Source organism: Triticum aestivum, chromosome 7A, assembly GCF_018294505.1.
Source record: "Triticum aestivum cultivar Chinese Spring chromosome 7A, IWGSC CS RefSeq v2.1, whole genome shotgun sequence".
Classification (NCBI taxonomy): domain Eukaryota; kingdom Viridiplantae; phylum Streptophyta; class Magnoliopsida; order Poales; family Poaceae; genus Triticum; species Triticum aestivum.
Genome location: NC_057812.1, coordinates 143,139,946 through 143,212,034, shown reverse-complemented (window position 1 = coordinate 143,212,034; position 72,089 = coordinate 143,139,946). Strand labels below are relative to the sequence as shown.

At 45.9% G+C, this 72,089-nt stretch overlaps 2 protein-coding genes across 2 annotated transcripts; one reads left to right on the top strand and one right to left on the bottom strand.

The window, feature by feature from the left end:
* The first annotated feature begins 156 nt into the window (after nucleotides 1-156).
* Nucleotides 157-1,324, top strand: LOC123147399 (BTB/POZ domain-containing protein At5g41330-like). Its single transcript, XM_044566636.1, has one exon. It carries the CDS (start codon nucleotides 207-209, stop codon nucleotides 1,107-1,109), a length of 903 nt encoding a protein of 300 aa, XP_044422571.1. The 5' UTR covers nucleotides 157-206; the 3' UTR covers nucleotides 1,110-1,324.
* Nucleotides 1,325-26,403: 25,079 nt separating this feature from the next.
* LOC123154065 (golgin subfamily B member 1-like) lies at nucleotides 26,404-31,004 on the bottom strand. The gene is made up of 4 exons (XM_044572867.1): nucleotides 30,840-31,004; nucleotides 30,678-30,746; nucleotides 29,692-29,749; nucleotides 26,404-27,192 (listed from the first exon to the last, which is right to left on the bottom strand). Exon 4 carries the CDS (start codon nucleotides 27,146-27,148, stop codon nucleotides 26,501-26,503), a length of 648 nt encoding a protein of 215 aa, XP_044428802.1. The 5' UTR covers nucleotides 27,149-27,192; nucleotides 29,692-29,749; nucleotides 30,678-30,746; nucleotides 30,840-31,004; the 3' UTR covers nucleotides 26,404-26,500.
* Nucleotides 31,005-72,089: the final 41,085 nt, after the last annotated feature.

Here is a 72,089-nt window from a genome sequence, read left to right as displayed (position 1 = left end):
AAATCAACCAACAAAAAAAGTTTGACACACCAACATAAAGACATAAAATCCGAATAATCAGATCTATAAGGAAAAAAAACTCTCTAACCTCATGAAACCGTAAAAAAAAAGTAAATTTATTCTCATAAAATACGATAATCATTAAACGATGTCAAAGATCATGGAACTCTTGAAGATGCGAGGCTGCCCCACCTCTTTGCGCCAAGATGACAGCGAGGGGTAAGGGGACCAAACATTCCCTTGGGGCGCCGGACGGCGCCCCTGCCACAGCTTCCGGTGCTCTATATTGGGCAGACTCGCCTTCTTCTTCTGTGCTGTCTATGGCCGCCACAGCGGCCTCAGAAACGGCATCACAGTGGCTCTTTGCCAGCTTCGAGTCAGCGCGACGGAATTCGAGCGCCGTGGTGGCCTCCGATCTGAATTCTCTGTCACCTGTAGTGGAAATCGGGCGGAAGGAGGTGTTCGACACGGACATTGAGGCAGCAATACCACCTACCAAGCTCGGCTGGCTTGCTGGGCACAGTCTCTTGCTTGCGGCCGGATCACACTCCGGGCCGGCTGGAATGGTGGGGGACATACGCCTGTGGGATGTCCGGGCAAGCTCGACGGTGCCAGTGTGGGAGGTGAGGGAGAAGGACGACTGCTTTGCAGATGTTGCTGCATCAGACTCACCGTCGGCATTGTTTAAGGTAGGGGCTGCCTCCAGTGAGGTTTTCGTGGCTGACTTGAGGAGATTTAGTGGTGATGGCATCAGTGTGGATCCTTGGGTGTGCATCGGAGACATGCAAAGGGCGGGAGCAGCCACAACATCTCGCAGAAAGGATGGGAATGGTTGTAGAATTGAGTGTTACCGCAGTTGGGTGTTTGTGGCACGAGGTGCATATGCTGAGGTGTGGACACAGGTGGAAATTACATCAGAGCCTCGGGAGAAGAAGGTGATGAGGAGGAATTGGGTAGGGAACGGGCCATCGATGGTTACTGCAGACGGCGAGGAGAAGGCCAAGATCGTAAGCTGGGCCTTCGGAGGCAGCAGAATGGCATTGGCTAGAGTCGATAAGCGGTCTGTTGAGGTGTGGGATAGTGCTTCTGGGACAATATCAGGTGAATAGAGGAACAAGACTACACATGTAAGAAATCTCAAATTCGATTGTTCTTTTTGTTTACCTCTATCAATGTAGTTTTGGTGTTTGTTTTAGGTCAGAGAACAGTCTACACTAATTCTATAAGCTGCCTACGGAAAGAAAAGATTAACAGTATCACATATCACATTTCTGTAAGCAAAAATTGAAGTAGAATTGATTGCGAATCAGAATTGCTTGGTTCCTTTGTGTTAAACTCTTAATTGATAGTAACTAAAAATTCAAAAAAGTAGCATGTGAATTAATCTAATCATTAACCTCCTTACCAGGATATTAGATTAACATCTTCTAGGAGCTCATGTTTGAGAGAAAAAGCTTCTAGAAGCTCATCACATTTCCAGCATCACATGCAAATAAAACACGCTTTGCAGTTTTCTGTTTCATCAGAAGTTATGATCAATATTCATTGCTTGGTTCTGTGCACATTGGTGTCCCATGTGTTTGGTAATGAGCACATCTTGTATGATGCAAAGTTGCAAACTAACATGTGTTCTAAATTTTGTTTGCAAACTAATATGACATCATCCTGGCAATTTAATCATGCAAAGTCAATTCTTGTATCCACATTCAATCTAATTAGTTTAACTCATGTCTTCCACCAGAGTGCACAATTAAAAGATTTTATATTTGAGTAACATGTGTAAGGTATGTTTTATTGTTAGCAATAATAATATCGCATAAGGTTAGGAATCTCAAACTCAACAATGATTAAAGTTTGTTTTTACGGCATTCGGTTATGTAGGTTGATCTGATAAATGCTGGAATTTCAAAGGCCGTTGGTTCTGACAGAAACTATCAAATTTCATCTTGATCCATCATAAATTTGGACATTGCAACTAACCAGCTATGCAAACATATCAAATATGAACTCGATGTGTTTGATGACACAGTTCAGCAAGCAAAACCCCACTAAAAAATTCAATCCCCCCCCCCCCCCCCCCCCTCTGAACTACCAATAAATATCGGGAGTTCTGTCCATTAGGTTTCTATTTAGCTCAGCATTTCGCCATCAAATCATTTGATAGTGTTGAACCATTTGCATTTTTCTGATAATATATTACATGTAGTAGGGAAAATTGGTTCATGCTATAAAAGCAAAATCTTTGCAGTTTGTATTTTCCTTAAAACTACAATGCCCATTGTCTTTATAGGAGTTTTGACATACCTTGCTTATGTGGGTCTTCTTGTGTACAAGCCCTACACCCAGCTTGTGCCGATCCACGGCTTCTTATTTTGAATTAAATTCCAGATATTCCTATACCACACACACACAGGAGATGATTTGTTCACACTTCACAGTCTCGAGCATATGCTTTATAGAACTTTAAAAGTGTCTAATGGTATTGCGAAAGTAAAAAGAGATGGAACCAATACATACTGCAACATCTAAGAAAAATCCTAGTAACTAATAATACAGCGTAACTAGCTTAATTCAAGGCTCTGGAAAAAGCCAAGTTGGAGACCATGGACCATCGCCGGCTGTGGACGCCACTACCGTCTCCGACAGCAATGGCGTCACTGTCCGGTCTCTCATGTTGTACACCCCAGAGTCTTGAAAGGCATTCTCACAATTCCCCCCGTTTATTTTTGAAACGAAGGGCCTGCCCGGCTTTAAGTTAAGAAAGGAGCACCCTTGGCTGACGAAGAGCGCGCGCCCCATCAATGTATCGACTTCGGTCCAGCGTGCACAGCCGCTGCTGCTCAGGTCCGTTGCTTCCAATACCTTGAAGTGTCGAGTCAGCTTCAAAGGTCCCCAGTCTCTCGGCCACCGCTCGCTGATCCTTTGTTCGACCATCAGCAGCCGATCGCCGGAGACGACAAGGTAGTTCCGCTGCAAGTAGAAGTCGGTCAAGTTAGGATCATACCATGCCTCCTGCCCTACTAGGGTGCCGTGGATGGTTGTCTGCTCGTGGCCGTCGTCCAGGACACGAAGCTCATGCTGACGATATCGCCCCACTTTTGTGGTGAGGAGGGCGTAGATCTTTCCTTTGAAGATGGCAATGTCGCTGACGAGGCCGCCTTCAGGCTCCGCCAACTCCATCGTGGAGCACCTCGTGATGTCCCATGGCTGCCCACGAGTAGAGATGATGACTTTTGCGGTCCTGGAATTTTCTGACTCCACTAGAGCGGCGATGAGGTGATCGGACGCCACCACCTTCCGGACGACGGGCTTTCCCTGGAACCATAAGGCGGCCTCGGGGACAGGGGTCGTCGCCGAGGGGGAAGGGTTCATCAGGGAGCACCTGCCGTCGCCGTGCACGAGGAAGAGCCTGCTGCCGGTGGAGGCTCGGACGGAGACGCCGTCGTCCGCGACGGGCAGGCGGTGGACGGCGCCATCGGGGAGGCTGAGGAAGGTGCCATCGCAGAGGGCGATCCACGGGAGCAGCGGGGGAAGCGGGCGCAGCAGCCGCGCGTTGGAGCGCCATGGGCGGCAGACGGCGGCGAGGCGGACGCGGTCGGCGTGCGACGGCAGCCGCGAGAGCACGACGCCCATCCGGCCATGGGCACCGGAGAGACGAGCTTGATGACGCGGCCATCGTCGTGTGGTAAGTGCGGATGCGTCCTCTTTAAACAGAGCGATCGATCTGAAGACGAGTCCGTTCTAATTTAGGAAGTTGTTTTTCTTGCGGATCTCGTGGTTGGTTCAATCCCGCTTTCTTCGGTGGCTTTTCTTTCATCAGTTGAGACCAGGCTATGTACTATAGTATGTAGGAGATCCAAGCGTCAGCTTCACCTCACCGGCGTCTTCTCCAGCAACGGTTGATTCACCGGTTGATGCGCTGGTGCCTGGTGGAGCCGCGGGAGGTGCCAGTATCCGTAATTCCGTATGCTAACACTACGTACAAATTTCTTCCATCTTTTGAGATCAGAACTTGTTCTCCTTTACGCAGTGTACATCGTTATCTCCTTTTGAGATCAGAACTCATTATCTGTGCAGGGGCTATTGTCTGCCTTTTGTTTTCTTATATTTGTCAATACTCTTCTTTTTAGGGATGTCAATAGAATCTCTTCGTGTCCTTTTTATGTTTCACAAATGCTACAAGCAAGCCAAAGGGACTACATACATACTACATACATACATAGGATTTGAGGTATACCTTATACACACAATCATACACTAACCAAGTATTTGAGGTATACCTTATACATAACCATACACTAACCAAGTATTTGAGGTATACAAATCCTTGGTGATCAGGATTCAGGGGCTAGTGCGACCCCCAAGTATTTTTGCCTTGTGAGGAAAAAAATGAAATTAAAAAGCCACTCAGACAACACACCAAGTTTGCTACAATGAAAGACTTGCACATTCGGATGCACCCCAAGATCATACATATATAGGAAACTAAGAATCAAGATCACTGAATGAAGATATGCAGATCGTGTTAGGAACTGCTTCCCTGCGTGGAACATGCAGCAGAAAAATGTTGATGTTTTTGCATTTGTTGCTTTGGAACTTATTAGTTTCTGTCATTTGGTTTCTCCCCCTTCCCGGGGAGAGCGGAAAAACCTGACCTGGCCTGTGTAAGCCTGTGGTTTCATTCAATGGAACCGGGGAGTGCTCCCTGTTTTTCTAAAAAGAAAGATAAGCAGATCTAGGCTAACTGGTTGATCCCGAAGTTGTAAGACAGAAAGTTGGGAGTACATATGTTCCAGCTTCCAAGAAAACAGAATTAATCCTGCTAGGTTGATCACATAGCTACCCAAGGGAAAACCCTTGTAGAACACCACCGCCCAACATGTTGTAGCCGTGCTGCTGCTGTCCCTGACATCAATGGCGTGATCATCTCATTCCTGATGTTGTACGTGCCGGAGTCAAGAAGCAGAAGAGTTCGAGCAGGGATAGTCCACATGAAGTAGATGCAATCCTCTTGGTATCGACTGCATTCTCCAGCGGGCAGGGAGCCAGGACTAGGAGCCATGTTGGCCAAGAAAGATCACATGGCCGCGCAAATCAACCCTTCTCCATTGACCTGGCTGCTGTGCAAATCTGCCAAAGAGACCTCAAGTACAGCCTGATTTTATCTTCGAACACATCGTCGCTTGCCGAATTAGCCATGGCGTGAAACCACCTAAATCACCCAAAGAGTCAATTATGTTCTCGATGGATAACAAGGTCTCGTCCCACTCAAATGTTGAAAGCTGGCCAAATCTACTCAATGTGTACAACTTTCCATCAGAGAATGCAAATCCACTCTACGCTACATATAATAGTCATCCTTTTTGGCTTGCTTGCAACATTTTTGTGAAACATGAAAATTCCATAGAATTTTTGGAGAATTCGAATCCTTAGGAACTATTCCTATGTTGGTTGTTTGATTTGTAGGATTGAATCCTATAGGATTTGGAATCAGTTCATTTCATGAAGAACCAAACATCTACTCCAACCTTTTTTTTACAATTCCTTTATTTTGCTATGGCATCAAGCACTCTTTAGTCTATAGGATTTAAGTGGGCATGCCACTCCAATTATGTACTTTTCCTTCATGCATTTTGAAATTCCTGCAAATCAAAGAGGCCCTTAATCATCTTTTTTTCTTCTAAACCCAAGATATTGCCACGGAGGACAGAAGAGGCCCACCAACCACGGGGTGGCCCAACCCTACTCCTTAGAGTTGTTCTGCAATATAGGGCGCATCACCATCTTAGCACACATGGCAAGGACTCCGCTGCCTACATAGCGTATGATTCTTATATTTGGCATGTACAGATCGACAAGGAATCTACTATTGTACGTAGCGTAGTTTTCATAGGACTACTCCAAACTAACTTGGATCATGTAACCCTACCCTCTGGCCATCTATATAAGGTTCAGTAGGGACACAACCATCGAACCAATACCCTCGTAGCTTGTTTGGTTGGGGGTGATTAGATCAAGAGAATGAGAACTGAAGGGGTACGAGACATCAAGTCTATTGTGAGCGCGCCTTTCATCCGTGCGTGCGTGCCACACCATCAAGGGAATGGGAATTGAAGCCGACATGCGTGCCACACCGCACGAGACCACCACTTACTTTTTGAGGGGAGGAAAACCCCATTGTGAGCGTGGCGACACCGCTATGAGCCAACATTCAGCGGTGCTGGCAAGGGCGGGACGACCAGAGTTGGGATGTCATGGCAGACGTCGCTGCAAGTGAGCGGGTGTTGCAACCAAGGGTCTGCTAGGTTTTGTAGCATTACCTGTCTTCAAGGAGTTGTCATACTGCCATGGAGCATCGTTGGGTCTCCCTTATTGTAATGGAGCATTACTGGTGCTACGATGGAGCATCGTCGGGCCATTAGAGTATCACTGGTGTTGTGTTGGAGCATTTTGTCGGGCCGCCGGAGCGTCACCGGTATTGCGATGGACTTGAATAAACATTAGTTGAACATCATCTCACACAGTACGGGCTTGCAATCCATCACCCCTAATCAAGAGAGTTGGATAAACCATACCACGCCACATAACAACATGTAAGAAGATGTTGAAGTCGCCACACCAATAGCCCCTCGAATGCTCTCCTTGATGGACATGTCAATAATGGCCAAGATGAAAAGAGAATCAACAAATCTGCTGACATAACTCTCACAGGTCTTTCATCGATGCCAGATCGAACATTATTAGGTAAGGAGAGACCGGAGAGACCTTTCCAATAAGTCATCGCCGCCATCGCCTCGTCAATGCTGCTAGAGGGAAAAACCATAAAGAAAACAAAAACAAAATGGACGGATCCCCACTCCTCTTGCCGTCGACAAGGCCGTCGGACGAGGTAGGAGGGGGTCCAAGGCAGCGGCATGGAGGAGACCTTTGATGGCGGAGGCTAGGGTTGGGAGCAGGAGCCTGGCTAGGTGGGCTAGCACTTGTTTTCTTCGTCTTTCACTCTTCATTTTACAGAGTACTCCTCCGTTGGAGCTACGGTTTAGGGGACCAAAACATGCACCTTTTGCAATGCCGGAGGTCGTCATTGGACTTGCTCTACCCTCGGTGAAAAGTCTTCGTCCTCGACGGCAGCTGGTTGCCCATAGGAGGCCATGGCCACCATTTGTCTCGACGGCATTGATTCTCCGAGGGGGGTACGTCCGTACATGTACAAGGTGGGCGCGCAACTGGCTTCAATTTTCCCTTTTGTCCGGTGTTGTTTTGGGCCCCCGATTTCTTTCCATCTTTCCCGCCGGCGGCGGCGCCCGGCGCCGGCTCTCAGGCCTCGAGGGCCTCCGCCTCCTCCCCGGACTCGTGCATGCGGCGGACCTCCTCGGCGCTGCCCAGGTGCCAGCCGTCGACGAACACCTTCGGCAGCCCGCCGGCGAGGGCGTCGCCGAGCGCGTCGAGCAGCTCGTCCTTGTACCCGTCGTGCACCAACAGATCGCGCTCGTCGACGTGCACGCCGTAGCTGGACAGGGGCGTGCTCGCCGCCCAGCAGTCCTCGTACGTCTCCCAGATGCTGCGGAGACTCGTCAGGTACACGACTACCCGCCTCGTGCTCTACGGGCCTACGGCGGCGGCGGCGGCCGATTCTTTTGTGACTTGCTATCGATCCTTTGCTAAAGCACGTCGAGCCGCAACAGCACGACGCCGGCAAACACCTGGATTTTCTCCTTTACGGCTCCTTCGTCGTGCACGACAGCGGCTTCCGGAAGAGGCGACGGCTCCACGAGCGCCTCCCGGAATGCCGATCGGACTCCGGGTTGGACTCCGGCGATCCGCACGCTGACTGCACCAATTAAAACATAGAGATGGACATAGAGAAAGGTGAAATGGAATAGCTATAATTTAGTTTGACTATTAGCAAATTTAAGCTATATGAAATAGAAAGTACCTATCCGCAAAAAAAAGTACCAGGCTAAACAAAAATTCTTATTCAATTTTTAAAACTCACTAGGCTCATACAAATACATTATGCTCTCTAATAATGGTCCATAATTTGTAAGGCCTCACAATCAATTGAGTCTCTAATTTAAAAATTAGGTTATCTAATTTTGACTGGGTCTAACAATTTTTAAAAATCTCTCCCATTTAATTTTTTCAATTCACTATGCTCCTTAATTAGGAGTTTTTCATCCGATTGAGCTATTCAGGATTTGGTTTATGATTTTAATCGGGTTAGCTATTTTTCAAATCAATCGACTGCAATAAGCCTATGAAGACATATCAAACCCGTGCACCCTCTCATCACCTAGAAAAATAAGAAGCGTCAACATGTGATATTGTAGCACAAATATAGTGCATGCAGACACCCGTGCAAAAAATGTCTCCAAATAAATATGGGTTGATTAGCATATAACACAGAATCACATCGCGAAAGATCAATCAAAGCACTGCACTATAAATAAAAATAAAACACACTCCATCGTCTCCCCACTCACCGAACCAAAGACTCCCTCGGTTTTAAAATATAAGGTTTATTTTTTAAAAAAGAAGTCAATTTCCTTTAACTTTGACAAAGTTCAAAGACAAAATATCAACATCTACAATACTAAATAAATGAAATATGAAAATTCATTTCATGATGAATCTAATGATATCAATTTGATATTATGGATATTGATATATTCTCTACAAATTTGGTCAAATTTAAAGAGGTTTCACTTTTGAAAAAACTAATACACCTTATATTTTGAAACAAGGGGAGTAATTTTTTTATGACAACCCAAAAATACCAATGGCGCAGCAAAGCGCGCCAACCCTTATAGTCCATATGATGATTTCAAGTTCAAGTGATCAAAGTAAGCCACACATATGAAATTGTATAATGATGTTTACTTGTTTGTAGGGAAGGTAATGACCTCTAGGGGTGGGTGTTACCACGAAGGCTCGTCCTGTTCTTCTTGAGATATCACTACGAATTCGATTTCTAGCCAATAGTGGTAGACGTTGAAGCAATCTTCATACATTTACGAATAATGGGGTAAATCACAAGTGGATTCCGCTCCGGGTACTCCTGCCTCCTAGGATAATTCGACCTCCAAGATTAACAAATTGTTAATGAACTCAAAGGGACCAAAATCCATATATCATGAGCTCCTCCCTCTTTCCCCTCAAAGGGGTGGAATGATTTGACTAAGGGTGAGGGTGTGGTGGTTATGGAGCTTTTCAGTTTTGAAAAATGGAGTATGAGAGGGAAAGATGTTGGGGAATGTAGTATTTCAAAAAGTTTACCTACAATCACGAAAGATCTATCTAGGAGATGCATAGCAACGAGAGGGGAGAGTGTGTCCACGTACCCTCGTAGACTAAAAGCGGAAGCATTTAGTAACACGATTGATGTAGTCGAACGTCTTCGCGATCCAACCGATCCAAGCACCGAACGTACGACACCTCCGCGTTCAGCACACGTTCAGCTCGATGACGTCCCTCGATCTCTTGATCCAGTTGAGGACGAGGGAGAGTTCCGTCAGCACGATGGCGTGGCAATAGTGATGATGAAGTTACCGGCGTCGGGCTTCGCCTAAGCACTACGACGATATGACCGAGGTGTGTAACTGTGGAGGGGGGCACTGCACACGGCTAAGAGAAGACTTGGTGTGTCTTTGGGGTGCCCCCTGCCCGCGTATATAAAGGAGGGAGGGAGAGAGGCTGGCCCCCTAGGGGCGCGCCAAGAGTATGAAGTCCTACTAGGACTTCCAAGTCTTAGTAGGAATCTCTTTCCTTTTAGGAGTAGGAGATAAGGAAAGAGGGAAAGAGAGAGGGCGTAGGAAAAGGCAACGGGGGCGCCGCCCCCTTCCCCTAGTCCAATCTGGACCCATGGGGCGGGCGCGCGCCACCTCCCCTTGGCCTGCCTCCTCTTTTCCCGTATGGCCCAATAAGGCCCATTACTTCTCCTGGTGAATTCCCGTAACTCCTCGGTACTCCGAAAAATACGAATCACTCAGAACATTTCTGATGTCTGAATATAGCCTTCCAATATATGAATCTTTACCTCCCGACCATTTCGAGACTCCTGGTCATGTCTGTGATCTTATACGGGACTCCGAACAAGCTTCAGTCATCAAATCACATAACTCATAATACAAATCGTCATCGAACGTTAAGCGTGCAGACCCTACGGGTTCGAGAACTATGTAGACATGACCGAGACACATCTCCGGTCAATAACCAATAGCGGAACCTGGATGCTCATATTGGTTCCTACATATTTTACGAAGATCTTTATTGGTCAAAACGCCTAACAACATACGTTGTTCCCTTTGTCATCGGTATGTTACTTGCCCGAGATTCGATCGTCGATATCTTCATACCTAGTTCAATCTTGTTACCGGCAAGTCTCTTTACTCGTTCCGTAATGCATCATCCCGTAACTAACTCATTAGTCACATTGCTTGCAATGCTCATAGTGATGTGTATTACCGAGAGGGCCCAGAGATACCTCTCCGATACACAGAGTGACAAATCCTAATCTCGATCTATGCCAACTCAACAAACACCATCGGAGACACCTGTAGAGCATCTTTACAATCACCCAATTACGTTGTGATGTTCGATAGCACACAAGGTGTTCCTCCAGTATTCGAGAGTTGCATAATCTCATAGTCATAGTGTGACGCCCCAAGACCGGAGCTTCAGACGCCTTCCATGTTTTCCGAGTTTCGTCGTGTGAGTTGTTGGTTTGTTGCATTCATCATTGCATCATTCGCATTGCATCATGTCATCATGTCCGTCGCATGCCCGTCACCTCCTTATGCTCTACCCCGCCCCTGCGCCTCCTCCATGGCCTCCCTCCTTGCTGCCATGGACCCGAGGGTCGAGCTTGCTGCCCCGCCGCGTCGCCAAGGCCGCCGGGCACCGCAGCCTACCGGCCTACCTCCCCTGCTTCGACATCTACAGCCACCTCGCCGTGGCCTCTCCGAGGTCTGCCCGCGTTGACGCCTCAGGCCTTCATCGATCCACCCATCCATCCATGCCCGGAGCAGCGCCGCCCTCGCCGGAGCACGCGCCAAGTTTGCCTCCGCCGGTCAGTCCGCCTCAGCGCCTCCTCCCGCTCGCGCCTCCCCCTGCAGCTCCTCTGCTCTGCCCATCCTCTGCCTCGTCTCCGTCGACCGACCGCCGCCAACCATCTTTTGCATGCTCGCCGTCAGCCGCTGTCGACCTCGCCGCCTTCCTGCATGTGCATGCCTCGCTGCTGGTCTCGTGCCAGAGGTCCTGCTCCTCACGGCCATGGTGTCCGTCGTGGCTGTACAGTGCTGTCACCTTGCTGCTGCTTCGTCACCCGCCTCCCTTCGTTGACCACCAAGAACCGATGCCTTTTGTGTTGCTTCGTTTGGATGCGTCAAGTTCCTCTACTAGCCGTGCACGCCTCTGGATTCGTCCAAGTTCCGATGATGCTTTTGTAAAACTACGCTGCGGAGACCAAGACTGGCAAGTCCACACGGGAGCCCGAACGACTACTTCCACGATGATGCGAGTACAAGTACCCTCGACGTGTTTTTCGCCAAGTACCGCGACACCCAGATCCCTCGGATATGTCAAGTTCAACTAACGTTGCAAGAATGAGACCGGCGGGTCCGAAGACCCCAAGTACCATGACAACCCTGAAGGGATTCGAATTCGTCAAGTTCACCTTCGAAACGTGTACCACTACCGCCGCCCGAACATCTACAGAACATGTACCACAACCATCGCTCAAGACCCGTGAACGACTATCGATGACCCTCCAAGTTCGTCCACGATTGCCATGTACAACTGCCGTCGCCGTGAACAACTACTCCCACTACCATCACCGAGTACCACTACTTCCCACGACGACCGGGAACGACTACACCGCGTGACCCAAACCACCCCGAATGCATGCTCCAAAGGTATAACCGCCGAGATGACCTTTCGAGAACGAATGTTTGAGATGCATGAGATGCTTGTGTTTGCACCGTGTCAGAAAAATGTCGCTTCCATGTTCCTCCTCGTTGCCATGCCGTCCACCCATGGGAACCCGGTAACCGGGAGCACCCCGCCGTTCATCGCATGACACGCTCCCGTCACATCTTCTTTGCGCCGACATCTCAATCGATTTACCAGAACCGGAATGTTGCCGTGGCACCATTCCCGTTATCGTTGCCGTGGCACCCCTTTCGTTTCCGCCACGATGACAAATGCTTATTCATGCTCATATCAACATTTTCATAAAAATTGCATAAACTTGAACATGCCATCCGCTTCATGATAATAACATTTAAAATGTTTAAAATTATTGTTGCATTAAATTGCTAATGCATATGGGGTTTTACCGGAATTGTTGTTTGTTGTTCCGGCCTCATTTAAACTTGCCTAAACCGTTAATTTAATTATGCTTCACCTCTTGCCATGCTTAACGACATTTCATATTGTTGGGTACATAAACGAGAGTGAACCAAATAATTGATGTGGTGTTTCGTCAATATGCAACTCGTTGCATATTGAGCTCCACTTAATTTTTAGGATTGTTTGTGCATTTTTCCATGCCATGCCTCTTTAAACCGGACATGCATCATACTTGTGCACATCATGCCATGCTTATGTGATGCTTGTCTACTTTGTTGCTTGCTTCTTTCTGGGTTGCTTCTCTCGTTAGCTTCGGTTTAGTTCCGGAGTTGTGAGGATTCGTTCGACTACGTCCGTTTGTGTTCTTCATGGACTCGTTCTTCTTCCTTGCGGGATCTCAGACAAGATGACCATACCCTCGAAATCACTTCTATCTTTGCTTGCTAGTTGTTTGCTCTATTGATATGCCGCGATACCTACCACTTGCTATATCATGCCTCCCATATTGCCATGTCAAGCCTCTAACCCACCTTTCATAGCAAACCGTTGTTTGGCTATGTTACCGCTTTGCTCAACCCCTCTTATAGTGTTGCCAGTTGCAGGTGAAGGTGAAGTTTGTTCCATGTTGGAACATGGTTATTGTTGGGATATCACAATATCTCTTACTTTAATTAATGCATCTATATACTTGGTAAAGGGTGGAAGGCTCGGCCTTATGCCTGGTGTTTTGTTCCACTCTTTGCCGCCCTAGTTTCCGTCATACCGGTGTTATGTTCCTTGATTTTCTGTTCCTTACGCGGTTTGGTGTTATGGGAACCCCTTGACAGTTCGCTTTGAATAAAACTCCTCCAGCAGGGCCCAACCTTGGTTTTACCATTTGCCTCACCACCACCTACTTTTCCCTTGGGAGTCGCGCTCCCGAGGGTCATCTTTATTTTAACCCCCCCAGGCCAGTGCATCTCTAAGTGTTGGTCCGAAACAGAGCCACTTGCAGCGCCACCTCAGGGAAACTTGAGGGTTGGTTTTAGTTGTACGTAGTGTTCATCCGGTGTTTCCCTGAGAACGAGATATGTGCAGCTCCTATCGGGATGTCGGTGCATCGGGCGGTCTTGCTGGTCTTGTTTTACCATTGCCGAGATGTCTTGTAACCGGGATTCCGAGTCTGATCGGGTCTTCCTGGGAGAAGGAATATCCTTCGTTGACCGTGAGAGCTTGTGATGGGATAAGTTGGGACACCCCTGCAGGGTATAAAATTTCAAGAGCCGTGCCCGTGGTTATGTGGCAGATGGGAATTTATTAATATTCGGTTGTAGAGAACTTAACACTTGACTTAACTAAAATGCATCAACCGCGTGTGTAACTGCGATGGTCTCTTCTTGGCGGAGTCCGGGAAGTGAACACGGTCTTGTGTTATGCTTGAACGTAAGTAGTTTCAGGATCACTTCTTGATCACTTCTAATTCACGACCGTTGCGTTGCTTCTTTTCTCGCTCTTATTTGCGTATGTTAGCCACCATATATGCTTAGTGCTTGCTGCAGCTCCACCTCACTATCCTTTCCTACCCATAAGCTTAAATAGTCTTGATCTCGCGGGTGTGAGATTGCTGAGTCCTCGTGACTCACAGATACTTCCAAACAGTTGTAGGTGCCGATGATACTAGTGCAGGTGACGCTACGAACTCAAGTGGGAACTCAATGAAGATCTGGGTCGTTGTTGTGTTTTGTTTCCTTTTCTGATCAGTAGTGGAGCCCAGTTGTGACGATCGGGGATCTAGCATTTGGGGTTTTCTTCATTATTTTGGTTCCGTAGTCGGACCTTGATTGTATTCTGGATGATGTATGACTATTTATGTTTTGTGTGAAGTGACGATTGTAAGCCAACTCTTTATCCCATTTGTTGACACAGAATTTCGCCAAAGTAAAGTATGGTGCAATAGCTATTATAAAAATATAAATTAATCCGAGTGGCAAAAATGATGAATCACCCAATGGGAAGAGCAAATGACTTTGTTTAACTTTGACCGCTTACTAGAAAATAGCAGGCGCAGAAATAAAGGAATGAGCCAAATATCAATATATAATTGTTGAGCACTTACATTGGCTTAGAATATGAAAATATCGGGTATTCACAGAGTTGGTAAAATGAATAAAATCTCCATAAAAGGTTTTATTCTCGATGAAATAATAACCATGAGACACAAGATTATAGACGGCGCTAATATCTTCACATATTAGACCGCGTGAAATGTCAACATAAAATCATCGCGGGCGACGCTTATTTCCCAAATATTAAACCATGCAATATACATGGGCATTATTTCATCGTCGCTAATAAAATATCACGGCGACATAGGAAAAGAGACGCACGTCATTCCTAATGAAATATGGGTATGAGGGATATAACGCCACATAAAAAATACATTTTCCATGTATTTATATACGGCATGTCACACTAAGAAAATAATCCTCAATGTCACATTAATAGTTGATTAAGCCTAGCCCATTAAAATATGCTGGATGACGCCAAGGCCCATAGGTTAATTAGTAAAAGAAGGGGTTTAGCCCACATGAGCTAACCACGTACGTAACTTGCCAGCCAAACCACACAGTTGGAGAAATTAGTGATTAAACAAATAAACAAAGAAGGAGGCAGCCCCACGCTCACACGATCTCACCCACGAACTAGAGAACGTGGGCGCGTCCCTCCGTTGATTTCCTCCGTTGCTCCCTCCTATAAATACCTCCAAAGGGCCTGCTCTTGGCGCTCTCTTTTCCCTGATCGCTCCGCTGCGCTGCCGCACACTGCTGCTCTTTTTTTCCTGATCGCTCCGCTGCGCTGCCGCACACTGCTGCTCTCTTTTTCCCCGGCCGGCTGCTGCTGCTCTGTTGCTACTTTCCCTGCTCATATTCTTGATCTCTGGCCTCACGCTGCTGCTGCTGCTGCAAGGCCGTCGTCCGGTCAAAAGCCTGAGAAAGGTAGACAAGGTGGGCATCATGATTCTCCTCTAATCTTCTTGCTCCTCCCTATATCTCTCATCATGTTCATCTTTCTCCTTGGTTGATCATTGTGATACAAACCAAGGAGCATGCCCATGTGTCCTCATCTTGACATCTTGCCTTGGCTGATCATCGCGATACGAGCCAAAGTGCAATTATGTTCAGGAAAGGAAAATTTGTCCTTGGTTGATCATCGCGATACGAACCAAGGAACATATCTCATGTATTTTCATCTCGACATTTTTGCCTTGCCTGATCATCATGATACAAGCCAAAGTGCGAATATGTTTAGGAGAGGAAAATTTGCCCTTGGTTGGTCATTGTGACACAAGCCAAGGAGTATTCTCCATATATCTTCACCTTGATATTTTGCCTTGGCTGATCATCGTGATACGAGCCAAAGAGCACTTATATTTAAGAGAAGAAAATTTGTCCTTGGTTGATCATTGTGATACAAACCAAGGAGCATTCTCCATATAGCCCCATCTTGACATTTCGCCTTGGTTGATCATCATGATACAGGCCAAAGTGCGAATATGTTTAACAACAACAAAAATACTCCTTGGCGGATCATTGTGATACAAATCAAGGAGCATACAACATATAATTTCTTCTTGTAATTTTTTTGCCTTGGTTGATCATCGTGATACAAGCCAAAGTGCGATTATGTCAAAGAGGATAAATTTCACTCCTTGGTCGATCATGGCGAACCAAAACTAAGGAGGATATATTTTCCCTTCCATCGTAGATGAGAGTGACGCAAAGGTAAAGCTTGGGGAAAAACAAATATGAAACATACCCAAACCCTAGATGATCATCTACATAAAATCATAGAATAAATATGTGCCTACAAAATGCACTCTTCATTTGTTTGAGTTGCACAAAATAAGACAATGTAAATTGTGCATGTACCTCTATACCTAGTGCATAAAAATGTATAAATCGGGTGCTTGCTAAATTATATTTGAGGCCTCTTGTTGGTTACACTGCGGACATACATGCTATGCCACGTCAGTAGTAATACAAACAGGAAGGTACAAATGGCATATACATCTGTCATATAGATGATGAAATGAGCATACTCTAATGCATATAGAATATGCTAAGTGAAATCTAACGGGTAAACATGAGATAATAAAAGTGTTAGTTGTCTCATTTTGCACTAAAATATAGCATGCCCATAAAAAGAAATGAATGCGTGTAGGTTAAGTTAAAAGTATAATCCTACATATCTAAAATATGAAATCTAGAGCGTACAGACTCTATGCAACACGTATATACTGCCCACTGATGGTTAGAGTATATACATGTAACCCATAAAAAAATAAAGGATATTGCATCTAGCTCGCTTTAGTAGATGCTATCATCAAACATATCAAATCAAACAAGATAACATATTGGATGGTTCTGATATTGGAACCCCCCTTTTTTCTTAAATTTCCATGCATGCGCATAGGCTAACATGGAGTAAATCATCATCTCATGCATGGTCATATATGCATCAATAAAAGATGTAGCATGCATGTATTAAGTGGATACTCTGCTAGTCGACTTATCACTCGTTAAAATGAAATGACCTGAAAGTTGATTAAGATAGCCGCATGGTCATACTAGCATATGTTGGTTAAGTCGACTACACAAATTAGGTGTCCGATGCAAAAAAACACACATTGCACTCGTACTCTACGTACTACTCATAATAGTACAAGGGTAAAAATATAAATGAACAAGACACATGATAACTTGAAGAAGATCGAGGATGCTCCCCCGAGCACACCAGCGTCAACGACAGCAAGGAGGAGCGACTTTTCTTTATCATTTTGTAGTAGTCATGTGTTGCAATTCTATGTAATAGGATAGTTGGAATTCTTAATCAGGGGTTTTCTCTTCGGAGATGTAATTAACAGAATTTTTATGTAAATGTAAGAATTCTGGAAATAAAGTACCTGCAATGTTTGATTCCTATTTTTATTTATGCATTTAAATTATTCACTCTGTATCAATGACGTGGACGCGTGTTTTCACGCCCGCCATTTTCCCGTCATCAGATTCTGGCACGCCCGGTGGGACATATTTCTCCCCTCATCTTTGAATTCCAACATTGGATTGCAACATATGAATTCCCATAGTACATAAAGCATAAAACATTATGTACCATATACAAAAAAAAGTCAAAGAAAACTAATATATGGTTTTCTTTGTTTTGAAGGTATGGAGGGCCAAGTGCAGCAGTTTGTGACCCTTCGCTTCGGTGACCTTTGGCTTGATGTGCCAATTGGTCCTATTGTGACCTCACTAAGTGAAAGTTGGAAGACTACTGCTGCATCTCCAGTTGTACCAGATCAAGAAGAGGTCACTTCTCCACCAATGGAGGGGTTCACACCTGTTTTGTCAAAGTCTGCAAAGAGGAAAATGAGGGCTGCTAGAAAGAGGGTTGCTCAGAGTTCTGCAAGAGTGGTTACTCATGCTCCAGTGTCAGTAATGAAAGGAAAGATTGTTGAAGCAGGGCCATCCATCCGCCAGCAGTCCAAGGACAAGGGAAAGAAAGTGGTGTTTGAGAAATCCGAGTTTCCGCCACTTGTTTACAAGGGAAAAGAGAAGATGGTGGAGACACCCAACTCCAAACTACCTGGGAAAAGAGGCGGCGTTGCGGTCATATTGCCGTCAGCGTCGTCTTCAACAGGAAGGCCCACCAACGCTCGGAATATACTTCGAGCCGATGCTCCTGAGTTTGTCCCCTCACTGGCCCATAAACCTAGTGAGGAACGCTTGGGAATTATGCAAAAACGTTCCCTGGAATGGAAGGGAGTGTGCCTTACATCTAGTGACCTCAAAACAGGCCACGTAGATCCAACATCTGCACCGTCAGTTCCTCTGTGTGAAGAAGCACCCATCTTACGAGAGTCCTTTGAAGGTTCGTTTGATCCAGTGCGGCATCAACGGCGACAGAGAAATGTCCATCGATCTTGGATTGATCTTCCAGCTGCCGTAGGTCAAGATGCGGCGAGCCGACACTGTTCTCATGTGAGCAAGTCTGTCAAGGGGAGATGGAAAAACACTCGTCCAAAGATCCAAGTTCAGAATCCAGATGACTCATATGTTGTTAAATGCATATGTCAAGCAATAAGGTCACAGCTCCCCGGTGCATCCACATCACAAAACGATGAGGGTGGCGCCATCATGCGACTGGCGGAGGCCCTGGCCCAACGACCCGAGTACCAAGAATTCATTCAGCAACATCCTGAACATCAAGAATATGTGAACCAAGCTGCTCGTGTCCGTTCAAGAAGGGCGGCGTACAAAGAAAGAGAAAGGGCAGTACGGGCCAGGTCTGGGTCAAGCAGAGTCCAAGGGGCAGAACACGCTCCATCAGATGAGGACAGTCGGGCTAAAGTGAACAAGTGGCTATCAAATCCATCAAATGAGGTGGCCACGAGCTTGTCTCCATGGCCCTCTCGTAAGCAGACCAAGAATAAATCATTCGAAGTGTTCCAAGCAATGCCAATTGGTGTCAGGGCGGCGTCGGACAAGACCAGCGAAACATCCTCCACATCAACACATTTCAAGAGGAAGAAGGCACGCAAAACTGTCGTAGAAGGTCCTCGTCGTAAGACACGAAGCCAAAAAGGTTCAGATCATGAAGAGCTTGGGTCTAGCTGTGGTGGGTCTTATAATCCCCTATCGGACAGTACCCCTTGTCCTTCTGAAAATGAGATAGAACTCCACCATGGTGCAGAGCATACAGAACAAGTCCTAGCCGCGAATGAAACTCGTTCGGTTGAAGAGCAATTGGCCAACCTTACGGCAACACTTCAGCAAAAGGAAGATGAGCTCGCAGCCCTTCGAATTCAGATGAGCAATAACCAGAATAAAGGAAATGAAGGGGATGGTGGCGCAAGTGCTAGCAGCCAACATGGAGGAGCAGGGCTTAACCTTGAGGCGATCCAAAGAATGATCGCTGAAGGAGTAAAGTCGCAGTTGATGCAAACTCAGTACTCGATGAGGCCAGGGTATGTTAAGCCGTACCCACCTGATGTGGATTTAGTTCCTTTCCCGACAAATTACAGGCAGCCACAGTTTAGTAAGTTCAACGGGAGTGGATCTCCCCATGAGCACATAGCACACTTCCTTGCTGCTTGTCAGGATACAGCTAACAATGGAGCACTTCTCCTTAGGCAGTTTGTACAGACATTGTCTGGGCCTGCCTTCACCTGGTACAGCAAGCTACCTCCAAGCTCTATAAAAACGTGGGAACAAATGCAAAACTCATTCCTCGAGCGGTTTTATAGCACGCAGAGGACGGTGGGCATAACTGAGTTGACCCAAACTGAACAAGGGTTCAACGAGAGGGCGGCTGATTTCATAAATAGATGGAGAAACCTAAGTCTTCATTGCCCACAGCCAATCACTGAGCCAGAAGCAGTGCGTATGTGCATGAACAATCTCCGCTCGGAAGTGGCTGTCCAGTTACAAGGAGTGAGACCCCTCACATTTGAAGAGTTAGCTTCAAAATCCACGGATATAGAAAATTTTATGCAGCTTGTCGCTCGTCGAACAAAAACGACATTCAACAAGCCTACAGACAAAGGTGGTCAGCGTGAAAAGTTGCTGATGAAACCCAAGTCTGCACAAGCCATGGAGACAATGGCGGTAAAACCTCAGTTTCAGCTCGGAAGATCACCTATAGAGAATCAAGGGCAGCGAGATGCACAGGTTGGTAGGAGGCCAACTCTTAGCGAACGGCAAAACAGGGAGTATTCTTTTCCTGTAGAAGAAATTGATGACCTTTTCACTGGTTTAAAGGAGTTGAGTCTAATAGAACTTCCCAGGCCCAAAAGGCCAGAAGAAGCTTCAAAATTTAATGAACCAAATTTCTGTCACTACCATCGCATTTTGGGCCATACACTCAAAGATTGCCTTGTTGTGAAGAATATCATCCAGAAAATGATCGATGAGGGGACTATTGATGCGGATCTCCTCAAAAGCATGACAAAGGGAAAGAAAAAGGCTTCAGCAAATGTCGCCACCCTCCAGGATGATGCGGTGAGTTCTGCGTCTTCAAATATGAAGGGTACTTATGATGATGCATTACTAATTTCCAAATGTGGATGTTCTCCTATGATAATTCCAGGCCTTGCCAAATCGCAAGATCAGCATAAAGGAGAGGCTTACATTCCCTTCAGCAATGGTGCAGCCCAAGGTTGGGGGCCACGGCGGTCAAAACGCCGTGTACTACCCCCAGTGATGGAAGAAGCTCCTCCTCTGCGCTTCGCACCGAAGATATATCAGCACACCACGAAGCGCAAGAGAATACGAAGTGAAGAATTCAACGTTCTCACTATTGGTGTGTTCGAGGATGATGGCGAGTCTCTATGCTTCCCTAAGGAAGAACCATTAGAAGTTGATCAGGTTCATCTTAGATCAGGTCGTCAATTAGCAGACCCTCATCCCCCACCTAGAAAGGAACCAAAAAGCAAGGATGCAGTTCCAAATGATTCGACGGACCCTGCCTGTAGGGTGCCAGTCAAGTATGATGTAATCGCACATTTGAAGAAAATACCAGCTATGCTTTCTGTGTATGATGCTTTGTGTCTTTCATCTGATATGCGTAAAGCTCTTGTCACGGCACTCACGTTTCCAGAAGACTACAGAGTAGAAGTATCTCAAACTGAGGTAGAAGAATCTGAAGTCCTAAATATGACGTTCACAGATGAGGATATGTTGTTAGGCCCCAAGAAGCACAACAGACCTCTTCTCATGTTTGGCGAAATTGATGTATTGCCGATAAATCGCATAATGATAGATGGTGGGTCAGCTATAAATCTGCTACCATTGCGTACACTCAAAAAGATTGGGTATTCCAAGAGAGATTTGAGCAAGTCTAACGTGGTTATACATGGATTTAACCAATCAGGGCAAGAAGCTATGGGTACCATTTCGTTGGTTTTAAAATTGGATACATTATCCACATACGTGAAGTTTCACGTGATTGATGCGGCCACATCATATAATGCATTGCTTGGACGCCCATGGTTACATGAGAATCAAGTTGTGCCATCCACTTTACATCAGTGTATCAAATATATAGATCGGACAGGTGATACAGTCAGAATATTTGCTGATAAGAAGCCATTCACAATAGCTGAATCTTTCTATGCTGATGCAAAGTTCTACTTCGAGCCTGTTGATAAGGTGCAAAAGCCAAAATCCTGGAAAATACCCGAGTCAAATGTGGTAGAACAAGAGGTCGCAGAACCCTCGTCAAAGAAAAAGACCTACCAGTATATACCAAGCAACCAAAGGAAGAAGGGTGACCCAATATTTCGTGTCATAGACAAATCCCATGACATGAAAGGTACTAATTTCCCTACGCCTTTACCTCCTTTGGTACAATATAGAATAAAACAATCCCAAAAAGAGCCGCGTCATTCAAACATTGGTGAAAGTGAAAATAAAAATATAACACAAATATCTATGCTTAACAAAGATGATGAATCTTTACCCATTTCTTTGTATGATAACAGGGTCTTGTACATGATGCAGCAAATGGGTTATGACATCGCCACTGGCCCGTCCCTATGTGATGGCCGGGGACAGCTAGCACCATTCGAAAAGGTGTTATCTCAAGAACAACTCGAAGCTCTGCACGAAGACCATGTTTTAAAAGAAATGAAGCATGGGTTAGGATATGAGGTTTGTATGGCTTCGGCTGAGTATACGGACATGACGGAAGCATCTCCAAAAATGGAGGATGGCAACCAATGCACCGTGGATGACTTGGAAGAAATAAATATTGGTACGGCTGATGACCCTCGTCCAATTTTTATTAGCAAACATTTGTCCCAAGAAAATAAACTAAAATATCATGAGTTCCTGCGTGCAAATAGAGATGTATTCGCTTGGACTTATGAAGAAATGCCTGGGTTGGACCCAAACATAGCCGTCCATCGCCTTGCTGTGCGAGATGACGCCACACCAGTGAAGCAAGCTCAAAGAAAATACCGGCCTGAAATACTTCCACAAATAGAAGCCGAGGTCGACAAACTCATAGCAGCAGGGTTCATTAGAGAAGTCAAATACCCCATATGGGTCTCTAGTATTGTACCCGTTAAAAAGAAGAATGGTCAAACACGCATATGTGTAGATTTCAGGGATATGAATAAAGCATGCCCCAAAGATGATTTCCCAATACCCATCTCTGAAATACTAGTCGATGCTACTATGGGGCATGAAATATTTTCTTTCATGGATGGTTGTTCCGGCTATAATCAAATTAAAATGGCACCTGAAGATGAAGAGTTAACAGCATTCCGCACACCTAAAGGCATATATTGTTATAAAGTCATGCCTTTCGGATTAAAAAATGCTGGGGCGACATATCAACGAGCAATGACAATCATCTTAGACGGGTTGTTATATGTGATTGTTGAATGCTATATAGACGACATAGTTGTGAAATCAAAGCATGAACAAGACCACTTGAAACACCTTGAAATGGTTTTTGAGCGTCTTAGGCAACATAATCTAAAAATGAACCCCATGAAGTGCGCGTTCGGAGTTTCCTCTGGAAAATTTCTCGGTTTTGTGGTTACAAAAAATGGTATTCACATCGACCCAAGTAAAATCAAGGCGATTGTTAAGATGCCACCACCCACTAACTTACATGAACTGAAGAGTTTCCAAGGCCACCTAGCATATATTAGGAGGTTTATCTCAAATTTATCTGGGAGATGCAAACCTTTCTCGCGACTTATGAAGAAAGGAGTCCCTTTTGAATGGGATCAAGCATGCCAAAACGCATTCCTAGAAATTAAGAAATATTTGATAAATCCTCCTGTTTTAGGCGCACCGATTAAAGACCGACCATTAATTCTCTATACTGCTGCAATGCCTACTTCATTAGGTGCACTCCTGGCACAAAATAATGATGCAGGAAAGGAAACGTCCCCGTATTATCTTAGCCACACCTTGGTAGGGGCCGAGTGCAACTATCCAGACATGGAAAAATATGTCTCGCACTGGTGTTCGCTGCACAAAAATTGCGACCCTACATCTTAGAACACACTGTACATTTAGTCTCAAGAGCAGACCCACTCAGATATATCTTAAGTAAAATGGTACTCTCAGGGAGACTAGCTAAATGGGCGATGCTTTTGTCACAATTTGACATCACATATATACCGCAAAAGGCCGTAAAAGGCCAAGCTTTGGCTAACTTCCTTGCGGCACATCCGATCCCAGATGATTTTCCTATAGATGATGACTTGCCAGATGAGGATGTATTCGCCACGACCGTTACAAAATCAACATGGCAAATGTACTTTGATGGCGCTTGCCGGCAATCTGGGTCAGGTGCCGGAGTCGTTTTCATTACACCTAATGAAGGGGTGATTCCGTACTCATTTACCCTAACTTCGGCGGTGTCAAATAATTCAGCCGAATATGAAGCTCTTATCATTGGGCTTGAAATAGCAATAAACATGGGGCTCGATACGCTCTCTGTTTATGGGGACTCACAATTAGTGATTAATCAACTGATGGGGACCTACATGGTAAAGAAACAAGAATTGTTGCCATATTTCAAAAGGGCAAAAGAGCTCCTAGCTATGTTCAAAGATCTAAATATTCAGCACATAGTTAGAAATCAAAACGAAAAGGCTGACGCCTTAGCCGGTTTAGCTGCAAGTATGTCACTAGACTCACATGAAATGATGGACGTACACATAGAGGAACGAAGGTTATTGCCAATATTTGTTGAAGAAGAAGAAGAAACGGTAATATCTTCTGCAATGACAGCTGATATATGTGAAATTGAGGTAGGGGATTGGCGAGCACCATTCCTCGAATATCTACTTCATGGATACCTACCTCTTGATACTAGCGAAAGATCTAGAATCCGCAAAAGATCAATCCATTACACATGCATCAATGACATACTCTATAGGCGTTCCCATGACGGCATATTATTGCGCTGCCTTGCTGGAAATGAAATTATGGAGGCCTTAAACGAGGTGCATGCTGGAATATGTGGCTCGCACCAATCAGGTCCTAAATTGCACTACCAATTAAGGCGTCTAGGCTACTACTGGCCTACAATGTTTGAAGATGCCACTAAATTTGCAAAGAAATGCCATGAATGCCAAGTGCATGCTGACTTTATACATCAGCCGCACGAACCACTCCATGCGACAAATATGTCTTGGCCTTTTGAAATGTGGGGAATGGATATAGTTGGGCCAATTCATCCACCATCGTCCAAAGGTCACAAATTCATTTTAGCAGCAACAGACTATTTCTCCAAGTGGGCTGAACTTACACCACTAAAGGAAGACAAAGCGGAGAATGTAGAACATTTTATAAGAACACAACTCATATATCGTTTTGGCGTTCCTTCCCGGATCATGTCTGATAATGGAACTCCTTTTAAAAACAAACAAGTGGATAAGTTATGCTCCAAGTTTAAGATAGACCATCATTATTCCAAGGCATATAATCCAGCCGCCAATGGACAAGCAGAAGCTTTCAACAAAACCCTCTGCAAGTTGCTAAAGAAAGTTGTATCAAAAAATAAGCGTGACTGGCATGAAAAGCTTCTCGAAGCCTTGTGGGCTTACAGAACCACAACACGCACGCCGACAGGAATGACACCTTATTCCTTAGTATTTGGAGGAGAAGCCGTTCTACCTTTGGAGGTACAGATCACGTCATTGAGAGTCGCTACACATGAAAATTTGTCAGAAGGAAAATCAGTACAATTACGTCTCGATGAATTAGAGAGACTAGAAGGTAGATGACTTCAAGCTCTGCAAAATCTTGAGGCATATCAAGCTAGGATGTCGCGAGCATTCGACAAACGAGTCAAACAAAGGTCGTTCAAACAAGGAGATTTAGTTCTGGCTGTCATTCGTCCCATGAATATCACGCGACGGATGAAAGGAAAATTTGAACCAAAATGGAAAGGTCCCTTCGTCATAAAAGAGGTTTATTCTAGCGGCGTGTATAGAATCGTATCACCAGACGGGAAATACTCGCCGGCACCGGTAAATGGGAAATTCCTTAAGCGTTACTATGCATAAAAAAAATACACTCCATACCCTCACGAGTCTAAACTGGGGCACATAAAAAAATACACTCCATATCCTCACGAATCTAAACTGGGGCACATAAAAAATACACTCCATACCCTCACGAGTCTAAACTGGGGCACATAAAAAAAATACACTCCATACCCTCACGAGTCTAAACTGGGGCACATAAAAAAATACACTCCATACCCTCACGAGTCTAAACTGGGGCACATAAAAAAAATACACTCCATACCCTCACGAGTCTAAACTGGGGCACATAGAAAAAATACACTCCATACCCTCACGAGTCTAAACTGGGGCACATAAAAAAATACACTCCATACCCTCACGAGTCTAAACTGGGGCACATAAAAAAATACACTCCATACCCTCACGAGTCTAAACTGGGGCACATAAAAAAAATACACTCCATACCCTCACGAGTCTAAACTGGGGCACATAAAAACAATACACTCCATACCCTCACGAGTCTAAACTGGGGCACATAGAAAAAATATATTCCATACCCTCACGAGCCTAAACTGGGGCGCACAAAAAAACTAATTACTTCAACGACTTACGAGTGTAAACTGTGATGCAAAGAAAAGAAATCATCAAGCGTACTCCATACCCTTAAGAGTATAAACTGGGGCACGTAAAATTTTACTCCGATATCCTACGAGTCTAAACTATGGCGTAAAAAAAAGACTCCAAATTCTCATAAGCTTAAACTGTTGTACGAAAGGGCAGTGTATATAAAAATATAAATAAATTTGTAAAAGATAAAAATGAACAATGAAATAAAGTAATAAAGCTTCAAGCAAAAAAATGTAAATAAATAAAGGGGTTACCCAAGCTAGTTCATGCAATTAGCACAGAGTATCCATTCCACACAGAAAGCAGGGCTATACGAATAACATTGCATAGTCCATCAGTACACATGAATAGATCCCATGCAAACATACACGAATGGTGCTACTGGCATGCGAGAAGGCCCAAGAAAATGGGTTTGCCGATTGGCCGCCTTATGCAAGTCTGAGTAAAAAATGTAAATAGACAACATGTCTGATTTATTAAGAACAAAGAAACTCAATTGGACATGGAGCGCCACTCCTTCAGACTTCTAATAATAGACTTGGCTTCGTCCTCCAGCGTCGATGTCTTCCCTTTAAGAGCCTCCAATTCCTCGGAAGCTTTCACATTAGCTTCGAGCAAATCTTCATGCAACTTCTTGGCTTCAGCTTGCTTGGCGGAACGGTCTGACTCCAGTTGCTTGACCCTTTCTTCAGCTGTACACAACTCAACGGTAGCTTCTTGTAGTTGAGCGGAGAGGGCCTCCACACGTTCCTTCTTCTCAGCTTGTTTCTCCAGCATGGATGACATCTCTTCCGCTGAAGTTTTCAGAGACGCTTCAATGGATTCAGCCCTCCTCTCTGCTGCAGTAACAAATTCAGACTTTTGCTTTGACTGACCCTCAATGGTTCTGCGGGCTTCTTGCACTGTATCTGAGATCGAGACAAATTTTTCCCAAGCCGCGCGGACAGGGGCAATTTGAGGAACAATATCACCAACCGGGAGCATCGACCGAATTGCCTGGAAAATCTCATGGCGCTGGGAATCTGTTAATGTAGGGGCATCTAAAGCTTCAAAAGCATTCTGTAGCAACAAATCGATAGCATCCAGAACTGGCTTGGTAATAGCGGAAATATCCATGGATGGCGCTGAAATCTGTGTCATTATTCCCTCGCCACTGACGAGATTAGAAGCTCCTTCCGTATCACCTGGCGATAAGAAGGAGGGGCAAGATAAATGATATTGCAATGAAGTTAATAAATAGAAAAAGATACAAAGGACGAATAAAGCTACCGTGCGTAGAGATAGGCGAAATGTTTGAAATATCAGCCTGCGAGGCCACGCCTGAGTATAGATACGTAGGGGGAGTTGGAAGATTAAGAGAGGGTTCTGATATATCAAAATCCTCAAACGATAGATCAGAACCTATGACATTATCATCAGTCCCTGTATCATCAAGTTCATGCATAAAATCAACCAACTCGTCAAGATTACATGGGCTTTCTCCAAGAGAAATTTCAATCTTCCTTTTTACAGCAGGTCTTTCCTCCCCACCGGAAGAGATTGTTGCATTTGGACTAGGTTCCTCTGAGTTCCTATCAACCAAAATGTCAGTACCCTCCTTCCTTGCATTTAAACGTGTGCCTGATACTGTCACGTTTATAAGTGGCCGGGGATTGGAAGAGGAACTTGCAGCAACATCATTTGGATTATTTTTCCGCTTCTAAAAAATAGCAAAAATAATATCAGTTAGTAAATAGTGGTGTTGGCGCATAATAGTAAAAAAAAGGTATACGTATATATATTACCTGTTGCAACAAAGGTGGCGGGGCATTGTTATCCAAGTGGTAACCTCTTAAGATGTCCCTCCAATGATTCACTGCCGGCATTTCTCTCGCCTCAATAGCTGCAAGATATTCCTCTTGCCGTTCAGCAGACACCCTCTTTACTACGACAAGATCCCCTTCCAAAATCTTGCGAGAAAAAAATATGTTTCTTCCTATTATTCACATATTTGGCAAGCCTTTCTTCATAGGAATCTCGCCCGTGCATGTTACCTTGACGAAGCTGGCCTAGAACGCTGGTGAAAGGTTGGATGAAAATGGTCCACCAGTTTGTCCATGCCACTGAGGAATTGCCCACAAAATCTTTGTTGGGAATATAGTGAGGCTGTTTCGGATTCGAGCGCAATAAATGCCACCAGTGTGCATAAGCAACACTAATGTCATCTATTATATATAAACTGCGCAATGGAGTATATGGTACTTGCTGATCCAATTTGAATTGTCGAGCCACCCGGTCGGGATGATACGGCTCAACAATGCACAAGTCGTCATCATAATCGGACCTTCTCCACGATAGCATCCCTCGACGGATGGAAATGATGAATGCTTTTTGCAGCCAATGAGTGCTAGCCAAGTCAGAGAAATTTGAGGGGTACCACACAATACTCTTGTGTTTCTCGAAGAAATCGTGCGCCTTTTCAGGGCTAAAATCGTGTGGAATCCTAAACATAGTCCCCACCATAGATAATTTCCCTGGACAAAGCTTAGGAGTTGGAAATTTGCTCACTTTTGCTCGTTTACCAAATACATTCTTCAGATAAACCCCCATCCAGCCGATAATGAAATGGATGGGCCATCCCCTAATCCGGTAGCAGAGTCCTACAGGATGGGTGCTGATGCGACGAAGCGAAAAATAGATAGAACAAAGTGCTGGTGGAGCTAGTGAAATTCGACGCCCTAGAGCGATCCAGGACGCCATCACAAGGACGCCAGCGCGAATGTAGGCTCCCCCGCCAATGACAACAAAGTAGCACAACCAAACAGCAATGTACGCCGCGACATACAAGCGGACCTCACGAAGAGACGCGAAAGGAACGGAATGGTCTCACCGGTTGTGAAAATAGTCACACCAGACCTGGAAAGTCACGTGGCCGCCATTGTTCTTGGCAAGCTGATCATGTGCGGATAATAGGTCCGGTAAGAAGTCAGGGAATTGGCAAAGGGAGGGGTCTAGTGCATGTTCTGGTGGGATAAATTCTTCATATAAGTCTCCATCTAGAGGAAGACCAGCCATTTGATACATATCAAGGAGTGTAATAGTACGTTCACCACATGAGAATAGGAACGTGTTGGTTTTTGGATTCCATTTTTCTAACAGAGATCTTAGCAAGGCAGGTGAAATAGAATAATCACCCAAAGAGCAGTAAATAGCTCCACAAAGGTAATCTGAACCTTCACCAAGCCCTTTTAGGGAAAAAGAATGATTTCGTAAAATGTTTGCCCCCCATTCATTATAGCCTGAAGGACGTGGCATATACTCAATATCATGACGTTCCCAAGTCAGACCTTTGGATACCATCCTAGTACCCAGACATAAAGCTGTATCAGTTCGCGGTGAAGCCGCCAATGGGTAATATGAATAAGCTAGTTTGGACTGTCTCGCTCGCCAACCGCGAGGACCGTTGTCGAGTTCACCCTTTGGTATACTTATAGCTTTAACTATGGGGCAGTCTTGGTCATCGGAGCTAGGTTCATATAGTTTCTGTTGCTTGGCTAGCTCGACAAGGGATAGTCGATGTGAGGGAACCGTGGGCGATTTCTGCGCCATCTCTATACAAAAGAATATACGTGTGTCGGTACATGTACAAGTTGTGTTCAAAACAACAAAATAAATGAACCATGGTAAATGAATGGAAATTTTACCACGGAGGCGATAGCCCGAGCGAAGCCAGCCCTTGATGAAGAAGAAAGGATTTGCACTCTACAAAAAAAGGATGATGATTGTTAGTGCTAAAAAAATTATGCAAAGGTCAAATATCAGCAAAATGAATTATCCTCCAAAAAAAGAGAGATACATGCATAAAGCCCAATCTAGGATTTCTGGAATGTCAACTTTGAAAGGGTTGATAGATGCAAAACTTTGAAAAAAAAGTTTATATATGCAAAACTTTGAAAGAGTTGATAATTCTTGCATCAAATAAAGGGGGGCTTCATTGATCTCGCAGTTTGTACGTCGGACCAAGTTCATATAAACTTGCCGGCACGTCAATTGCGAGAAAGATATATGTGTGTAGCTTAAAAATGAGCTCTACAGTTTGTACGTCGGACCAAGTTCATATAAACTTGCCGGCACGCCAACTGTGAAGAAGATATAAGTTTGCATCTTTAAACGACCATCTTTTAAATAAATAAATAAATAAAACATTGATCTCACAGTTTGTACGTCGGGCCAAGTTCATATAAACTTGCCGGCACGCCAACTGTGAAAAAGATATACGTGTGATCTTTAAACGAGCATCTTATATAAACTTGGAAAGAGTTGATAATTGCCGCATGAATAAAGGGGAGTTTCGTTGATTGTATGACATATCTCACAATTTGTACGTCGGGCCAAGTTCATATCAACTTGCCGGCACGCCAATTGTGAGAAAGGTATACATTTGATCTTTAAAACGAGAATTTTAAGTATAAAAAAATATTGATCTCTACAATTGTACGTCGGACCAAGTTCGTATATAACTTGCCGACACGTCATTGCGAGACCAAATTTCCGCATATATACGGGACAAGATGCACAGGCGTTCATGGCCTAAAGGAGGTTACGTGCATGGGTTCATCTATAAATTATTCATCCAATCTCTGATGCTAGTATGTGTATAAAAATAATAAAAAGACAGTAGGTATAGTACCTAAAGAGAGAGCAGGTATACGTCCGAAACTAAAATATAGTTGTTTTGCCAGATTGTACCTAAACCTTCCTACAATATTGAAGGAACAAAAATTAAGGGGCAATCAGAAGATGTAAATCATGCACGTAGATGTCTATCAGAATGAACTAAGTACAAACTTACCAACGTAAGATCTATGCTTCAGCGGCAGATGCTAATCTTTTTCATACAAAGAAAGGAAGGGAGTAGAGATGAGAATCATCCGAAAGAATGATGAGAAAAAGACAATTAATGAGTGCACATCATTGCGTACCCAGTAGTCCAAAGAATAGCAGGTCAATCATAAGAAAGATCTGGACTTTGGGTTATGCGTGAGGTAAATAGAGTCCCCTTGCCAGACGATAGGAAGAAGATATATATAAGGAAAGGTATGCGCTCCGGCCGGACGCAACTACAACTACATGGCGGAAGGCCAGCGTCTTGTAACAAATTTTGAAGATTGAGTCTTTATCCAACGAAGGGACTAACAAACTTTCAAAAGGCACACCTAGATAAATATCTAGCTAGATATTTTAACAAAATAAGTGTGTCGCCCACACTAAGAAAAACGTTCGCGATATATATATGAAACGGAATATGTCTACATATATTTTCGTCTACATATATTTTCGAGTTCTGAAAGTGAATCAGAGAAATATTCCCTTCCAAAACTCGAGGGGCATCTGTTGACACGGAATTTCGCCAAAGTAAAGTATGGTGCAATAGCTATTATAAAAATATAAATTAATCCGAGTGGCAAAAATGATGAATCACCCAATGGGAAGAGCAAATGACTTTGTTTAACTTTGACCGCTTACTAGAAAATAGCAGGCGCGGAAATAAAGGAATGAGCCAAATATCAATATATAATTGTTGAGCACTTACATTGGCTTAGAATATGAAAATATCGGGTATTCACAAAGTTGGTAAAATGAATAAAATCTCCATAAAAGGTTTTATTCTCGATGAAATAATAACCATGAGACGCAAGATTATAGACGGCGCTAATATCTTCACATATTAGACCGCGTGAAATGTCAACATAAAATCATCGCGGGCGACGCTTATTTCTCAAATATTAAACCATGCAATATACATGGGCATTATTTCATCGCCGCTAATAAAATATCACGGCGACATAGGAAAAGAGACGCACGTCATTCCTAATGAAATATGGGTATGAGGGATATAACGCCACATAAAAAATACATTTTCCATGTATTTATATACGGCATGTCACACTAAGAAAATAATTCTCAATGTCACATTAATAGTTGATTAAGCCTAGCCCATTAAAATATGCTGGATGACGCCAAGGCCCATAGATTAATTAGTAAAAGAAGGGGTTTAGCCCACATGAGCTAACCACGTACGTAACTTGCCAGCCAAACCACACAGTTGGAGAAATTAGTGATTAAACAAATAAACAAAGAAGGAGGCAGCCCCACGCTCACACGATCTCACCCACGAACTAGAGAACGTGGGCGCGTCCCTCCGTTGATTTCCTTCGTTGCTCCCTCCTATAAATACCTCCAAAGGGCCTGCTCTTGGCGCTCTCTTTTCCCTGATCGCTCCGCTGCACTGCCGCACACTGCTGCTCTTTTTTTTCCTGATCGCTCCGCTGCGCTGCCGCACACTGCTGCTCTCTTTTTCCCCGGCCGGCCGCTGCTGCTCTGCTGTTACTTTCCCTGCTCATATTCTTGATCTCTAGCCTCACGCTGCTGCTGCTGCTGCTGCAAGGCCGTCGTCCGGTCAAAAGCCTGAGAAAGGTAGACAAGGTGGGCATCATGATTCTCCTCTAATCTTCTTGATCCTCCCTATATCTCTCATCATGTTCATCTTTCTCCTTGGTTGATCATTGTGATACAAACCAAGGAGCATGCCCATGTGTCCTCATCTTGACATCTTGCCTTGGCTGATCATCGCGATACGAGCCAAAGTGCAATTATGTTCAGGAAAGGAAAATTTGTCCTTGGTTGATCATCGCGATACGAACCAAGGAACATATCTCACGTATTTTCATCTCGACATTTTTGCCTTGCCTGATCATCATGATACAAGCCAAAGTGCGAATATGTTTAGGAGAGGAAAATTTGCCCTTGGTTGGTCATTGTGACACAAGCCAAGGAGTATTCTCCATATATCTTCACCTTGATATTTTGCCTTGGCTGATCATCGTGATACGAGCCAAAGAGCACTTATATTTAAGAGAAGAAAATTTGTCCTTGGTTGATCATTGTGATACAAACCAAGGAGCATTCTCCATATAGCCCCATCTTGACATTTCGCCTTGGTTGATCATCATGATACAGGCCAAAGTGCGAATATGTTTAACAACAACAAAAATACTCCTTGGCGGATCATTGTGATACAAATCAAGGAGCATACAACATATAATTTCTTCTTGTAATTTTTTTTGCCTTGGTTGATCATCGTGATACAAGCCAAAGTGCGATTATGTCAAAGAGGATAAATTTCACTCCTTGGTCGATCATGGCGAACCAAAACTAAGGAGGATATATTTTCCCTTCCATCGTAGATGAGAGTGACGCAAAGGTAAAGCTTGGGGAAAAACAAATATGAAACATACCCAAACCCTAGATGATCATCTACATAAAATCATAGAATAAATATGTGCCTACAAAATGCACTCTTCATTTGTTTGAGTTGCACAAAATAAGACAATGTAAATTGTGCATGTACCTCTATACCTAGTGCATAAAAATGTATAAATCGGGTGCTTGCTAAATTATATTTGAGGCCTCTTGTTGGTTACACTGCGGACATACATGCTATGCCACGTCAGTAGTAATACAAACAGGAAGGTACAAATGGCATATACATCTGTCATATAGATGATGAAATGAGCATACTCTAATGCATATAGAATATGCTAAGTGAAATCTAACGGGTAAACATGAGATAATAAAAGTGTTAGTTGTCTCATTTTGCACTAAAATATAGCATGCCCATAAAAAGAAATGAATGCGTGTAGGTTAAGTTAAAAGTATAATCCTACATATCTAAAATATGAAATCTAGAGCGTACAGACTCTATGCAACACGTATATACTGCCCACTGATGGTTAGAGTATATACATGTAACCCATAAAAAAATAAAGGATATTGCATCTAGCTCGCTTTAGTAGATGCTATCATCAAACATATCAAATCAAACAAGATAACATATTGGATGGTTCTGATATTGGAACCCCCCTTTTTTCTTAAATTTCCATGCATGCGCATAGGCTAACATGGAGTAAATCATCATCTCATGCATGGTCATATATGCATCAATAAAAGATGTAGCATGCATGTATTAAGTGGATACTCTGCTAGTGGACTTATCACTCGTTAAAATGAAATGACCTGAAAGTTGATTAAGATAGCCGCATGGTCATACTAGCATATGTTGGTTAAGTCGACTACACAAATTAGGTGTCCGATGCAAAAAAAAACACATTGCACTCATACTCTACGTACTACTCATAATAGTACGTGGGTAAAAATATAAATGAACAAGACACATGATAACTTGAAGAAGATCGAGGATGCTCCCCCGACACTACAAGAAATCTGTTAATACGTGACAGTCCTGATCCGTCATGGATCGACAGAAAACTGTCAAGGGTGCCCATCCATGACGGACTTGAAATCCGTCATGTATATCGCGTCATAATTTCACACCGTACCTTACATGACGGCTCTTGTCCGTCATGGATGTGCCCCAGGCCCGCTCAGGCCCAATCCATTGTGACGGAACAATCCGTCATCGATAAATGCCACGTAGGATTTTTTATTTACCAATTTGAATGACATGGCTGCCTACGTGGATACTCTTTTCCGTCACAAAATTCGTCATGGTTGAGCACATTAGCCCATTTCTTTCATCCCATTTTTTACCCCATACGTGTTTAACATTATGCAATACACAAATCCTAATGCTAATTTTGGCCAAGAGAAAGTATTTGCAAAGTGTAACATTACATAGTTCAACCAGTATGCAACCGCCTTTTGTATGTATCCACAATATAGCAGTTTACAAAATCCTCTACAAAATGACAACTTACAATATAGATCGACAATATATATATCACACATCACGCTTAGGAATGAGTACAATTCATTTTACATCAGCAAAACATACAAACTATCAAGGTTGTTATTTAGGTTCTTGCTGTCAGCCTCCCGATGGCAGCCATCATGTCTTGGTTGATTGTGCTGAGCAGCACCAAGTAGCAAACTTCCCAATCTTACCTACATATTTACAAGAACCTTAGATATTGTTATATATGAATAGATAGTAGAAATAATATAATTACAAAAAATATAAAAATGAATACATGTTGTCCATAGTTCTTAAATCTTATGGTGCCAACAAATGAGAATAACATTGTATCTACTATAAAACAAGACTAAACATATGGTTTCCTAAAATTAATCCGAAAAAGTGTTTCAAATGACAGTAACAATACACACATCACAAAACTAAGTAATATATTATTCAGGTTGTTATTCAGGTTCTTGTCATCAGACTCCTATAGGCAACTATCATTTCATCTATACCTAGCATATTTACAACATTAGATACTTGTGATAGAAATATACAGTAGAAATAAGAGAATTAAAACAAGAGAAAAAATAAATTACGTACTGTCCAAAGTTCTTAAATCTAAGAGTTCCTACAAATGAGAATAACAAAGTATCTATGACAAAAACATGGCATCACTAACAAACAATATGCACGACGCAAAGCCTCTGATCGTCGAACTACAGTACACATGAAACTCAATGTTTATGCTGCAAGTTCATCTCAAAACACCGACAACAGTAAACAGTGCGTATCATATTTAAGTGGCATAGACTGGTCAAGCAACTTTAAGAAAATGCCAAATGAGTGTCATATAAAAAATAATCAATTTACATGGTTAAGGGAAATAGACTAGTAGTAATCTGTGATCACATGTTTCTGTTACATGTGCAACTCTGGCATATACATATAGTTTGACATTTTCTTTCTTTCTTACTATACAAGGCAAAGCTTTTCCGTCTTCCAAAAATAATGTGAATCACATGCCTGGAGTAACTACATACAGCTATCATTAATAGTTTAATGATAACTACAGCCTAATTGTTCTTATATTCAGATAAGCAGAACAAGTGGACACGAGGTAGATAAAACTAGCTAGAATCTTAGCAGAGATACTCCAAGCAAAGCCATATGTATAACAAGTGGTGTATATGTTTAAGCTAGATATATCCTTGACACTTCTGAAATCTGCAACTCATACAAGTATAGCATGCTTAGAAAAATGTCTCTTGTTCTTAAGCTTCCAGTGTTAAAACAGCATGGCAGATATTTCAAACTAAAATATTAGCTAGAATGTGTTGCCATTGCAGTTTATATTACTGCTAACGAACAAGTTAGGTGAGGACAGAAGAGTCCAGAATATGTATTAACCTCCTGTGTTCTGTCACCATGGATCGCCGTTGTAGGGAAACCTCTGCTGTATAGCCAATATCTCAATGAATCAGATTTTCATTTTGTCTCCACGAAAACCAAAGTTAGAGGCTGTTCAGGCAAGACAAACCAGAAAACTAGCATGAGAAAAATCTTACAGAATAATACTCCCTCTGTCCCATAACATAAGAACGTTTTTGGCACTACACTAGTGTCAAAAACATTCTTATATTGTGGAACGGATGGGAGTAGTAAATAAACCCAATTGTTACAATCCAAGATGGCAGCAAATAATACCTTGCCGGTGAGTACGTCAAGGTGCAATGAACAAAATATGTAATATTTGCTGCAACCAAATGATGGTAGTAAGTATATTTCATGGATCTGACACTAAACTTGTATATGTAATTAGTGCGGGAGCGAGAGTAGGCGAGGAGGACTGATTAACCAAATGATGATAACACATAGAAAGTTTGTACATAATATATAACAGAGAAGTAGTGTAATTAATAGCAGCGCTAGTTAAAAATCTTACTCTTCGTCAATCCATTGAGTGAGATTAATAAATTACTTTTATTCCACAATCAATAAAAACCCAAGGAACCAACAGGAGCATCTCATGGGGCATTTAATTACTAAATTAGTAGTTCTTAACTAACTAACAGATCTCACAAATTTTACACTACTGCTAGTGCTCGCACGACAAGAGAAGAAAAAGAAATAGCCAACAGAACTAATCTATCATTGGCTGTAGCTTCTGAGTATCAGGAAAACGAAGTGGCCACATTTTATGCATCACATTTAGTCCAAAAAAATTGGATAGCCCCTGAGAACTATGCTAGAGTAGAGCAGCAATCACTTGGAAAGAAAAGAAAAACATGGCGAGAGGGTCGACCTTCTTGTTCTCTAGGGAATCATGGTGGTCGGGGCAGAGGACCTCGCCATCTAGCTTGCCCCGCTCGTCGGGCTTGAGCATGGGTCCCATTCATCACTGTCCATCAAACCGGAGTGGCAGAGAGGTCCTGCTGATCTGAATCAAAGACATAAACTTCGATTGGGGATGGTAGAGAAAAGGAAGTAAAAAATGATATAGGAGAAGATCGGTGAAGCAGGGAGGGACCTTGTGCAGGTCGTCGACGTTGCCGGCGAGGTCGAGGTCCGGCCTCCCACAGGTCACAGTCGTCGTCCTCTCCTCGTCCGGCGATTGCTGCTCCAAATCTCCGGACGGCTAGGCAGTTGCGCGACCTGGGAGACAGAGGAGGGAGGCATCTGCGGCAGATCCATGGCCCGGGTCGTTGGTTGTGAGCAGCAGAGGCGCGCCACAGCTGCTAGGGATGACCGCCCCTTCCATCGGGCCGCTGCAGCCGCTGTCGCCATGGATCTCGGGTTTCATCATCGCTTGGAGGCGGGGAGTTGGAGGCAGAGGACGGGATCTAGGAGAGGCAAGGCGTGGTGGCGGCGGATGGAGAAAGAGGTTGGGGACGGGAGTGTTTAGGGTTAGCTTTTATATGGGCAAAAGGTTTAGGGCTTTAGGCGGGCTTTAGTGGGCTTGCGGGTCTGTACTGCGGGGTTCATGACGAATTTCGAAATTGTCACCGGAAATCCGTCATGGATTAACAGGTTTCTTGTAGTGCGAGCACACCGGTGTCAACGACAGCAAGGAGGAGCGACTTTTCTTTATCATTTTGTAGTAGTCATGTGTTGCAATTCTATGTAATAGGATAGTTGGAATTCTTAATCAGGGGTTTTCTCTTCGGAGATGTAATTAACAGAATTTTTATGTAAATGTAAGAATTCTGGAAATAAAGTACCTGCAATGTTTGATTCTATTTTTATTTTATGCATTTAAAATTCACTCTCTATCAATGACGTGGACGCGTGTTTTCACGCCCGCCATTTTCCCGTCATCACCATTCTTATTCAGTACATGGGATTGTGTGAAGATTACCCCTCTTGCGACAAACCTACCATGCGACTATGCCTCTAAGTCATGCCCTGACACGTGGGAGATATAGCCGCATTGTGGGTGTTACAAGTTGGTAATCAGAGCCATCCCCGACTTAGGAGCCCGCTGCTTGATCGAATCGCTGACGTTGTTGAGTCTAGAACAAAATGTTTTGAGCCTTAGGATTATATATATCGGAGAGTAGGATTCTTTTTACTCCTCAGTCCCTTCGTCGCTCTGGTGAGGCCTCCTGACGTAAAAGTTTTGACTCTTCTCACCTCAAATTTCACGATTTTTTTAGGATCACGCGGGTATCTTGGAATCGTTCCGATGGTTTTTGTGATGAGAACATTGTTCTTGGTGCCTCCTGACATTTAGGGGTTGTGGCAGTGTCCCAAGGAGTTGAGCTCCGAGGTGTTGTCGTCACAATTTTATCGTTGCAGTTCTGGAATACCTGTGTTCACCGACATCGAAAATCTCTTTTATGCAGTTGTTGGTGAGATAACCTCGACGCCACCCAGTACTGTGGCGGGAGTTCGGGAGTATTGCCATAACTCGTATAACGGATGCTTTTTGAAGGTTGAGGTAAATGATTTCCGAAGGTTTCTTGGTTATGTGTTGAAGGATGGATACAGCTGGATGTAGGATTTGCTAGTTTTAGGTGAGATATTATGCTTCCCCTATATCCCCAACACCTGATTGCGTAACCAGAAAGTTTCGGGAGTTTATAAGTGGGAATTCAAGTATATCGCAGGATATCTTTCCAAAAGACACATGATACGATATGGGGTCTATCATATGTTTGTTTCCGGCTTATTTTTTTCAAGCCAATCTTTTGTTTTGTTTTGGTTTGTGGTATTCGAGTTGCTTCAATGTCAAGTGTTGATTCCATACCTTTCCTAAGTGGTGTTCTCTTACTTCTATATGAATACCAATCCTTCTTGATCATCGAGGTTGTCATGTCAATTCTTTTCAACTGGTGTCTTTCTCTTCAAGTGGATCCGATCATTTCAACATTCGCAAGATCACCTCTCAGTTTTTTTCCAACGGTGTTTGTTTTATCCGTCCCAAGTTGTCTTTGTTTTTTCCCGTCCTCCCACCCTTTTTCTTCAAGGATTCAGATTTCTTAATCAAGTATCCATTTTATTCATGTGAAGTCTCTTCATTATTTTCAATCAAGGTTCTTATCCGATGATTCTCAGGAAGATACTAACAGAGCTTCAAGTTCATCATTCTTCGTTCTATTTCTTCTCCGGTGGATTCAGTTCAAGCTTTGTCGATCATATCTTTTCCTCGTTTCAAATGTTTTCTCATGCCGGTGCACCTCTTAATCATCCACTTCTCGCTATTCAATTGTTCCGGAGCACTGAAGATATATCAGAAGATTCAAGTTTCCATTCTCAATTCGCTCTAGTTCTTTTGAGGATGTTATCTCATTCAAGACATTTAAATCAACCGGTGCAATCTCCCTTTCAAGTAATCATTCAACGGTGTATCTTTTGAGTGGGCCCTAACCCACAGGTCTTTTCCTAGGATCTTACCTGACTCTTCTAATTTTCTCGGAATTACTCTCAAATTCAGTTTCCAAGTTTGACGTAAGAATGAATTATCATCAGTCTTATGTCTTTCTCCAAGATCTTTCAAATTCTTTCATCATTGGTTCAACCTTTCTATTCTTCATTCCGGAGTGTCTCAACAATTCATGGTGGTGTTTCTCGTCGTCATTCTCCGATTTTGAAGACCGAAGAAGAGTTTCTCTTAAATCTTGGTCCGTTCTCTTGAAGATTTGTAGTTCAAGCTTGATGCCATCCTCTCATAATTGTTTCGGATTGTGAGAATTCTTTTCACCCATCTGGAGCAATTCAAGATTCTTTTCAGTTTTATTCTCCGAAGGCCATCATTTCAGGTTTATTCATTCTCAGCTTTCAGCCCTCATTCTCCAAATCTTACTGGTGCATCATTCAATTATTCTCTAATCAGCTCGGGATCTCTTCGTTATCTTGTATCTAAATTGATTCAAGTACCTTCGTTCATTTTCTAATTCCTCCTGGTGATTCGTTCTCTTTTCTTCATTCGTTTTCAATTCTTACGGTGGTTCGTTCAAGATTCCTCTCCCTTTGTTCTCATATTAATTTATTCGTTGTTTCAATCCTACCGGTGGATTTTTGAATACCTTCCCAAGTTTGCGCCATATCTATCTTAATCCTTTCTACGAGAATAAGTAGTATGCCAAATCTGTTGGTTGTCATCAATTTAAATTTGTGAAGGATACGCATAACATAATTCTTATTGTTGTTTCATCCAAGTGATCTAATTTCTTCTTTGCAGAGCTGTTCATCATGTCACATTCTCGGTTCCAGATGCTTCATATTTTCTTTCTGGAGTTCCAAGTTTTTCTCGGTTATATCACCGCGAAGCTCCATCTAAATCATTGCAAGGATTCACCTTGTGTTTTCAACTTCTCTTTCCTTTTATCATCCTTTTATTGCTGGAGTTCTTCATGGAGGCTCTACTTGGTGATTCGTCAAGGATTCCTTCCATTTCTTCATTTGTTCTTCAAGATTTCTCTCCGAGTTAAGATCCACCAAGCTATACTCTAAAAATAAACATGGTGTTCAACACATGACTTATTTGAGGAGTTCAAGCATTCTTCATCTTGCATCCGAAGTGCAATTCTTTCTATCTTATCTTTTGAGGTGGTGTTATGTCATTGTTGATAATTTCCCTTCGTGTTTCATGATTCACAAGTTTTCAAGAGTGACATATCTAAATCCATCATTTTCTCTTTGCTCAAGACATCTTTTCAATCCATCAATCTCTTCATTGGAGTTATATTGGGTTATATTTCACCTAAAGCTTTCCCTAAGGATTGTTTCTATTTATGGTGCTGATAAATGACCCAAGTTCTTCATTTATCCTCCCGGTGAAATAAGTTTCTCGTCTCCTTGTTCATATCAATCCAATCTATTGTTTTTCGTTAGTGGCAGAATTTCACCTCAAGATTTCGAGATGTTTTCCATAAGCCCACAACAAGCTTATCCTTTCGTTGTTGATAATTTTGAGTTGTGAAGACCATGTTCTTTCCTTTGCTTATCCATTCAACCGGAGTGTTGTGTCATCCCTCCAAGTTCTTTTCATCTTATCAAGTTTTATTCTCTTTTCTACCGGAGTGCTGTCCAAATTATATCATTCTTATGCCTTCTCTATCTTGTTTTAACCGGAGTGTTGTGTCCTCTGCTCAAGTTCTTTTCATCTTATCAAGTCTTACATCTCATCAACCAGAGTGCTTGCAAGTACTTCTTGTCCATTGCAACCTTTTTCTTATGTCTTTCAACCTCGTAAGGTTTTAGTAATGTTCCTTGTTCCTCTTTTCTAATAGAGTGTTTTCAACATTGTTCATCTTCGTTGTATTCGTTCTTTCAATTTGTTTCAACCTCGCAAGGTTTTTTGGTTTCACTCGTTTGTCAAAGAAGCAACTTAGTTTTACCTCTTCTCTTCCTCTTCCGTTTCTCTCCGGTGCCATTCCTAGGATCTCGGGTCGAGATCCTCTTGTAGTGGTGGAGTGTTGTGACGCCCCAAGACCGGAGCTTCACACGCCTTCCATGTTTTCTGAGTTTCTTCATGTGAGTTGTTGGTTTGTTGCATTCATCATTGCATCATTCACATTGCATCATGTCATCATGTCTTTTAATTTTGTAAAACTCAACTAAATAAAATGCATAGATCTTTGATCTATTTAAATCGAGGGAAGGGTGACTTCTCTTTATAACATATCCTCCCGATAGTAGGGAGCTATATTAAATATTTCTTTAATTTGAAATTCACCATAACACACTTGCAAAACTCCCAATGCCTTTGTTATCACAACTCTTGGCCTCTAACTTTGCCATATATCCTTTTGTCATTTTCTGGAGCTACACCTAAATTTTCAACATTTTTGGACACTTCAAAAACCAAGTCCTAGTTCAAACCCATTTGAATTAAATTCAAACGAGTTTGAATTTTACATCTTTCAATCTTCGCCTTTTCTATTTTCTCGGAACAAGCATATTTTTGTGAGTCCGGGGAAATTATCCCCGTGCCCAAATTCCTTCTCCAACCTTTTATTTCTCTCATTTTCTTTCTTTGTTATTTGCTGTTTTGGCAAATAAAGAGAAATGTGTGAGAGAGAGGAGTTCAGCCTTGCAGCCCAGCTGGCCACTTGGGCCTCCAACCAGGCCGACCCATTCTTCCAGCGTAGACCACCAAGGCCCAGCCGGCACCCTCAAGGCCTCAATCCCTAGACCGATCGAACCCCCTTTTTTCCCTCGATCTTTTCCTCCAGCGCCGCCATCTCTCCCTGTGTTCGATCCCATCTCCCGCTCCCTCTCGTCCCCTGCGACGCCACTCTGCCGCCGCCCGATTCCCCGTGCTCGGTCCCCCCCAGCGACGACGGAGCCTCCTCCCGCTCGCGCCCCTTCTCCTCCTCCGCCTGGAGCGTGCGCAGCTGCGCGCCCCTGCCATCCCATGCCCGTCGCCTCCTTCTGCTCTACCTGGCCCCTGCGTCTCCTCCATGGCCTCCCTCCTTGCTGCCATGGACGCGGGGGTCGAGCTTGCTGCCCAGCCTAAAGTCAAGCAGAGGATGATATCCAAGACAGGATATAAAGTAGAAAATCACTTAGGTAAAGGGAGAGCAATTCCATGACATTACCCAAACAATGGTGTTTGGATAATTGAGCAAGAAGCATTCAACATTGGGCTAAAAATGTTCTTGCTGAAAATTGGAGTACCATAGACATGCTTCGAGATAGCATTGACATGGTATTCAAGCAAAGGTCAGACTTTGGATACACGAAGGATTCATCAGGAACAACTTGTAGAATAAGTCTTACAATTTCCTCATGGAAGAATGGATAACCCCGCAGAAAAGGAAACTATAACAATAGGTCCTCTGGCCAGGTGTGCTAGGATGACATCACCTTACCGGGTCATATAAGGAACAATGTTATGACTCTTGGAAAAATGTTCCAACCATCATATCTGACCGAGATTCAGATCTGATTGGTGTCAGGATAACTCAGACTCAGGATGCCTGAGAAGAAAGGTGCAACACAATTTGTCGCGATGACATTGTAAGATTCTCGGGAATTAAACTACGGAAGCGAGTTCCGAAACAAGAGTTCATCATTAAACCAAGGAGAGGATGAGAAGGTGGCTGATGGACTCAGCGACACTTCGTCGAGACTTCCAAAAGGTGGTTTCCACAATTATGTGAACAAGGAGATAACATTAGTCAGATCTAATGATATAATGATGTATGCTTGAGGAAAACATACACAATTAAACATTGCTTAAAAGGTGCACCCGAAATATGGGCTTAGGTAGCACGATCAATATTTAGAATGGTGATTCAATAACCAATGGTACAAGAATGAAATATCGACCATTAATATCAAAGCATTAGGGTTGCTAGAAGTGCAGAATCACAGCAGTTCCGTTGACTGCATCCCGGTTAGAATCAACATGGGGACCAAGAAACAAAGGGATATGGCGATAAGTATCACCGTATCAAGAATTGTTATGAGGTGGAGCAAGTCTCACAACATCCTTGACATAAAAGATAGTAATACTTCAAGGGAGAATATAATGCAAGCTGGATAGCAGGTTGCATCAATAACAGAACGAGTTTGTGATGAAAGAACGGTAAGGGTGTTGTTGATGGTAACACAAATCATCGAGGGGTAAGGATGGTATTTCTCATCGGGAAGTCGATTGATATCATGGAAGATCTCATTACGTTGAGGATGATCACGACACATTTGTCGAAAGTTTTCTTGAAGATGTAATCAATCAGCGACGACAACAAGTCAAAGGAATGATGAAACGGAAGGTTATTGGAACACGGGTACAACACAAACTCGAAATCAAGCTTTCTGTTCAAGGTGAAATGATATGATGAGGAAAATTGATGTAAGCTTAGCTTATCATAGAAAATTGTGCTACAGGAAGAAGGACCAAGTAGCACAGTTAAAAGTTTGCATGATAATGATATAGCCAATAAGGCTTGGAAATGACTTGAAGGGTTATTAAACTCGTAAGCAACGAGAATTACTTAGAGTTACTGAATCAGAGTGCGGAATCAATTCACTTATCGATGTTCTCGGTTGACGACAACCAAGAACTCGTGGAGTGACTCTGATAGGGAAAGGTGTTACTCCAGCACAAATTCATAAGAAGTAGTGCAATGGCATGATATCCTCGAGATACCAGGGGGATAATACTCGAAGGCATATCAAATGAAAGGTTGAAGTGGGGTGTATTGATATATAGAAGACAAGTGCTTTAACTTGTCTGAGAAGTGGAATCAGAGGAAGAAATTATGGTCGGAACCACAATCATAAATGATCGAACCACGGGTACAAGATGAACTTCTAACAAGGGGGTAATTATTTTTACGAGCAGCTTCCACGATAAGTTCTACATCGTGTCCATGGGCATGAACACAAAGTTCAAGGTCAACTCCCACTTCTCCAATGCATAACCTTTCATTCACTTCTCGTTTCTTTTCGAAATGGCATTAGTTGTTGAAAGTTTTACCTGGTGGAATACCAGATAAGTAGGACCTGTGAAATCTTTCGAGTTTGCACAGATTAGGGAAGGCATTGGTTCAACCCATCGGGGCCTCTTAGGAACATATACCACAAGCTTCAAGAGTAAATATCACCAGCTCTAAAGCAGAGCATGGTTGGCAAAAGGAGATGATACAATTTACAAAGGCATTATGTATCGGAGAAAGAACTCACAAGGTGATTAATTATGAAGGACACTGTCGGATAATAATCCAACAGTGGATATGGCGATCCACAATGGAGCTGATGTGAGTATCGATACCCAATCAAAGGAAGAAAGAATGCAAATGCATCGATTTGTAGAACATCTGAATAATTCAACATCTAAATAGCAAGGGATTATGATATTCAAATCAAGGGATCAGGAGCAAATGCTGTGATCAAGGATGGATAAGTCGACTAGACTTAGGGGTAAAATCGATGGCAATCTGATTGGCCAAGAACCAGCTCATGTTCGAAAGACGTCTGAGCAGGAAGATAATTTATAAGGATCAACTGATGATTGTGTGCATTCGCACACATATAGAATCAACGGACTTAAAATGATAGTGACAAAGGATGCCAATAGGATTACTAGACTTATTGGGTTAACCATAATGCAAGCAAGTAAGAATTTCTAGAACAACATGTTGTTGAGGATTTTCGAAAGATCGAATAGTATTTCGAAGACTTTTGTGAAATACATGAACAACTTGGGAATGAGCGGATACTCGATAAGTGCAAGAATTATCCGCAGGGGTATTCAGGTGACAAAGAACAGCAAGGTAGTAAGCTCAAAGGATTATCGAAACAACGGCGAGTATTTCAGGGTATCTTGTAATAACAAGACCAATTGGGGATGAATGTAAGAATAACAACCGCAAGTAGTTATCCATAAGGGTTGACGGTGGAAGGGGAATTGCAAATGCGATGAACACAAGTTCTCGGGTTAACAGCGGAGAGTATCTTCAGGGCCTTCACGTGCAGCAGACGATCATCAATAATAAGGGGCTCTCCGGGTGAAAGTGATAACGAGATCCTAATGTTAGATTTAGCAAAATTCATCTAACCGAATAGAAGAGAGATCAGAGTCCCAGAGTATAGACAAGGAGTAAAAGATCCTAATACCACCCAATGGCGACATGGGCCCGTAAGGCACACAACCATGTTAGTAAAAGTTTTTGCAATGTCTAGACTCAACTTCGGCCAAGGAGCGTGAAAGGGGGATTCCTACAGGCAGTTGGCTCTGATACCAACTTGTGACGCCCCCGATTTGACCGTACACTAAACATACACGTAAACGTGTACGATCAAGATCAGGGACTCACGGGAAGATATCACAACACAACTCTACAAATAAAATAAGTCATACAAGCATCATATTACAAGCCAGGGGCCTCGAGGGCTCGAATACAAGAGCTCGATCATAGACGAGTCAGCGGAAGCAACAATATCTGAGTATAGACATAAGTTAAACAAGTTTGCCTTAAGAAGGCTAGCACAAACTGGGATACAGATCGAAAGAGGCGCAGACCTCCTGCCTGGGATCCTCCCAAACTACTCCTGGTCGCCGTCAGCGGGCTGCACGTAGTAATAGGCACCTCCCGAGTAGTAGTAGTCGTCGGCGACGGTGGCGTCTGGCTCCTGTACTCCAACGTCTGGTCACAGCAATCGGTAGAAGGGAAAGGGGAAAAGAGGGAGAAAGCAACCGTGAGTACTCATCCAAAGTACTCGCAAGCAAGGAGCTACACTACATATGAATGCATTGGTATCAACTGGAATAAGGCTATCATATGTGGACTGAACTGCAGTATGCCGGAATAAGAGGGGGATAGCTAGTCCTTTCGAAGACTACGCTTCTGGTAACCTCCATCTTGCAGCAGGAGAAGAGAGTAGATGGTAAGTTCATCAAGTAACATCACATAGCATAATCCTAACCGATGATCCTCCCCTCGTCGCCCTGTGAGAGAGCGATCACCAGTTGTATCTGACACTTGGAAGGGTGTGTTTTATTAAGTATCCGGTTGTAGTTGTCATAAGGTCAAGGTACAACTCCAAGTCGTCCTTTTACCGAAGATCACGGCTATTCGAATAGATTAACTTCCCTGCAGGGGTGCACCACATAACCCAACACGCTCGATCCCATTTGGCCGGACACACTTTTCTGGGTCATGCCCGGCCTCGGAAGATCAACATGTCGTAGCCCTACCTAGGCACAACAGAGAGGTCAGCACGTCGGTCTAAATCCTATGGAGCAGGGGTCTGGGCCCATCGCCCTTTGCACACTTGCACGTTGTGAACGCGGCCAGAAGCAGAACTAGCCCCCTTAATACAAGAGCAGGCTTACGGTCCAATCCGGCACGTGCCACTCAGTCACTGACGTCACGAAGGCTTCGGCTGATACCACGACGTCGAGTGCCCATAACTGTCCCCGCGTAGATGGTTAGTGCGTATAGGCCAGTGGCCAGACTCAGATCAAATACCAAGATCTCATTAAGCGTGTTATTTTGAAATAACCGCAAACGCCGACCAGGGCCAGGCCCACCTCTTTCCTAGGTGGTCTCAACCTGCCCTGTCGCTTTGCCACAAAGATCCACACAGAGGGCCGTTGGGACAAAGGTCCTTTCAGCCCCCAATCCGTGAATCACTCGCGGGTGCTCCACAAGCTGACCCGTCTTTAGTCACCACATGTATCATGTATAAAGTGAAGGAAATATGCCCTAGAGGCAATAATAAAGTTATTATTTATTTCCTTATATCATGATAAATGTTATTATTCATGCTAGAATTGTATTAACCGGAAACATAATACATGTGTGAATACATAGACAAACTTAGTGTCACTAGTATGCCTCTACTTGACTAGCTCGTTAATCAAAGATGGTTATGTGTCCTAACCATGAACAAAGTGTTGTCATTTGATTAACGAGGTCACATCATTAGTTGAATGATCTGATTGACATGACCCATTCCATTAGCTTAGCACCCGATCGTTTAGTATGTTGTTATTGCTTTCTTCATGACTTATACATGTTCCTATAACTATGAGATTATGCAACTCCCGTTTACCGGAGGAACACTTTGGGTACTACCAAACGTCACAATGTAACTGGGTGATTATAAAGGAGTACCACAGGTGTCTCCAAAGGTACATGTTGGGTTGGCGTATTTCGAGATTAGGATTTGTCACTCCGATTGTCGGAGAGGTATCTCTGGGCCCTCTCGGTAATACACATCACTTAAGCCTTGCAAGCATTGCAACTAATGAGTTTGTTGCGGAATGATGTATTACAGAACAAGTAAAGAGACTTGCCGGTAACGAGATTGAACTAGGTATTGGATACCGACGATCGAATCTCGGGCAAGTAACATACCGATGACAAAGGGAACAACGTATGTTGTTATGCGGTCTGACCGATAAAGATCTTCGTAGAATATGTAGGAGCCAATATGGGCATCCAGGTCCCGCTATTGGTTATTGGCCGGAGACGTGTCTCGGTCATGTCTACATTGTTCTCGAACCCGTAGGGTCCGCACGCTTAAGGTTACGATGACAGTTATATTATGAGTTTATGCATTTTGATGTACCGAAGTTAGTTTGGAGTCCCGGATGTGATCACGGACATGACGAGGAGTCTCGAAATGGTCGAGACATAAAGATTGATATATTGGAAGCATATGTTTGCATATCGGAAGTGTTCCGGGTGAAATCGGGATTTTACCGGAGTACCGGGAGGTTACCGGAACCCCCCGGGAACCATATGGGCCTTAGTGGGCTTTAGTGGAAAGGAGAAAGGAGCAGCCCAAGGTGGGCTGCGCGCCTCGCCCCTCCCCTAGTCCTATTAGGACTAGGAGAGGTGGCCGACCCCCTCTCTCTCTTTCCCTCCCCGAGGAATCCTATTCCAACTAGGATTGGGGGGGGGGGGAATCCTACTCCCGGAGGGAGTAGGACTCTCTTGGCACGCCCCTTGTGGCCGGCCAGCCTCCCCCCTTTAGTCCTTTATATACTGAGGTAGAGGCACCCTAGAACACACAAGTTGATCCACGTGATCTATTCCTTAGCCGTGTGCGGTGCCCCCAGCCACCATATTCCTCGATAATACTGTAGCGGAGTTTAGGCGAAGCCCTGCTGCGGTAGTGCATCAAGATCGTCACCACACCGTCGTGCTGACGGAACTCTTCCCCGACACTTTGCTGGATCGGAGTCCGGGGATCGTCATCGAGCTGAACGTGTGCTCGAACTCGGAGGTGCCGTAGTTTCGGTGCTTGATTGGTTGGATCGTGAAGACGTACGACTACTTCCTCTACGTCGTGTCAACGCTTCCGCAGTCGGTCTGCGTGGGTACGTAGACAACACTCTCCCTTCTCGTTGCTATGCATCACATGATCTTGCGTGTGCGTAGGAATTTTTTTTGAAATTACTACGAAACCCAACATAAAGTATATAGTATATACCCGTGATCACCTCCCGAGTGGTCACGGCCCGATAATATAGCATGGCAGACGGACAAGAATGTATGGCCACTGATGATAAACTAGCATCCTATACTAAGCATTAGGATTGCAGGTAAAGGTAACAACAGTAGTAGCAAGGACAGGCTATGCATCAGAATAGGATTAAGGGAAAGCAGTAACATGCTACACTACTCTAATGCAAGCAGTATAGAGGAGAGTAGGCGATATATGGTGATCAAGGGGGGGGGCTTGCCTGGTTGCTCTGGCAAGAGAGGGGTCGTCAACACCGTAGTCGTACTGGGTAGCAGCGGCGTCGGTCTCGGTGTCTAGCGAGAGAAGAGGGGGAAGAAACAATAAATATATCGCAAACAAATGCATGACGATGCATGACATGACAAAGTGTGATGCTAGGTGTGCCCTAACGCGGTACGAGGTGGTACCGGTGAAGGGGAGAACATCCGGGAAATTATCCCCGGTGTTTCGCGTTTTCGGACAGATGAACCGGAGGAAGAAAGTTGCGTGATTGCTATGCTAGGGATGCGTGGCGGACGAACGTGCTGCGTATTTGGATTCGTCTCGTCGTTCTGAGCAACTTTCATATACAAGGTATTTTCAACCGAGTTAAGGATTAGTTTATACTGATTTTTAAAGTTTAATTTATTTTCCAGAATTAACATATTATTCTAATTCGGGTTGACTAAGTCAATTTGACTAGTCAAAAGGGATGTGTGGCCCACATGTCATAGACTATTCACCTACACAAATAAATAAATCTAACTTATTTAAAGTGGGGCCTACATGTCATCTACTACTAGACTAACTTAGCACTAAACTAGTACTACTACTAACTAAGCCTAGCAACTAATTAAGTAGGGCCGGCCTGGGCACAGCCGTGCACATACAGTCACGCTGTCACGCACACAACACACTCACACACAATGCTAGAGGTTAAATCAGTTTTCTGTTAACAGAAGATAGCATTTTGTGATTTTTGTAGGAATTAATTCACGCATTATTTGAAGCAGGTCCAATGAAACAAAATGAAGCTTGTTACATCTACTTTTCGTTCATATAATTTTTACCCATATTAGGATTTATCTTATCTCTGTTCATGGGCTGTTTAAAGGGCTAGACATTGTAGAAATACAAAAGCTAGCTAGCGCTACAGTAACTGAATGTTACTATAGCAGCAGCAGCACAGGCAGAGTAGCAGTGGCAATGGGGCAGCAGCGGCTGCGGGCGGCGAGGGAGGCCAGCCGTGGCTGCGTCAGGCAAAGGCGGGCGACGGCCGCGGCAACAGCGGCAGCCAGCACCAGTTACAAACGGCGGCGGCAGGCGAGAAGCAGCAGCAGAGCATGCAGAGCAGCCGCGGTGAGCGCAGCAGCACAGCGGCAGGAGCAGCTCGCAGGGGCGCGCGTGTGCGGCAGCGGGTGGACGGGCGTTGCGAGGTGAGTGCGGTGGCGCGCGTGGTTCGAGCAAAAGTGACCGGAGTTGGCCACAACGACGACGTCGGGCGGCGGCGGTTGCGAGCTTGCGACGGGGACGGTGCTGCAGTGCGCGCGTGAGTAAACGAGGAGGCTAGGCGAGGCCTAAGCGATGCGGTGAAGTAGATGGGTCACAGCACGGGGCCGTTTGGTCGCCGGAACGAGGCCGGCGACGAGCTACGCGGCGGCGAGCTCGGGCAAGTTGGGGGCGGTGCGTACAGCTAGCGAACGGCGACGAGAGAGAGAGGGGAGGAAGAGGGGGCTCATCGAGCGGCACACACGGTGGCCCTTGGGGGATTAGTAGCAGTAGAAGGTGCCGCCGGAGTCGGTGAAGAATGGGGGCAGTCGGAGATGGGGACGAAGGGGATCCGGTGCTTTGGTGCCTCCCAGCTCCAGTTGAGGCCACCAGTTGAAGGAGTCGATCTCGGCGGAGCTCATCGACAGGGTCAGCGGGCACGGGGCCGCCGTTAGCCGCGACAACGATGGAGGACGGCGGCGATGCGGAGGAAGAAGACGGCATAGTGGGCGATGCTGCGGTGGCTCCTGGCTCGGTCCAGTGGGCGAAGACGATGTAGCCGGGCACGATGGGGTTCGTGGACGGACTAGCTAGGCTCGGGGGCGACGGGGAGCGCGAGGACCATGGAGGCCATGACGGCAGAAGCTCAGCCTTGCATCAGGAGGAAGAAGGGGGCGCGAGGAAAAGAGGAAAGTGAGCTAGGGTTTGCCCAAGGCGTCGGGGTGGAGTTCTTATCCGACCTAGGGCTACAGTGGTGTCGCGGTGGCAGCATCCGCGCGGCGCACAGCGATGGACGGCGATGGCGTGCTCAGGCTCCGAGCGGTGACGAGTAGGGGAAGAAAGGCCGAGGTAGGTGGATTGGGCCACACTGTGGCTTCGGTCGGGGCTTTGCCATTTATCCTTTTCTGTTTTCTGTTTTTCTTTTCCCTCTTTATATTTTTTTGTTTCTTTCTAGTTTTATTTATTTCAGTTTTATAAAATACCAAGTTAGCACCTAAAGTAGTATCATTAATACAGGCCACTGCCAAACCTAGTTTGTTACCAAAACAAGTTAGTTTAATATTTTTATAATTTAAAAAGCAATTAAATTGTTATTTCAGCCACTGTTTTTTATTTAGCTTAGGGGATTTAAACATTTTGAAAAAGGTTGGTTCCATCACCAAAATAAGTTAGGGATTATTCGCCACATGATGAACACTTTAGTTTTCATGTTTGAGAATTTTAGAATTCCACTTACTATTTGAATTTGAATTTGAACCGGATTTGGATCAACGTGAGATTAGTAACAGTAATAGTGGTGACGTGGCATCATTAGCGTGGGATTACTGTAGCTTAATTAACTGGGCGTCACAAGCATGCATGTATGGTGAACCGTTATGTGATGAAGTCGGAGCATGATTTATTTTTTGATTGTCTTCCTTATGAGTGGCGGTCGGGGACGAGCGATGGTCTTTTCCTACCAATCTATCCCCCTATGAGCATGCGCGTAATACTTTGCTTTGATAACTTGTAGATTTTTGCAATAATTATATGAGTTCTTTATGACTAATGTTGAGTCCATGGATTATACGCACTTTTCTCACCCTTCCACCTTTGCTAGCCTCTCTAATACCATGCACCTTTCGCCAGTATCATACACCCACCATATACCTTCCTCCAAACAGCCACCATACCTACCTATTATGGCATTTTCATAGTCATCCTGAGATATATTGCCATGCAACTTTCCACCGTTCCGTTTATTATGACACACTCCATCATTGTCATATTGCTTAGCATGATCATGTAGTTGACATCGTATTTGTGGCAAAGCCACCATTCATAATTCTTTCATACGTGTGACTCTTGATTCCTTGCATATCCCGGTACACTGCCGGAGGCATTCATATAGAGTCATATTTTTTTCTAAGTATCGAGTTGTAATTGTTGAGTTGTAAGAAAAATAAAAGTGTGATGATCATCATTATTAGAGCATTGTCCCAGTGAGGAAAGGATGATGGAGACTATGATTCCCCCACAAGTCGGGATGAGACTCCGGATGAAAAATAAAAAAAGAGAGAGAAAGAAAAGAGGCCATAAAAAGAGAAAAGGCCCAAATAAAAAAAAGAGAGAAAAAGAGAGAAGGGACAATGTTACTATCCTTTTACCACACTTGTGCTTCAAAGTAGCACCATGATATTCATGATAGAGAGTCTCCTATGTTATCACTTTCATATACTAGTGGGAATTTTTCATTATAGAACTTGGCTTGTATATTCCAATGATGGGCTTCCTCAAATTGCCCTGGGTCTTCATGAACAAGCAAGTTGGATGCACACCCACTTAGTTTCTTTTGCTGAGCTTTCATATACTTATAGCTCTAGTGCATCCGTTGCATGGCAATCCCTACTCACTCACATTGATATCTATTGATGGGCATCCCCACAGCCCATTGATACACCTAGTTGATGTGAGACTATCTTCTCCCTTTTGTCTTCTCCACAACCACCATTCTATTCCACTTATAGTGCTATATCCATGGCTGATACGTCTCCAACGTATCTATAATTTTTTATTGCTCCATGCTATATTATCTACTGTTTTGGACAATATTGGGCTTTATCATACACTTTTATATCATTTTTGGGACTAACCTATTAACCCAGAGCCCAGTGCGAGTTTCTGTTTTTACCCTGTTTTAGGGTTTCAAAGAAAAGGAAAATCAAACGGAGTCCAATTGACCTGAAACTTCACGGAACTCATTTTTGGAAGGAAAGAAGCCCAGAAGACTTGGAGTGCACGTCAGGGGACCTTCGAGGAGGCCACAAGGTAGGGGGGCGCGCCCTCCACCCTCGTGGGCCCCTCGTGGCCCCCCTGACATACTTCTTCCGCCTATATATCTCCATACACCCTAAAACGATTGGATAGCACAATAGATCGGGAGTTCCGCCGCCAGAAGCCTCCATAGCCACCGAAAGCCAATCTAGACCCGTTCCGGCACCCTGCCGGAGGGGGCAATCCCTCTCCGGTGGCCATCTTCATCATCCCGGTGCTCTCCATGACGAGGAGGGAGTAGTTATCCCTCGGGGATGAGGGTATGTACCAGTAGCTATGTGTTTGATCTCTCTCTCTCTCTCTCTCTCTCTCTCTCTCTCTCTCTCTCGTGTTCTTGAGGTGATAAGATCTTGATGTATCGCGAGCTTTGCTATTATATTTAGATCCTATGATGTTTTCTCCCCCCTCTACTCCCTTGTAATGGATTGAGTTTCCCCTTTGAAGTTATCTTATCGGATTGAGTCTTTAAAGATTTGAGAACACTTGATGTATGTCTTGCCGTGCGTATCTGTGGTGACAATGGGATACCACGTGATTCACTTGATGTATGTTTTGGTGATCAACTTGCGGGTTCCGCCCATGAACCTATGCATAGGGGTTGGCACACGTTTTCGTCGTGATTCTCCGGTAGGAACTTTGGGGCACTCTTTGAGGTTCTATGTGTTGGTTGAATAGATGAATCTGAGATTGTGTGATGCATATCGTATAATTATACCCACGGATACTTGAGGTGACATTGGAGTATCTAGGTGACATTAGGGTTTTGGTTGATTTGTGTATTAAGGTGTTATTCTAGTATGAACTCTAGGGCTGTTTGTGACACCTATAGGAATAGCCCAACGGATTGATTGGAAAGAATAACTTTGAGGTGGTTTCGTACCCTACTATAATCTCTTCATTTGTTCTCCACTATTAGTGACTTTGGAGTGACTCTTTGTTGCATGTTGAGGGATAGTTATGTGATCCAATTATGTTATTATTTTTGAGGGAACTTGCACTAGCGAAAGTATGAACCCTAGGCCTTATTTCCATGCATTGCAATACCATTTACGCTCACTTTTATCATTAGTTACCTTGCTGTTTTTATAATTTCAGATTACAAATACCTTTATCTACTATCCATATACCACTTGTATCACCATCTCTTCGCCGAACTAGTGCACCTATACAATTTACCATTGTATTGGGTGTGTTGGGGACACAAGAGACTCTTTGTTATTTGGTTGCAGGGTTGCTTGAGAGAGACCATCTTCATCCTACGCCTCCTACGGATTGATAAACCTTAGGTCATCCACTTGAGGGAAATTTGCTACTGTCCTACAAACCTCTGCACTTGGAGGCCCAACAACGTCTACAAGAAGAAGGTTGTGTAGTAGACATCAAGCTCTTTTCTGGCGTCGTTGCCGGGGAGGTGAGTGCTTGAAGGTATATCTTTAGATCTTGCAATCGAGTCTTTTAATTTCTTGTTTTATCACTAGTTTAGTTTATAAAAGAAAACTATAAAAAATGGAATTGAGTTTGTCTCATACGCTTCACCTTTTTAATATCTTTCGTGAGTATGATGGAAAGGATAATTATGCTCAAGTGCTAGAAGAAGAAATCTATAAAATGTTTGGCACTAAATATTTGAATGATGAGCATGATTGCAACATTGTCAGTATGAATTCCTTGAATATCCATGTCGGGGGAAACTGATCCACGAACACCTATGGGGCCGGCGGACCGGGCCCCTTTCGGTTCGGCAGGGGGCGGAGATCACACGAAGAGCAGATCGAGGCGAAGCACACGAGCAGTTTACCCAGCTTCGGAGCTCTCCGGAGAGATAACACTCCTACTGCTGCTTGTTTGATTATCTTGTGTTCTTGCTCTAGAGAGAGAGCGTAGTGTTTTTCTGGGTTACGAATGAGTCGAACTTCGCGAACCAGTCGAACCGAACCCCCTCTACATTGCGCATGGACCTCCTTTTATACGCTAAAGGGGTCATCGACAGGTGGCAACGTAGAGAAGGGTACAAATGTAAAAAGTGAGGTGGTTGGTACAGTTACTTGTACAGTGCACCCTACCTAACCCTGACGGCAGGGGACAAGGGCATTAAATGCCCGTCTGAGTCGCCCAAACAGTACAGAAAAGGACCGTTATGGGCGCCACCGTTCGCCACGATGGCGATCTTGTCAGCTTCGCATGCCACTGCGCACCGCTGGCTACACAGCCTCCCGCCACGCGCGCCTGGAGAGGCCCCCAGAGCGACATGTTGGTGGATGCGCTGGAGCGTGGGCACAGAGTGGCCGCCTGCCGCGGCAAGCGCCTTGCCGCTGCTGTTATCTTGTCGGGTCCGGAGGCTTGTCGCTCACCGGGCCTCGAGGTACCTTGGTTGGTCTTCCCGGCAAGCTCCTCTTGCCGGGGCCTTGTTGCCTTGCCGGAGCGCGTGGCGCGTCACGGGAAGTTCCTTGGAGTGCCTCGGTTGGCCTTCCCGACAAGAGAGCTTGCTGGGGCCTTGTCTCCTGAGCTTAAATACTTTGTTCTTGAATGGCTCCAAGGGAACCACGGAGGACCTTGGTGTTAGCCCGGCAAGCGTTGCCGCGGGGTGCTGCAACTGCCCGTGCACAAGTTCAGGGTACTAGGGTACCCCTATTCTAGTACACCGACAGGAGCCCCCGGGCCTGGGCCAGACACGGTGCCGAGCGCTGTTGGGCCAGGCCCAAGACAGGGCACGGGCACATGCGGACTGGGCCACGCCGAATCTCGCTCTGTATCCACCGCGCTCTCCCCTAACGGCACGCGTTGAATGCGGCATCGTGGGTGGTTCTTTATTCGGAAGGGCGAAACGTCTGCCCCGTCCCTCTTTATAAGCAGAGGAAACAGGGGCAGTTTGTTCCCCCTCGCTAGTTGCTACTACTCCATCTTCACGAACCTCTGCCGCCTCCCCTTCTTCTCGAAGCCGAGAGAGCAGCGCTCCGCCCCCCATTGCCACCAGCATCACCAACGCCGTCGACCTCCCCCACCACCTCCGCCATGGCTCCGAAAGCCGACAAGGGAAAGGGCGTGAAGTCGGCCGAGGCGCAGCGGCTCGCGGCGTTGCGGAAGGAGCGGGCGATCTACTCCCCCCAGCTCAGCGTGAAGGAGCTGAGGTAGTACTTCTACCTCTTTTGGGCGACGGAGACGCGGGCGCATCCGCGCACGAGGGTACTCCCGGCCGCTGCTTCGGAACTGGCTCCAAACGGGTACCCATTCTTCGCGCTGTTCTTCTATTGCGGGCTCTGCCCGCTCTTCTCGGAGTTCTTCTGCGATATCATGAACACCTACGGCTTCCGCCTCCTTGACTTCACCACCAACGCCGTTCTGACCATGGCAGTTTTCGCACATTTGTGCGAAAACTTTGTCGGAGTCCGCCCCAATGTTGCCCTTTTCCGCCACTTCTTCATACCTCGGGTAGAGAGAGGAGAGCCGCTTGCCGGAGGGATCGCCTGGATCTCGAGAGTCGGCAAGAAGGAGGCGTACTTGGAGGGTGAGCTCCGCAGCAAGTGGGAGGAGTGGAGAGCGGAGTGGTGCTGGATCGTCGAGGAGAATCCGCAGCCCTTCATGCCGTGTGCCAAGCTCCAATAGTGCGCAGCAATGACTGGAGCAACGTGGCCCCGGAAGACGAGAGGCTGGAGATCGCCATTACTAGGATCCTTCGCCTCAGGCTTGCCGGGCTCACTGTAGGCACTCTAGGCGTAGATTTCCTCCGCCGCCGCATCGCCCCCCTGCAGGAGAGGGGGAGGCCCGCCTGAGAATTCAAGAACTCGGCGGACATCATGAGGCTGCGGCCGGGCCTCAACTACAACTTCACCGTCTTGGAGCTGGATGCAATGCTCCTGGAGTTGTTCAAACGCAACCCCCAGCACCCATTCACGCTGCCGAGGGGCGTTGTTCCATTGTGCAACAATTCTTCGCTTGACCGGATCCGCGCCATGATGCCGTTGTGCAATTCGCACGGAATCGTTCCAACTTGGCAAGAGCCCGCGGATGACGTCGTGCAAGCGTTCTTCGACAACTTGGAAGAAGTGCCGGTCCATGCTGACGAGCAGAAGAGCCTCACCCGTGACACCACCGACGAGGAGCTGCAGCGCGTCGCCACTAGGGCGGAAGAGGTTGCGGCCGCAGCTGCCGCGGGCGCGTTCGGGTTCACTATGGAGGAGGCGGAGGCTGCAGAGGCGGCAAACCTCGCCGAGCGCGTGGAGTTCATTGGCGAGGAAGAGCCTGCCGGTTCTGAAGCTGAGCCGAGCGAGGCCGGCGAGGAAGAGCCCGAGCCTTCAGAAGGCTTGCCGCAGGCGGAGCCCCCGGCCCCGCCAAGAAGGCGTCTTCGCAGGGCCGCGGACGTAGCGGGGCGGCAGCCGGGTCAACAGCCGCCAAGCCGTGCGACACGCTCTACCGCGGCAAGCAATGTTGCCGCGGGAGCGCCCCACGCAGCAGCGGCAACTGGAGCTGGATCTTCCCGGGCCACCGCCACCGCCCCCGCCAAGCGGGCAAGGGATCCTACTCCTCCGCCTCGCCGCACCGGAAGGGAGCCGGACTTTGATCTTTCCGCGCTCAGCTCCAACGAGGAGGAAGAAGAGTAAGTTTCCTTGGTGCTCTTGTAGTTCTTCAATCTTGCTGTTTTTATCTTGTATCTGACTTGCTTCAATCTGGACTCCTTTCTTTTCAGGACGCTGGCCTAGAGAGCGGTGAAGAGGGCCAAGGCCGCGGTGATTGTCATCGAAGATGACCCCACCGTGTCAGCAGGGGGTGGGTCCGAGACCACCTTGATGGACCCGGCAACCACTCCTCAAAACAGCCCCCAACGCAGCCCCCAGCGTAAGTTCATAGTTAGCTTTCTGCTGTCAGGCGCGCATGAGTGCTTTTTCCTTTGTTGATATCTTGCTTGTTGATTTGTGTAGGAGCAGAGCAGCCATATCAGGAGTGCCCGGAAGCTAGTCCCGAAGTGCCATCTGCTTCGACTACGCCGCTAAGGGAGGAGTTCCCGGTAAGGGAGCGCTCTCCGGCAAGGGAGAACTCTCCGGCAAGGGGCAGCACCGTCGATCCTGCGGCGGCCGAGACCGCAACTGCAGATCTTGGCACAAGTAATTCACTTGCCCAAAAACTTTCCCTTGGGTTCTTCTTCTTCTGATTTTCTTCTCTTGGATTTTTGATTGATTTTTCTCCCTTCTTCGTTCTTCAGACCCATCTGCTGCTGAGCAAATGGAGACAGAGGGCACCGGTGAGGAAGGGGCCGGTGCTGATGAGACCGCCGGCGAAGAGGCCGCCAAGGCTGCCGCCGCAGAAGCCGCGGAGGGGTCGGGCGATCGCACTGACGACCCTGAGGCCGCAGGAGCGCCAGGCGCTGCGCCGACCGCCGATCCCTCTGCCGCTTCTGCGGAGCCGGGCTCCGAGGAGCCCCAGCCCGGCGCCTACTTGAAGGCCGGTGACGATATCTTCATCAAGCTACCCTGGGCGTCGAGCTCCAGGGCGCCGGTCGAGGGGGAAACTTTTGATGAGGAGGTGCTCGCCTCTGCTGGACTGTCGTTGGTCGACGCGCCCAGCAGCAGCAGTGGCGAGCCTGAGGAGGAGCAGCTGCTGCGGAAGCTGCTGTCACTCTACCACGCACGGCAAGCCAAGCTGGCTTCCCGGGAAGCGCTTGTCGCGAAGGTGGGAGTTGACATGGAGAAGCGCGCGGAGGAGCTCCGGGGCCACAATCAAGAAGCTCTCCGGTCCCTGGCATAGGAGCGGGAGCGACTCGACGAGGAGCGCACGGCCTTCCTTCTCGAGAAGGCCGAAGCTGAGGAGGAACAAAGGCTGGCCGCCGAGAAGCAGTCCGCGCGAGAAGGTGAATTGGTGCAGCGGAAGGCCAACCTCTACAGCTATGAGGAGGAGCTTGCCGAGCGCGAGCAAGCACTTGGCGGGGCGCTCAAGGAGGCAAAGGACGCTGCCGCAATCGCAGAGGCTGCCAAGAAAGAGCTGGAGGAGAAGGTGGCGCAGCTGGAGGCCAACATCGGGAAGAGCGGCGAGGAGCTTGCCGCGCTCAAGCGTGAGCGTGAGAAGGATGCTGCCGCCCACGGTGAGCTGCAAGGTCTTCTCGCTGAGAGGGGCAAGGAGCTCAGCGCCGCCAAGGATTCCAATGCGGTCCTAGAGTTGAAGCTGGCCACGCTGATGCAGACGCTGGAGGCCGCCAAGGAGCGGGAGAAGACCTTGTTGGAGAAGGTCAAAGTTGACAAGGCGCTGCTGGAGAGCATCGCAGTTACCCAGAACTCGTTCAGAGATACTGTGGAGCACTGGACCGAGGGTCTGGTGAATATTGCCGCAGTCATTGACGAGGAGCTGGCGCAGCTGGGGATGGAGGACTTTGGGTATCCCTCCGACGAGAATCTCCAACCCAGCGCCAAGCTCAGCCTGTTCTTCAAGGGCGTGGCGACGGCACTCCAGCGGATCCGGGAGAGGATCCCAAAGCAGCTGGCCGACGAGTCACGCAAGATTTGCGCGGGGGCTCTCCAGAAAGTGCTGATGAAGGTGGCCTTCCGCAACCCAGGCCTCAACCTTACCAACGTCCTCAGGTCCTTGCCGCCTGACGCCGATCTGGATGCGCTCAAGGCCCTTGTCGCACCCATTGTGGACAAGGTGAGCGAGATCAAGAGGGTTGAGGGTGATCGCGTAGACTAGGCCGCCCGTTTTCTCTTTTCCCTTGTCGCTGCTAATCATGTTATGAAAACAGTCTATTAGAGCTGCAACAAGTTATCTTGTAATATAACTTTATTTCTGTTATCAATTGCTATGTTATTTCCTCTACTAGATTCTTTCCTTTGTATGTTTTTACCCTATGCTTCTAGGGAACTTGTCGGCGCAGGCGCCTGAGCCGCGAGCGCTGAGTGCGGAACATCAGCAGCCTGCTGGTGGCGCTGCTTCCGACAAGAAACCTTGTCGCGACTAGATGCAGCACACTTAAGTTGTTGAGCGGACTCGAAACGAAGTAAGGGCGCAACTAGCCACGAGTTGGTTCCTTCGCGCACAGGTTTTCCATACAAAGCAGGGTCGTTCGAGGAAGATAACTCAAAAAATTTAAAAATTGATTGCTCAAACTTTGGCAACTTAGCTTTTCTGTCGTTTGCTTCCCGGCAAAGCAAAACTTTGCTTGAATGACGCCTGGTCCATACCACAATCTTCTCCTTCCCCCTCGGCAAACTTGTGTGCGAGGGAACCTTCTTTTCCTTTGTTGACAAAGAAGAAAGAAGAGAAAATAATGATATGGAGCCCTTCGGCTCGTTATTGCTTACCGAATGTAGGTGCTGCACAAAGTGTCAGATAACGCATGCAAGAAAGAAACTAATGCATGAAATGGACAAGTTGTGCGGAGCACATGGGGTTCTATTTATGCATGGGATCTGCGCCCGGCTTTGTACAAAGGATTACATGCAACAGCGGCAAGACTTGTACAAAAGGTGGTTGCCAGAACGGGTTCCGGCAACCGCGCCCTACGGGAAAAACTTACGAAGATGTTCTATGTTCCAGGAGTTGCTCACCGGAATGCCATCTTCGGTCTCAAGGCGGACAGTGCCGGGCCTTGTGACTCGTTTCACCCGATAAGGGCCTTCCCACTTCGGCGTCAACTTGTTGGAATTCTTGGCGGACTGAACGCGCCGAAGAACAAGGTCGCCTTCCTCGAAGCTTCTGGCTGTAACTTTGCGGCTATGGTAGCAGTGCAAAGCTTGCTGGTATCGAGCAGCTCGTACAGCAGCCTGAAGACGATCTTCCTCAAGGAGCAGCATGTCGTCTTGTCGCAGCTGTTCTTGCTCAAGCTCATCATAAGCGACCACTCGAGGTGATCCGTATACGAGTTCCGTGGGGAGAACTGCCTCTGCTCCATAGACTAGAGCGAAAGGCGTCTGGCCAGTGGCTCGATTTGGCGTCCTTCTGATCGACCAAAGAACCACCGGCAGCTCCTCGATCCAGTTTCGTCCGCACTTGCGCAGCCTGTCGAAAGTTCTGGTCTTGAGCCCGCGCAACACTTCAGCATTTGCCCTCTCTGCTTGACCGTTGCTTCTTGGATGAGCAACAGAAGCGAAGCAGACCTTGGCGCCAAGGTCTTGGATGTACTGCATGAAGGTGCGGCTCGTGAATTGCGTGCCGTTGTCGGTGATGATCCTGTTAGGGATCCCGAAACGGCAAACAATTGACCTGAAGAACTTGACTGCTGACTGTGCTGTCACCTTCCTCACTGGCTGCACTTCCGGCCACTTTGTGAACTTGTCGATTGCGACATACAAGTACTCAAAGCCCCCGACAGCTTGGGGGAAAGGGCCGAGGATATCGAGCCCCCAGACCGAAAATGGCCAGGATAAAGGGATCTTCTGGAGAGCTTGAGCTGGCTGGTGTATCTGTTTGGAGTGGAACTAGCACGCTTCACACTTGGTTACTTGTGCAGTTGCATCCTGGAGGGCAGTCGGCCAAAAGAAACCTTGCCGGAAAGCTTTGCTGGCAAGTGCTCTTGCGCCAATGTGGTGGCCACATATGCCTCCATGTATCTCTGCCAACAGCTTTTGTCCATCTTCCCGGCAAATACACTTCAATTTCACACCGTTGAGTCTTCTTCTGTATAGTATGCTATCGACAAACTGGTACATACTTGACTGCCGGCTACTTTTTCCGCTTCTTCTTGCTCTTCGGGAAGTTCTCCTGTCTGAAGGAAATGGACAATCTGCTGTGCCCATGCTGGAGCTTGTGGCTCGACAACAAGGACTAAAGGCACATCTGCTGCTGCGGGAACATCCGCTTCCACGGCAAGGACTTGCGGCCCTGCCGGAGCTTGATGTTCCCCGGCAAGCTTGCCGGAGCAAAACTTATCGGGAGCGTCTGCTTCAACGGAACAAACCATAAGGCTTGCCGGAGCAGACTGCCCCTCAGCAACCTTGGTGTTGATTTTGGGGACTTTCTTGGCGGCGGCTTCGGGGAGCTCTGCCGGAAAGTAGTCACCAGAAATCAACTTCCTCTTCTTGCTTTGTCCAGTTGATGGTTACGGATGGTTGAGTCAACTTGATCACAAAGATCCCTGGTTCCACAGGTAACTTTAGTGCGGCGCACTTTGACAGGCCATCAGCAATGTCATTCTGAGCTCTTGGGATATGCTCCATCTGTAGGCCGTCAAAGTGCTCTTCTAGCTTCCTCACTTCATCAACATATGCTTCCATCAATGGACTCTGGTAGTTCTTGTTCACTTGGCGGACGACAAGCTGTGAGTCACCCCTGACAATGAGCTTCTTGATCCCAAGGTCTACTGCAATTCTGAGACCGGCAAGCAATCCTTCATACTCTGCGGTATTGTTGGTTGCTTGCTCCTTGGGAAAGTGCATCTGGACTACGTACTTGAGGTGCTCTCCGGTGGGCGCGACAAGCAGCACGCCCGCACCGGCGCCTTGCAGCGAGAAGGCACCATCAAAGTACATCAGCCACTCTTTGCTTGCCTCTTTGACGGGGATGCTCGTCCCTGGAATTTCTTCATCTGGTGTTGGCGTCCATTCTGCTATGAACTCTGCCAATGCCCTGCTTTGGATAGTTGAAGTGATCTCAAACTTGAGGCCAAAGCTTGATAGTTCCAGCGCCCACTCAACAATCCTGCCTGTCGCTTCTGGATTTTGCAGTATCCTCTTCAGCGGAAAGCGAGTGACGACTGTGATCTCATATGCTTGGAAGTAATGGCGCAGCTTTCTCGAGGCCATGAGGAGGCCGAAAAGCAACTTCTGCACACCAGAGTACCTTGATCTAGCCCCCTATAGAAGGGAACTGACAAAGTAAACTGGACGCTGCACCATTCTCTTCTGCATCTTATTATGCTCGTGCGCAGATCCATCTCTGTCGAGACCAGAGCTTGTCGGCGAAGCCCCCTGCTTGTCGCTGGATGCATCTGTCGTGGTTGCTGGCTCATCATCTGCCTCCCTCTCCGCCACTAACGCAGCACTAACCACTTGATTGGTTGCCGCTATATACAGCAGCAACTTCTTTTGCGGCTTAGGTGCGACAAGTATTGGAGTGGAGGACAGGTATCTCTTCAAGTCCTGCAGCGCAGCCTCCGCCTCCGGAGTCCATTTCATTGGACCTGCCTTTTTCAAAATTTTGAAAAATGGCAGGGCGCGCTCAGCAGATCTAGAGATAAACCTGCTGAGAGCAGCCACGCAACCGGCAAGCCTTCATACATCCTTGACGCGCTTTGGTGCTTCGATCTGCTCAATGGCCTTGATCTTGTCGGGATTGGCTTCAATTCCCCGCTGAGACACGAAGAACCCGAGAAGCTTGCCGGATGGGACTCCAAACACGCACTTCTCGGGGTTAAGCTTGAGGTTGATCCTGCGTAGATTTGCAAATGTCTCGTCTAAATCTTGAATCAGGGTCGCCCTGTTCTTGCTTTTGACCACTATGTCATCCATGTAGGCTTCCACATTTCTGTGCATCTGCGGCTCAAAAGCGTGGTGGACTACCCTTGCGAATGTTGAACCAGCATTCTTCAAACCGAAAGGCATCCGTATGAAGCAGTACGTGCCACACGGGGTGATAAATGCGGTTTTCTCTTCATCCTCTTCTGCCATGAAGATCTGATGGTATCCTGAGTATGCATCAAGAAATGAAAGCAAATCACATCCGGCTGTGGAGTCAACAATCTGGTCAATGCGCGGCAAGGGAAATGGGTCTTTGGGACAAGCTTTATTAACATTAGTGAAGTCAATACAAAGCCTCCATTTCCCGTTAGCCTTGCGCACGACAACAGGATTGGCCAACCATGTGGGATGGAGCACTCCTCTGACAAGGCCTGCTGCTTCCAACTTCTTGATTTCTTCTGCGATGAATTCTTGGCGCTCCACTGCTTGTTTCCTGACTTTCTGCTTGACGGGCCGTGCATGAGGACAGACGGCAAGGTGGTGCTCAATTACTTTCCTGGGAACACCGGGGATATCAGACGGTTGCCACGCAAACACGTCGACATTCGCCCGCAGGAAAGCAACGAGCGCGCTTTCCTATTTGGGGTCAAGAGTGGCGCTGATGGTGAAGGTACCACCAGCGCCGTCCTCCTTGGCGAACACCTTCTTGGTCTCAGGTGGAGCTGTCATTGCCTTCTTACACTTGCTGGTGGAGCTCGATGGTGGGTCCTCGACGGTAGCGCAGCACTCCGAAGAGGTGCGCTTGCCGGAGTGGGCATCAGAACTCTTGCCAGACTTGGTCTTCTTCTTCCCCCCGGGAGCTTCAGCGGCAAGTGTCTTGCGTTCTGCTGCGGCTGCTGCTTCCCGGTAGATCTTGTCGGCACAGATAAGAGCATCCTTCTTGTCGCCAGGGACAGAGATGACACTTATCGGGTCTGGCATTTTCAGTACATTGTACGCATAGTGAGAGGCTGCCATGAACTTGGCGAGTGCCGGACGGCCAAGGATTCCATTGTAAGGTAATGGAAAGTCAGCAACATCAAATGTGACCCTCTCAGTCCTGAAGTTCAGCTCGCTGCCAAATGTTACCGGCAACGTGATCTTTCCCTTCGGCTTGCTTCTTCCCGGGTTGATTCCTTGAAATGTACCGGTCTCTTCGAGCTCGCTGTCAGGGATCTGGAGTTTCTGGAGCACCGCGGAGGAGATCAGGTTCAAGCCGGCCCCGTCATCAACTAGCATCTTAGTGACCTTGAGGTTGCGGATTGTTGGTGAAACCAACATCGGCAAGCACCCGACCGCAGTTATGCGATCAGGGTGGTCCTCAATATCAAAGATGATAGGCGTGCTGGACCATTTCAGAGGCTTGCGTGACTCGACGGGTGGTTCTGCTGCATTAACTTCCCGCACCCACTGCTTGAGCTGGCGATGCGAGGTGTGCAGAGAAGCACCACCATCAACGCACAGGACCTCTGTGTCTTTCTGAAACTCCTGCTCATCAGTCTCCTCATCATCCATGTCTTCATCATCGTCGTCATCTTCATCCTTGTCGCGGTCGCGAGGAGGTCTGTCTCCTTGCCGCTGCTTGGCCTTGCCGCCGCGTCCTCCTCGGCCAGGACGTTTCTTGCCGGATCCCCCAGCACCTTCCTGGGCCTTCTCCTTGTCGCCCGCTCATATTCAGCTTTCTGTTGCTCAACAAGCTGCTCGACTTTCTTATAGTTCTGGAGATCATGGCCCTTGGTGCGGTGGATCTTGCAATACTGCTTGTTGGTGCCGTCCTGCTTGTCGGCGACCGCCACCTCCGCGGCAACCTCCTTGCTGGAGTCACCAGCTTTGGCTTCCTTGGCGCCACCACCGTTGCCGGACTGCTCAACAACTAGCACCTCTTTGCCTTTCCTCCTTCTGTTGTTCCGCCGCCGGTTTTTCCTTGCCGGGGCAGCATCTTCACTGTCAGATCCTCCCGCTCCTACATTCTCTCCGGGGAGTCTCCTCCCTTCCTCAGCACGTGCACACTTGTCGGCCAGTGCATATAACTCACTGACGTCCCTGACCTTGCACATCGCCATTTCCTCCCGCATCCTGCGGTTTCGCACGTTCTGATGGAACGCGCTGATCACCGTGGCAGGGTGGACGTCTGGGATGTTGTGCTGCACACTGCTGAATCTCTGAATGTACTTGCACAGGGGCTCTCCTTCCTTCTGGGCGAGCAGATGAAGATCACTCTCCTGGCCATGAGGCTTGTGTCCGCCTGTGAAGGCGCCGACAAACTGATGGCACAGATCAGCCCAAGAGGATATGGAGTTGTCCGGCAAGTGCATGAGCCAGGACCTGACGTTGGGCTTGAGTACCAGCGGGAAGTAGTTGGCAAGGATCTTGTCATCCCGTCCCCCAGCAGCCTGCACCGTAATGGTGTAAATGCTGAGGAACTCCGACGGATGTGTCTTGCCGTCGTACTTCTCCGGTACGTCTGGCTTGAAGTTCTTCGTGCTGGACCACTGGACTTGCCGCAGCTCACCAGTGAACACAGGGCAACCTACCGCGTACGGCAGATCGCCTGGTTCCCCTGGCGCATGCATGTCAACAGAGGGCCCACCGCGCTTGTCGGATTGACGTCACGCTTCTCTTCGGCGCTCGATGCGAGTTCGAGCGTCTTCTTGTTGTCGATCATGAAGAACTTGGCGCTGATCGCGACAAGCTCGTGGATCCGAAGATGCGGTGGAGTCGCTGTCGAGGTGGATCCGGCGATTCAGCGATCTTGGCCTTCGGGGTGGTGATTGCATGGTAGTTGCACCTCCACCCGTTTCGTCGCCATCGGCTCGCGCCCGGCAACCCTGCCGCGGCGGCGACGCGCTCGGCCGCCGTGGAGTGTCGCCGTTGGCGTAGCCGATGAGACTCTGAATGGTGGCCCTCCATTCGTCGATCTTGTCCGACGTCGGAGGGTAATCTACGAGAAGTTGAGCTTGCGCCAAAGCTTCTGCTGGAGTGGTGGGTGGCAGTGGCGGACGGCGCGAGGAGCGGGACGTGCTCGGACTTCTAACTATGTTAGAAGGAGCAGTATCCCGTCCAGGTGACCGTGCCCCGCTCGTGCCAGCACGCTGGCGTGCATGCTGGTCTTGAGCGCCCCGAGATCCACCAGCTTGGTCTTGGCCTATCATGCGTATGGCACTGCAAGTGCCATGACACTGTTGGTCTTGCGCCTCCAGAGAGTGGCGTGGAACATGTACAGTCGCCGAGGTTTGTGCAGCCTTGTTCTTGGACCTGGCAGCATCATGAGCTTCCTCGTCGACGTCCATTCTTCCGCCGGCGTCCATTCCACCACCTGTTTGCTCCAACGGTGGTGGAAGTGACGTGGACGGAGCGGCTGCCGCCGAAGTCTTCTTCTTCGGTGGCATGTTGACAAAGGGAATGAAGATCTAGCTCGTGTGAACGCCGGATCAGGTTCACACAATCTCGACGCCCCCCTACCTGGCGCGCCAAAGATGTCGGGGGAAACTGATCCACGAACACCTATGGGGCCGGCGGACCGGGCCCCTTTCGGTTCGGCAGGGGGCGGAGATCGCACGAAGAGCAGATCGAGGCGAAGCACACGAGCAGTTTACCCAGCTTCGGAGCTCTCCGGAGAGATAACACTCCTACTGCTGCTTGTTTGATTATCTTGTGTTCTTGCTCTAGAGAGAGAGCGTAGTGTTTTTCTGGGTTACGAATGAGTCGAACTTCGCGAACCAGTTGAACCGAACGCCCTCTACGTTGCGCATGGGCCTCCTTTTATACGCTAAAGGGGTCACCCACAGGTGGCAACGCAGAGAAGGGTACAAATGTAAAAAGTGAGGTGGTTGGTACAGTTACTTGTACAGTGCACCCTACCTAACCCTGACGGCAGGGGACAAGGGCATTAAATGCCCGTCTAAGTCGCCCAAACAGTGCAGAAAAGGACCGTTAGGGGTGCCACAGTTCGCCACGATGGCGATCTTGTCAGCTTCGCATGCCACTGCGCACCGCTGGCTGCACAGCCTCCCGCCACGCGCGCCTGGAGAGGCCCCCAGAGCGACACGTTGGTGGATGCGCTGGAGCGTGGGCACAGAGTGGCCGCCTGCCGCGGCAAGCGCCTTGCAGCTGCTGTTATCTTGTCGGGTCCGGAGGCTTGTCGCTCACCGGGCCTCGAGGTACCTTGGTTGGTCTTCCCGGCAAGCTCCTCTTGCCGGGGCCTTGTCTCCTGAGTTTAAATACTTTGTTCTTGAATGGCTCCAAGGGAACCACGGAGGATCTTGGTGTTAGCCCGGCAAGCCTTGCCGCGGGGTGCTGCAACTGCCCGTGCACAAGTTCGGGGTACTAGGGTACCCCTATTCTAGTACACCGACAATCCATTATGCTAATGATATGCAAAGCCACAAGTTTGGGGAAGCTATGTTTGATGAAGATGATATTTTTCGTCCCCCAAGTTTTGATGAGCAAATTTATTATGATGAAAGCATGCCTCCTATCTATGATGATTATTGTGATGACACGTATGCTTTAAAGAATAATGATAACAATGAACCTTGTCATCTTGATCTTAATTTTCAATCACATGATAGTTATTTTGTTGAGTTTGCTCCCACTATTATTCATGAGAAGAATTTTGCTTGTGTGGAGAGTAATAAAAATTCTATGCTTGTAGATCATGAAAAGAATGCTTTATGTGATAGTTATATTGTTGAATTCATTCATGATGCTACTGAAAATTATTATGAGGGAGGAATATATGCTTGTAGGAATTGCAATAGTATCAATTTTCCTCTCTATGTGCTTAAAGTTTTGAAGTTATGCTTGTTTTACCTTCCTATTCTAGTTGATTATTGTTCTCATAAGTTGTTTGCTCACAAAATCCCTATGCATAGGAAGCATGTTAGACTTAAATGTGCTAGTCATATTCTTCATGATGCTCTATTTATGTTTCAGTTCTTACCCTTTATGTGAGCATCATTGAAACCATCATGCCTAACTAGGGGCGTTAAACGATAGCGCTTGTTGGGAGGCAACCCAACTTTATTTTTATTCCTTGCTTTTTGTTCCTGTTTAGTAATAAATAATTCATATAGGCTCTGTTTAGATGTGGTCTTATGCTTTTAATTAGTGTTTGTGCCAAGTAGAACCGTTGGGAAGACTAGGGGAAAGTCTTTGCGATCATGCTGTAAAAAATAGAAACTTTAGCGCTCACGAGAATTGCTGCCAGTTTTTATTGGAGAGTGCTATTGAGTTAATTATTTTTGCAGATGATTAATAGATAAATTCCTCGCATCCAGAAATTTATTTGAGGATTTTATGAGTTCCAGAAGTATATGTTTGATCCAGATTACTACAGGCTGTTCTGTTTTTGACAGATTCTGTTTTCGATGTGTTGTTTGCTTATTTTGATGAATCTATGAGTAGTACGTATAGGAGGGTATGAACCATAGAGAAGTTGTAATACATTAGATATTACACCAATATAAATAAAGAATGAGTTCATTACAGCACCTTATGATGGTGATTTGCTTTCTTCTACTAACGGAGCTTACGAGTTTTCTCTTAAGTTTTGTGTTGTGAAGTTTTCAAGTTTTGGGTAAGGATTCGATGGACTATGGAATAAGGAGTGGCAAGATCCTAAGCTTGGGGATGCCCGAGGCACCCCAAGGTAATATTCAAGGATAGCCAAGAGCCTATGCTTGGGGATGCCCCGGAAGGCATCCCCTCTTTCGTCTTCGTTCATCGGTAATTTTACTTGGAGCTATATTTTTATTCGCCACATGATATGTGTTTTGCTTGGAGCGTCAATTTATTTTGTTAAGATTTTCTTGATGTTATTTAGAAAAATGTTTTGCATCTTTTATTTTAATAAAAGTGGCATTGATAGCCTTTACTATGCCTATGTTACAAGTCTTCATGTTGCTGTTTGAAAACAGAAAGTTTACCGCTGTTGCAATAATTCCCTAGAAAAGTTAGAATGTGATAAAATGTTGAAACCTTTTGCATATTAAGCTCTGATAAATTTACTACAGTCGGAATTTTCTTTCATAATTTTTGGAGCTAGGGAAGTATGGATGTTTCTGCATTCTTTACAGACTGTCCTGTTTAGGCAGATTGCTGTTATGTTTGCATTGTTTGCATATGTTTGCTTCTTTAATGATTCTATTTGAGGATAGGACTATTAAATATGCAGAGGTATTTATTATGCAATGTTGAATAATAATTTTAGTGATTTTCTACAGTAGAGTATGATAAGGTTTTTGCAATGTGTTATGCTAACTTATCTCACGAGTCCTTGTTGAGTTTTGTGTGGATGAAGCTTTTGAGATTTAGGGAGACCGTTATATGAGAGGAATTAAGGAGACACAAAAGCTCAAGCTTGGGGATGCCCAAGGCACCCCAAGATAATATTTCCAGAATGCTCAAGCGTCTAAGCTTGGGGATGCCCCGGTTGGCATCCCACCTTTCTTCTTCAACAACTATCGGTTAGTTTCGGTTGATCCTAAGTTTTTGCTTCTTCACGTGATGTTTGCCATTCTTAGAATGTCATTTTATTTTTCTTTGCTTGCTGTTTGAATAAAATACCAAGATCTTAAATTCTTAAATGTTAGAGAGTCTTCACATAGTTGCATAATTATTCAATTACTCATTGATCTTCACTTATATCTTTCGGAGTAGTTTGTTGTTGCTCTAGTGCTTCACTTATATATTTTAGAGCATGGTGGTGGATTTGTTTTATAGAAACTATTGATCTCTCATGCTTCACTTATATTATTTTGAGAGTCTTAAATAGCATGGTAATTTGCTTAAAATCCTAATATGCTAGGTATTCAAGATTTGTAAAATTTTCTTATGAGTGTTTTGAATACTAAGAGAAGTTTGATGCTTGATGATTGTTTTGAGATATGGAGGTAATAATATCAAAGTCATGCTAGTTGAGTAGTTGTGAATTTGAGAAATGCTTGTGTTGAAGTTTGCAAGTCCCGTAGCATGCACATATGGTAAACATTGTGTAACAAATTTGAAACATGAGGTGTTATTTGATTGTCTTCCTTATGAGTGGCGGTCGGGGACGAGCGATGGTCTTTTCCTACCAATCTATCCCCCTAGGAGCATGCGCATAGTACCGAGGTTTTTGATGACTTGTAGATTTTTGCAATAAGTATGTGAGTTCTTTATGACTAATGTTGAGTCCATGGATTATACGCACTCTCACCCTTCCATCCTTGGTAGCCTCTTCGGTACCGTGCATTGTCCTTTCTCACATTGAGAGTCGGCGCAAACCTCAAAACAGCCACCATACCTACCTATTATGGCATTTCCATAGCCATTCGAGATATATTGCCATGCAACTTTCCACCATTCCGTTTATCATGACACATTCATCATTGTCATATTGCTTTGCATGATCATGTAGTTGACATCGTATTTGTGGCAAAGCCACCATTCATAATTCTTTCATACATGTCACTCATGAGTCATTACATATCCCGGTACACCGACGGAGACATTCATATAGAGTCATCTTTGTTCTAGTATCGAGTTGTAATCATTGAGTTGTAAATAAATAGAAGTGTGATGATCATCATTATTAGAGCATTGTCCCAAGTGAGGAATAAAAAAAAGAGAAGGCCCAAAAAAAGAGAAAGGCCATAAAAAAGAGAAAGGCCATAAAAAAAGAGAAGGCCCCCTAAAAAAGAGAAAGGCCATAAAAAAGAGAAGGCCAAAAAAATGAAAAAGAGAGAAAAAGAGAGAAGGGACAATGCTACTATCCTTTACCACACTTGTGCTTCAAAGTAGCACCATGATCTTCATGATAGAGAGTCTCTTGTTTTGTCACTTTCATATACTAGTGGGAAATTTTCATTATAGAACTTGGCTTGTATATTCCAACAATGGGCCTCCTCAAGTGCCCTAGGTCTTCGTGAGCAAGCAAGTTGGATGCACACCCACTTAGTTTCTTTTGTTGAGCCTTCATACATTTATAGCTCTACTGCATCCGTTGCATGGCAATCCCTACTCCTTGCATTGACATCAATTGATGGGCATCTCCATAGCCCATTGATTAGCCTCGTTGATGTGAGACTATCTCCTTTTTGTCTTCTCCACATAACCCCCTCATTATTCTATTCCACCTATAGTGCTATATCCATGGCTCGCGCTCATATATTGCGTAAAAGTTTATAGGTTTGAGATTACTAAAGTATGAAACAATTGCTTGGCTTGTCATCGGGGT

What these genes read in the sequence shown, in the direction of transcription:
- LOC123154065 (XM_044572867.1), bottom strand. Translation starts at nt 27,148, where the DNA reads ATGACACAGATTTCAGCGCCATCCATGGATATTTCCGCTATTACCAAG.
- LOC123147399 (XM_044566636.1), top strand. Translation starts at nt 207, where the DNA reads ATGACAGCGAGGGGTAAGGGGACCAAACATTCCCTTGGGGCGCCGGAC.